Consider the following 72,089-nt stretch of genomic DNA (forward strand, 5'->3'; position numbering starts at 1 on the left):
TGTATCGCTGGTTAAAGGGATATTTTTGATTAAATTGGATGAGACTGGATGGTGCAAAACTGATTTTAAAACTTCCTTGAAAGCCGGCAGTAACAACTCTTTGCCGTTGGTATGAGCTTTCCCAGATTTAGCAATTAATTTTGATATAGTATAAGACGTTATCAAACCATCGTCGCATTTTCGTGATGAGGCTGCTAGTAAATCTAAGATCGAAGGTGCCTTCAGAAATTTGTCTTTGATGTTCGTGAAAAATGACAAATCTTTATTTTGTTTGTCAGGATTATTTTTTTTCCAATGCTCCCGCTAACGGATAGGTTCCATTCCCTCATTAAATAAAACTTTGTTATACGCATGGGTAGTTAAGAATTCGACAGCTGTTGAACAAATCTAACCTTCAATTACGTGGCACTGTATTATCGACACTTCTTTATGTTAACCAAAATTGTTGGTGGCAGCAATATACAAACGATGAAGGAAAATCAACTATTTCTTAATAAATGATTAATAAATTGATTATTAATAAATGATTTACTGTAAAGAACTACTTCGCCCGCGTACCTAGCCAAATAAATAATGAAATCTTATCGAAACTGGGGAAAAAACTGTAAGGAAGCAAGCAAAAACCATCATCAGAAACAAGGGTCGAACATTCATACTAAAAGCGCATGCACTTCAATTTCAACCAAATGGCTTAAATGAGTCAGAGGCAAAAGCTACTGACTCATGCGCTGCACTGTGCTGGTTCGAATCGGAGAATAGGTATCGCATAAGTTCATTTTATTGCTGGCACAAATGGTGTATCAGATAATCTTAATTTATTATATTAATTTAATCTTTTTTTCTTTAATATTACTGTTGGATTAATTTTGTCCCGCAGTGGACTGATCGTTAAGACACGGTTCCCATCAGATCACCGAAGTCAAGCATCACTGGCTGCGGTCAGTGTGCGGGTGGGTGACCACTTGGATCAGCCTGCGTAGGGACCGAGGGTGTGTGGTATTGGTCCTCGTTAAACTGTTCTACCGTAAAGTGCTCGACTTCGCGTGCAGGTCGTCGGGCTACCGAAGCGGGTAGTGCCATCCCCTCCGCAGAGGATCAAAATTGTGATGGCATGTCTTTGGATCATCCTCCGGGATGTTTCCCAGACCGCCGCCAATAGCCCATTGTGCAGCTCTAGTGCGACGTAAATGAACTACAACAACAAGTTGGATTAATTTTATTTATTAAATAAATCTTAATTTAATAATTTTATTCCTNAAAAATAAGAAAATACAATGAGGAATTTATTAAGTATGGTTTTACATTTTGTGTTGTTGATGATGAAGAACGCCCGATATGTGTCATTTGCAACGAAAAATTAGCAAATGAGAGCATGAAACCAGCTAAATTAAAAAGGCACCTGGAAACTAAACATAAAGAATTTCAAAATAAACATGCCGATTTTTTACAAAGACGAGCTGAAAATCTGAAAATTCAAAATGCGCATTTAAAGAAATTTACAACAATACCCCAGAAAGCATTACGAGCTTCTTTAAAAGTTTCTTATCTAATGGGAAAAACAATGAAACCCCATACAATTGGAGAATCCCTTATCCTTCCTGCAGCAACTAAGATGACATCAATTATGCATGGTGATAAATATGGAAATGAACTAAAAACAGTACCATTACCAAGAGATACCGTGTCTCAGCGGATTTCCGAAATGTCACGAAATATCGAGTAAGAAGTCATAAAACGCATACAAAATTAATCTGTATTTGCTTTACAACTGGACGAGACAACCGATATCACTAAAATATCACAACTAATCATTTACTTTAGGTTTATTTTTAATGAAGATATAACAGAAACGTTTTTATGTTGCAAAAGTTTGGAAGGAAAAACAACTGGAGAAAAAATATTCGAAGTAATAAATGAATATTTCGAAACAAAGTCCCTTACCTGGGCAAACTGTGTTGCTGTTTGCACTGATGGTGCTGCAGCATTAACAGGTTCGAATAAAGGGCTCAGAGGCTTAATTCAGAAGGTGGAGCCTCATATGGTATTTAATCGCTGTATGATTCATCGGCAAGCTCTTGTTGCAAAAGATATGGATGAAGAGTTGCACAACGTATTACAAGACGCTGTTAGTTCAATTAACTACATTAAATGCAACAGCCACAACAGTCGTCTCTTTTCAATACTTTGCAATGAGATGGGCTCAACGTATGAGAGATTACTGTTGCACACCGAAGTCAGATGGCTTTCACGTGGAAAAATACTACGACGGATATTTGATTTGAGAAATTAAGTGTACATGTTTTCAATCGAAAAGAAACATAGATTAACAAGTTATTATATCAATGAAGTTTGGCTAGGGAAGCTGAGCTATTTAGTTGATATTTTCGAAAAACTTAACGACTTAAATTTGAGCTTGCTGGGTGAGAATTCAACTATCATAACTGCAGCCAGTAAAATTCAAGCTTTTAAGAATAAGCTTAGTCTCTGGCAAACTGAACTGAATAAAAACAACACCGACATGTTCCCTTGCTTTAACGATTTTATCAAGGAAAATAATATAGATATATTTACATTTAAAAACATCATTTCCAATTACATTGAAAAGTTAAAGAAAATTTTTTCGTGAAGATTCGAGGATTTTAATGAGAACGATCTTGGTTTTATTCGTGATCCATTTTCCTTTGACAAATGCAGTTCAACTCTTCAAATTAGTGAGAAAGAGCAATTGATAGATCTAATTAGTGATTATACTCTTCGAAATCAGTTTAAGATTCAGCTTTGTCAAAAATTTAGGCTATCCGTGGAAAACAATATCCCGTTTTAAGCAAGAATGCCATCAGAGTGTCAATACAATTTGCATTAACGTATTTATGTGAAACTGGATTTAGCAAACTAGTTTCAATAAAAACTAAATACCGCTCGCTTTTAAACCCTGAAGATGATATGCTAATTGCAATTAGCAACATACATCCAAACATCGATAAGATAATTAGAAACTTGCATCCACATACATCTCATTAAAGGGCAATTTACTGATTTTTGTGCTATACAAAAAGTATTTTCTTAAAATTATAAATAAATTAATATGAGTCAAATATGATGATGTTTTTATTCGATGAAGCGAAAGAAATGCACGAAATATACATCGTATTTGTGAACATTTATCTCTAGGGGTCGCCAGAAATTTTTTCTCTACAAAAGGGGTCGCAGTCGAAAAAAGTTTGCGCACCTTTGGTGTAAACCATGAAGTATCAAATGTTGAAAATGTTTTTCAAAGTATCGAAATGCCAACAAATTATTGTAGGATTATTCTGAGGTGAGCAGAAGAGATACAATCCTGCCATAATTTGTTTGCATTTTGATATTTGATATTTTTCAGCATTTGAAATCTCATGGTTTACCTTAGGTTAACCTGAACTCACTTTTCTCTAAGCTTTAAATTTCAAAGTACTATTGGAGCTGAAACAGAATTCGACATAAATCGTTTCTCACGTGGTATAGCGTTCTTTTATGGCTTAAAAACCGGAAAGTAATTTGAGAAGTCTTACTTACTTTTCAACTGTACAAATACTGAACCTCCGAATATTCAGTATTTTTAAAGAAATTTTCCGTTCTTAATTTTCTGTGAATTTCCATGAGACTCCTGATAAATTATTTGGACTTGATTCTTGTATATTTTTAAGGGATATTTTGTTACATGAAACTTAACATCTACGTAGCTGACACCATAACTCACGAAACAGAGAACAATTTTGCATGAATTTTATCAAGTTATTGTTGACATGTGTGCTCATTGGCTATTTTACTAAGCCGTAAACCTAGACTAAAATTCTTTATCTACAAAATCTGCAAAATAGTACATTTTTTAAAGTTCTAAAAAAAAATTTTTTTTAGAAGTTTTTTTTAGAAGGTTTTTGTTTTTTAGCCCTTTCTGGACCAAGCATAGAAATTTTATAAAATGCGATATTTTCATAAAAATATGCTTAAATTGCATTCATTAAGACACAAAAAAAATTTTTTTGCAGTAAAAATATTTTTTGTAAGAAATTAAAAATCCTTTTGTTGAGCATAAGTTTTTTTTTACGACATTTGTTTTATTTTTATTTTATTTGCAGAACTTGAAACTTTAATCGTTCATTAAAACGCACGATTAGTCTTAAATGGTATAACTGAACATTTTCAAAAAGTCAAATTTGCAATGTTGTTGGTGTTTCCAATGCTATTTGCCAATATCAACAAGCCTGCTTGGTGAAACCTAGCGAATATAGGGCAGAGGGTGCGTTTCTTGTTTTTCAGTGGTGCCATTTACGACGAGCAATACGAATTCAGCACACACACGTCGCAGCTCGTTTATAGGGTGGACCCATAAATGTGCACCAGTCACCATTTACTACAAGTTCTCGGGCGACAGGGATCAAACTCAAGACCACTTAGTCATGAGCCTAAACGCCCTACCAATCAGGTTCGAATTCGCCAATAATCGTTTCAAGTTAAAAAAAAAAAAAAAAAAAAACTAGCTCAGGTTAAAACTTACTCAACAGAAAGTGTTTGCTCCTCTTAAATTGCTAACATTTTACATATGTGTTCAGAACCCTTGACAACAGCAGAAAAATAAAATTAGAGAAAAATATGCATCACAGTGTTCATAAAAAATATTTATTCAAATTGGTTAATTAAAAAAATATCACGCACTAAAAAAAAAATTCAATAAAAATTAAAAAAAAATATTACGCACTTTTGGACAAAAATTGTTTGAAAAAGTCTGTTTTTAAAAGGGGTCGCTAAATGTCACTTTTTTCTAGCTTAAGATTGGAAACTCTTTAAATACTTCTATGTCGTCAATATAAGTTTTTACGATGTTTTAACGATGTTTCCATAGCAAAATAATTGTTCTGGGGTAACTGAATTGGATGTTGATCGTTCTCTGGTTCAGGTCAAAATTACGATTTCTGGATGAATAAATGGATTTATGAATGGGTCCTCCCTGTAAAATGGGCTGTGACGTATGTGTACCTTAAGTCGTATTCTTCGCCATAGATGGCGCCACTGAAAAGACAAGAAACGCACCCTCTACCTTATATTCTCTTGGTTTCACTAAGCAGGCTTGATGGTATTAGCAAGTGACCTTTAAAACAACAGCAATAACACATTTTTCTTAATAACTTTTCTTAATTCTTTAATATTATAATACCTTTTCTTTTGTCAAACTTTTAATCCAAACTTAATAGAGCGAAACAAGATTTTTTTACCGCATGTGGTCATGAGTCCTTGATAAAATACTCTGGTACTTGTGATTAGTCAGATGCTCTTTTAACGTGAGACACTTTTAAGTTTTGGATCATTATTCGTTTACTATCTTTCTGGATGAGTTATAAAACTACAAAACTTTTGTGATTCTAAGTTACAATTGAAATCCTTACAATTTGTTTGTATTTTTTTCTCCAGCTCTTATTCTTTTGAAAATGACCAAGAAAGACGAAAAGAAGCATGGTGACAATCCCAATGGCAAAAAATATGGTGGTAAACCTGAAAACAAAAAAAAATTATGAGAACGAAAACAAGTCACCATAGAAGAAATAAATTCAGAAAGATAACTAATGACTAAGAAAATGATTAGTGATTAGGCAGACTTCAGAAATCGGTAGGTAAACTATACAAGCAATTTTCAAAAACCATTTAAGGTTATGTTTGATATTTTGCCTTTAATACATTTTTAGACTTTCAACTGAATAATAGTACCTCAAATAATTAAAAAATAAAAGTTAACTAACCAAATTCTTTTCAATATATTACTTTTGTGCGGATGTTAATTTTGCTGGTTTATTTTTAATAAGTTCCAAGTTAAATGCATCATTAATTATTCAAGATATATTATCATGATTAAAATTTGAGGTTTATCATGATTAATATATCATTGATAATATAGTTTTTTTAATAGCTTTTTAGTGATTGATCGGGTCTCGGAAAGCGGGGTCTCAAAATGTTTGCCATTTTTTTTCCCATTCTTTTATTTTTACTTTTTAAATATACAGCTGGTTGAAACGAAATGGATTAGCTCTCTGAACTTACAAAATCAATTACTTAATCATTAAAAAATAAAATACGCCAAATATTCATTTTTTTTCTCGTGTAAAAATGCTATTTCCTAGATTAAATTATGCAATATTTTGTTTAAATGTCAGTATTTGACGAGTACAGCAGTGCAATTTTTTTTTATTTGGAACAAAAATGGTTATAAAAGGCTAGGTTAAATTAAATAAAAGTTATAAAAACTATTTTTTAGTGAAATTGACTACAAAGGAGAAAATCATCCCTTTCGGAAAAAGTAAACGGGGAAGTTGCGGCGGTGGTAGTACTTTATTCAGGAAGTGATGCGCTTTTCGATTTTCATTTTTATTCCGACGAAAATCAATGTATTCTTATTTTTCTTTTTGCTCACTTTTGACAAATGCTGTTTCCTAAATTTAATTTATTTTTTTCTACTTTTTAGTTTTTTTTTCCATCTCAGAATATTTCGGAACGAAGATAGAAATTTCGATAGGCTATAAATTTAGTTTGCAATATTTAGAATATGATTTTCATCAGGCAATTTATTTTAGCCCTCTTCTTAGTCCAAAGCGCTAGTGTTCATTTATTTGATGATATAAATTCTGTTAGAGGAAGTCGAAACGATTGAAACTTGCATACTATAATTATTTTAATCAAGCACAAAGCTCATTTCATTTGTTAACACTTCAATTAATAGTTGCAAGGTCCAGTTGCACGACTAGTTGCAAAATTGATGGGTGATAAATTCTTTTCTGAAAGTAAATTCTTTCTTAAGGTGATGGGTGATAAATTCTTTTTGTCAATAATATGGCAGTAATAAATGCTAAGCAGCGGCGGCTAAGGAGATAGAGCATTCACTTGCCAATGAGGTTAACCTGGTTCGAATCTCAGTGATGGTTGGATACGAAATCTGCTCTCGATGCTCATATTGCTAACTAAAAATATCCTCATGAGTTAGAATCCCCTTTGTCGTCGGGTTAATCATGAGAGTTCTCCGTGCTTCTCCTCTCAATGTAATGCAAACGCTGGTTAATGCCATCAAAAAAGTCCGCAATACTTGATTTAAGAGTTCACTTGTCTTCTGTATTAGGATAAAAACATAGGGCTACGGAGTTGAACATTGATAATCATAAACTCAAAATTGGGTTCAAATTTGACATGTTCAACTACACTGCAGTAAAATAAAATAATATATGCTAGAGCGATTAGGAAATGATTGAAACATCTAATGTACCTCAGCAGAGAGCTCCAATTAAAATTCAAGTAGTCTAGCGAGCCGGATAGACGTCGGAATCTCAATTAACGATAGATAAATTTTGTGCATTGAAAATATAGAAATAGATTAGTTAGTAGTACAAGGAACACAGGAGTTGTTAGGAAACTATAAATATTCCATTGCCAGGCATAGTGTTCCAGATGAGATTCAAGATTTCTAGTTATTCGGAAAGTGATCGGAATTTTAATTGAGAATATCCCGCAGTAGACCTATCGTAAAGACACGGTTTCCGCCGAAGACACGGTTTCACGGTATAACGCCGAAGTCAAGCATTACTGGATACGGTCAGTAAGCGGATGGGAGTCCACTTTGATCACTCTACGAAAGGACCGAGGTATTGGTTCTCGTTAAACTGTTCTACCATAAAGTGCTCGACTTCGCGCATGTCATCGGGCTACCAAAGCAGGAGAGCCATCCCCTCTGCACAGGATCGAAATAGCGATGGTATGTCTGCGGATCATCCTCATGGATGTTTCCCAGATCGTCGCCAATAGCCCGTTGTGCAGCGTAAATAAAGTATCTACCTACCTTTGAATGAGGATAAGTTCTTTTCCGTTTATAGTATGAGGATAAATTCTGATTGTGGTAACTGTCGATAAAATTCTCTTTAGTGAAAATATCGTGATAAATTAAATTATGAAAGGTAAGGAATAATTGTAACTGGTATTTTCGTCAGGCGCAGAGCCATAGAACACTTCACTGCGCTCTAGCTAATGGAAAAGGGGTGCTCATCCAAGCTAATAAAAATTTAACCATTCACACACAATTTTAGATAAATATAAGTTAATAAAAAGATCGAGAATAAAACTTTTACTCGATTAAAAAATTTAAGAAAATTTTACTATGTGTGTGTGTCAATAAAAAAAAGTTACAAAGCCAATTTCTAACCATTTCAAAACTATAAATAATTTAGATAAAGTACACACATTTTATTTTTAATTTTAAAACTAACAGATACATGTTGTTTAAATGTTGGAAAACATGTTTTTTAATTATTCTAGAGCAAATGGTGCAGTTAAGAAAAAAAATTTATCTTGAATTTAAAAGCTTTTTTTTCTTCAGTTTATTGTCATTACTTTCTCTTTTAGTAATTACTGTTTCCATAAACAAAATTGCATTTTAAAACAAAAATTCTGGTTTTCAATTTTCAAATAAATGTTACTTAAAATTTTTTCCAATGATTACTTACTAATTATTTATTCATTGAAAAAAAAATGAAAAATCTTTGTGATTTTAAAGCGTTTACAGCGTAAGGAAACAGTAATTGCATTTTTCCATGCACTTTCAATTTGAAACTATCACTGAATTTTTATTCTTAAAATGCTTTCATGCTGCTCGTTGTTTTGTACACTTACATATGTAGACTTAATTTAAAAATCATCAACATTCGGTTATTAATGAGATGAAATTTTCCTACTTGATTTAAGCAAAAGTTGTTAAGCAAACATTTCGAGAAAATCATTCAAATGCATATTAACGAAAAGTTCTATGGTTATTTAGATAAAGTATACACATTTTATTTTTAAATTTAAAACTAACAGATACATGTCCTTTAAATGTTGGCAAACATTTTTTTAAATTATTCTGGAGCAAATGGTGCATTTAAGAAAAAAAATCTATCTTGAATGTAAAATTAATGTTGGGCGATAATGTCTATCAATTATTCTGATGAGTTGAAAATTCATTCTACTATGCGTATAGAATAAAGAAAATATGAGAAGGTATAATATAAGCCACAACATTTTGGAGCGTTAATTTTAAAATTCTTAAACTGCCATTTTAAAATTAACCAATCATTTTTTTCTAATAATAAATTTAACCAGTTACCTGCAGCTTTTTATTACCAAGTTTTCGAATATTTATGTTATTAAAAAAGAGGTTGTTTCTTTCAGTTTACACAAAGAATATATTTTGGCCATATTTTTATCTACTCCTCATGCACTTGAAATTGTCCGTTTGCAAGGGGCTTGGCATACAAAAATAGCCAAGGTACAGGTTAAATGATTTCGCATTACTCTTCAACTTCAGTTTCAATAAATACTTTTAGATGGCGCCACTAAAGCTTAATAATTTTTTAAATCCTAAAATTTGGAGTACAATGCGTAAATATAGAGTGAAAACACAGCTTATTTTTCTTAGGTTGTCGCAAAAATTATTTTCAAGGTTAGAAGTAAACCAGCTATCTGATCTGGTGATTTTTTGTATTTATTAATTAACTTGATAACAAGATTATTCATATTTATTATTATGCAGGATTATTTATATTTTATTATTATAACAACATATTTCTTACTTTAGTGCTGCCATCTAGCCTTGATATATTGAACGATTTTTTTTTTTTACAATGGAGTAGTATTCTGATTAAAAATTTTTTTCGGTTATCTTATTTTAATNTTTTTTTGCAATGGTGTAGTATTCTGATTTAAATTTTTTTTTTTCGGTTATCTTACTTTAATTTTTATAAATACTGTGTATACTATGTATAACATGCGTAAATAATAAATATATTAATTAGTTATATATGCATTTCTTAAGTATTTTTATAAGTAATTAAATAATAATTAGTAGTATATAATGCCTGGGCCCTGGAGGCAATATACCAAGAATTATTTACTCTATCTGGGGATATTTTTCTAACCATGTAAAAAAGCTCAATAAGTATTGGGAAAATGGTGAACGTTTTCTTCATACATTCTTCTTCGCTCTTTTATCAGTCCCATAATTGCGTCTATCACAATTTTGTTTAGAGGTAAAGAAAAATAAATAAGAAAAACTTAAATGTATATTGTTTCAACAAACTAGCACTAATGTGTTAATAAAACTTAAATATTTATGTTCCTACAAATTACGTAAGTAACCTCGAGGCAACAGATAGATGTTCCGTTTTATTATCATTTCTACGGATTCACATAAAAAACAGGCTATTTTTGTTTGCAACCAAATACTTCAAGTCGAGTCAAATGAAATAAACGTGAAAAAAGTTTTCGGATACTTTCCCCTCTGATTAGTCAGATATGAAGAAAAAAATATTTAATATTTTCAAAATAATCTGTGCGAAATGATAAAATAAAAATTACTGCTACTGCAAATTTACACGTAATTTCTTTTTTTTTTAATTTACTTTTTCTTCGCAAAAAACGTTTCTTCTTGCTTAGTCATCCGTAAAAAAATAAAAATTAGCATCAGTATTCAGGAAAATTCATGCTATAATTTTTTCAGTGAGGAATGAAGAGTGGTAATTAAGATAAAATAATTACCATCCTAAACTTAATAAAAGCATTAAATTCTACTAAAGGAGCTTTATTAGTGCATCGAACATATTAGAGATGATTTGTTTAGCATTATCCGAATGGTATTGTGCAAAGTTAAAAAAAAAAAATTCATTATAATTTATTCTATATGTAAGTTTAGAGAATTGTTGCTTTTGCTGTCTCACCCAAAACATTAAATAATAATATTGTTTTAGATTAAAAATAGATTTAAAAAAAACTTTACGAAAAATATACTAATGTAAAGAATTTGGAAAACTGATATTGCGACAATTAACGAAATTGGGCTCTATTTATTTATCTGATTTCTGACCGGAAATTTTTAAAGACCAGGAGGCTTCACCCCCTGCTCGCTGGCGCTCGCCAACCCCCGGAAGTACTTTCGCAGTTCATTTCGGATTGCTTCGCAATCGAATGCTCGCTTTGCTCGCTCATTGGATACGTTCTTAACGTCTAGTTTTTGTATACTTTTTTGAATACTGAAGTTCCGAAAACTTTTCACTGTAGAAAATTCTAAACCTGTACATTTCAATATTAATTTGAAATTGCAAACAGTTCACATATTTTTCTTAATCACACTATTCTAAATTTCAGTTGTTGAGAAAAGTAACTGTTGTAAGTTTTGTTTTAAAGTCTTTCCCACCAGAGGGCTAAAGCCATGTGTTGTAAAACAATATGAAATAGTAGTCTGCCACTGAACGCCGGATGTAAAGCATCGGCTTTGATGAAGATAATTTTGTATTTTTAATTCTCTGAAGGGCGCCACCTTAATAATATGGAATTTGTAAAATAAATGTATATATTTTTGATTGTTGATGAAGCCCATCATTTTGTGTTTTCATCAGTGTTCAGAAGCAGAACAACTATAAGTTTTTTATTTTATCACAAAAATATAAAATGTATAAAAAACAAAGAAAAGAGTAAGAAAATGAGTATAGTCATAGAAAAAGTTAAAATTATAATATAGTATTTGTCAGTTAAAATAAAACTTTTTGTTTAAGTCATTGCTAACAATTCAAATTTCTCCGAGGCAATTCTAAAGTATAAATTAAGGTAGTATTGTTAAGTTGAAACACAATATTTTTAGTTTTGATGTCAACAATACAATTCAATTTTTCACAAAAACGATTGTTTCCATTGTTAAGTTCAATGTCAACAATTCAAATTTTTCTGAGGCAACTCTTAACCTCTAAATATTATTTTTTTTATGTACACATTTCTAAATGTCAGTATTCAACCACAAAACAACTTAAAGTCCTCAAATTTAGCATGAAGTTGTAAAATGTAATGAAAGAAGGTCATAGCAATAATGTAAGTAGAAGTAAAGTTAGTACTGTAAAATTAAAACAATATTTTTAATCAATGAGCCAAGTTCTTCAAGAAGCAGTTGTAGAAGTAGCTGGATAGAAGTTTTTTTAATTTAAAACTTTTTTATGGAATTTCTTTAAGAACACAATTGTTAATCTGGGCATTTGGCGATACAACACTTATAGAATTGAAGGATTTGTTACGTCAAGGGCTCAGGTATCATAATTTTGATCTAGTTACGCTTCTATGGCATTTTGATTTTATGTTGCTAAGTTAACTTTCAAAAAATTCTATGGCTGGCAACAGCATTTATATTTTTTAAGATGTTTATTTTTATTTATTTTAGAATTCGTTCTTTTTTTAGCGAAATGTTTTTTAACCTAACAGAATTCTTTGCCGACTGTTCTCCCTATATATGAAGAAAATAAAGTAAATATTTAAGTGTTGTGAAAAGAATCTTATTTAGTTGTACAAAGTACTTCTTTAAAAATGAAAACTGTTGCCACCAGCGGAAGAGAAATACAGCTAAAATTTGGGAGCCATGTAAGAGAATTATATATATTAGATTAAAAGTCTTACACAAGTCACATTTTTTCTGATAATTATAGACAATTTTTATTATTTAGTAATTTTAGTTTGAAATTATAATAATACATATAATTACACATAAATAAATAATTTCTAGGTTGCTATAACGGTCTAATATATGATTTACGGATGTTACCCAGAAGATCTAAAGTTGTACTACATTAAACACCCGTATTTCTTATTAGCAGTCCATTTCTTCCACTGCTAGTTCCCTTTATCTTACAGGCCTGTATATTCCTATGCAGTCTGGTATCCACAAATATTCCGAGGAAAGTGGCTTCTTGATTTCTCTACAGTTTTCTTCATCATATATCGACACAATGTTTTTATGCTTAGTACTTAAAGTAAAGAAATGGAAAGTTGTCTTTCATTTCATTATCTTTTGCCCAATCCCGGAGGGTACTAAGGACAGTATTAAGTGGAATCTCGTGTGGCTTGACTGTCATTGTCCATACTCCCTAAAACAAGGTCAAGAACAGTACTCCGGGATGTGAATTCATGATGCAGTTTACAATATCGTTTATCGCAATATTCAGCATTGAACAGCTGACCCAATTCTAAGTTTACGACTATTAATTTCTACTTCATAGATTTGTAATTTTGATACCGACCCAGAAGATGAGAGAACTCCTGGATTAAGCATCAGGGCGAACTAGTCTTCGTGCAAGGCTTTTTAAAGGAATTAACCCGCATTTGCGTTACACGAAGAGGGAAACAACGAAAGCCCCCCACGGTTAGTCTGTTGGCAAGGGGACTCTCACCTATTATCCGCCTACCAATGAGGATATTTTACATCAGCACAGTGGTCGGTACAAGCCGGGTGCGGAGTTCGTATCCATCAGCCATCGCATCCAACCCGGTTCACATCATAGAGCGCTCTATTCATAAATAGAATAGGCATTTCAAAGTTAAGTGATTTTCAAATTTTTCTTCTTTTCATAAATCTTGTTTTTCCTCCTCTCGCACATTATTATTATAGTAATATAATAAATACATTTATGAATTATAGATGCCCTCTAATTGCCGTGTGAATAAAAAAAGATTAGATTTACTTCCTGTTATATCATTACAAAGGGGACGAATTTCTAAAATGTGATATGATAGTAAGTACGATATGCATAATTATATTGAAATATACATAATACAATACGTATATGCTTAGTACACATAATTATGCATTCATGATACATGTACGCATGTATGTTTGTTTGTATGCGAATGCAATATTTTGTATGTTTGTATACATAGACAACATATGTATGAACGTATGTGAGAAAAAATGTCCATACGTATGCATGCATTTATGTACGTAAGTACATACATTGTATAAATTTGCGATAATAGCACGTATAAACAATGTACGTATGTCAATACACTGTACGTATTTACGTACAATATGCAAGAATGTTGTTTATAGGTACACAATATGTACATAGTTGCGTAAATAAAATGCATTCACGTACATTTACGTGTACTTACATATATATGGTTTGCACACGCAACATATATGGTTTGTACACGCAACATATGTACTTATATAGCTATATACGTTGTTAATACATATGAGCATGTAATGTATGGATGCTCAAAAAATGCTTGGATGTACAATGTGCGTATGTACATACAACGTATATATAAACGTAATTACATTTAATGTATAAATACATGCGTACATTTAAATATATGCATTTACAATGTACACACAGATTGTGCATGCATTAAAAAAATTATAACAGTAAAGTTATTAAAGTTTGTTTTAAAATTTATTCTTATTTGAACTAAAGATTTATGTCCAATATTTGTATCCACATATGTAAAATATATGTACACGCATATGTACAATATAAGAACATTATATGCAAATTACATCATATGTTCATTACATCATACGTACATTATATGAATGTTTAACCTGTACACTATATGTATATTCATCTGTACAATATATGCATGTCGAATGCATGTATGTGTATATGTACATGTATACATATATATTTGTACGTATATACATATATATATACACTGAGGAGCCAAAAAAACTGGTACACCTGCCTAATATCGTTTAGGGCCCCCGCGAGCACGCAGAATTGCCGCAACACAACGTGGCATGGAATCGATCAATGTGTGAAGTAGTGCTGGAGATAATTGACACCATGAATCCTGCAGGGCTGTTCATAAATCAGTGGGAGTAAGAGGGGGTGGGGATATCTTCTGAACTTCACGTTGCAGGGCATCCCAAATATGTTCAATAATGTTCAGGTCTGGGGATTTTGGTGGCCAGCGGCACTCTTCTGAATTTAGACACTTCCGCTGGCTACCAAAATCCCCAGACATGAACATTACTTTCTTCCTTGGTGAGTGCTAAATTTCAACACATTCAAAATTTTTAAAAATCTTTTGATTGTTGAGATTGAAAGTACAGATTAAAGTAAACATTTATAGCATAGCTGTAGCAAGTAATTAATAAACAGGAATTTTTTTCACAAAAAAATACAAATGATGTTACTTAAAATTCTACCTTTTGATTGAAAAAGCATGGAATTAAAATCTATATTGTATTTTGTTGGTGGAAAATGCATATTTCTAAAGTTTGAGGTTATATTAAAAAGAAATTATTCTTATACTAGGAGGCTTCGCCCCCTGCTCGCTGGCGCTCGCCAACCCCCGGAACTGCTTTCGCAGTTCATTTCGGATTGCTTCGAAATCCGTTGCTCGCTTTGCTCGCTCATTGGATTCGTTCTTAACGTCTAGCTTTTGTATACTTTTTTAAACACTGAAGTTCCCAAAATTTTTCACTGTAGAAAATTCTAAACGTGTGCATTTCAATATTAATTTGAAATAATCACACTATTCTAAATTTCAGTTGTTGAGAAAAGTAACTGTTGTAAGTATTGTTTTAAAGTCTTTCCCACCAGAGGGCTAAAACCATGTGTTGTAAAACAATATGAAATAGTACTGAAAGCCGGATGTAAAGCATCGGCTTCAATGAAGATAATTTTGATAATTCGGTGAGAATTCACCCGATTAGCCATATCATGCTCACTACGTGCTCTTGCGTGCCGAAGCCTATCAATTAAAACGTATTAGCGTTTTATATAATATAGATTAGCCATATGATGCTCACTACGTGCTCTTGCGCGCCGAAGCATATCAATTAAAAATGAAAACTGTTGCCAACGCGAGAAAAGAAATATCATCGGTTTTATTGATGCATACGTACGTATTAGCATTTTATATAATATAGAAGATGCCTAAAATAGAAGAAGAAAAAATGCTGATGAATTCAGATATTTTTTTCCTGATGAAGTGTCATTCTATTAAATTAAATAACCCGGAATCAGAATTGAGCAGTCTCCTTTATCAATAAGTATTTTTTTCTCATAATAGGTTTACAGTATCTTTGACATTATCAAATCCATATGATATATCTTCTATAAAGAAATTTTGTGAAAATAATTCCAATGAGTACATAGATTTTCTTAAATTTCTTTTTAGTTTAACTTATCTATTTTGATATAGAATTAAAAATGAACATTTTAATATGAAAATATATAGATTAGGTATTTATTTATTTTTCGATAAATGACTAAACTAAATCTGTTACATTTATTTTGTCATTTTAAAAATCAAGAGAAAAAAAAAAGAAATCACAATTTTAAGTTAAAATTATGGATTGCTAATTGAAACTTTGTTTTAATAGTTAAAGTATTCTTTCAATTCTATACTTCATCTAGTCTTTAAATTTCAATTATGCATTTGTTTCAAAATGGTTGCTATGTATTCAAAGCTATGTATTATAATAAAAAATTGTTTTAGGTAGTGAGAGTTTCTAAAATATTGTTATAATATAGTTTTAATATTCATTTAATTTTGATTAAACGTTTATAGAGTTTTTTTAATCATAAATCAAAGTTCTTACAGTGTATTTGAATAAAAATCAAAAAAATTCGATTTAAATAAAATAAAAATCAGGTTTAAATAAAAAAAATCTGATTTTTTTAATTTTTTTAAAAAAAATCAAAAAAATCACGAACCTTGACATAAACAAGTAACATTTGCATAAAATGCATACATTATGTATAAATGTGCATGTCTACATTGTTTGCACATGCATACATAATTATTAACTATATACATGCGTACATATATTTTATATATATGTCACCGGCAAAATATAAAATCCGGTATTGAATAGAATGCCTAGGCATTGTGTAAGATGCCTAAAATTAGACGGTAAAATATTAAATGATTTATATTTCACACATTGCCTAGGCATTCTATAGAATGCCAAATGCTATCTAGGCAAAGTATGAAATAAGCGTCCTAATGAGGTTATTATGTAAATGATGCGCATGTTACTGTGAATGACCGAAATCGGTGGTTGTTGACTTTCACCGGTGAATGTTGAGAATCACATAGTCGCTTTGGTGAATGTCCGAAATACTTATTACATCCGATTTGATATTAATTTATTCGTGGATATAATTACATTTATTCGATATTTTAATACTTACTGACGATAGATTAGAAGAAANGTGAGAATTATACCGGGCAATGGTACTTGACCTTAAAAAAACATCAGTGTAGGGTATACCGGGCAATGGCACTGAACCTTAAAAAAACATCAGTGTAGGGTATGCCGGGCAAATGTATACCGGTCAATGCCACTTAACTAGACCTAGTATGACTAGACCTTTGGTACCGAAATATATACTAGGTCTAATTAAGTGCCTCTGCTCGGTATACCTTTGCTCGGCATACCCTGCACTGATGTTTTTTTAAGGTTCAGTGCCATTGCCCGGTATACATTTGTCCAGTATACCCTACACTGATGTTTTTTTAGGGTCAAGTGCAATTGCCCGGTATACCCTACACTGATGCTTCTTTAAGTTTCAGTGCCACTGCCCGGTGTACCCTACACCTGATGTTTTTTTAAGATCAAGTGCCACTGCCCGGTATACATTTGCCAGATACTCCAAACACTCATGTTTCTTCTAATCTATCGTCAGTAAGTATTAAAATATCGAATAAATGTAATTATATCGACGAATAAATTAATATCAAATCGGATGTAATAAATATTTCGGACATTCACCAAGGTGACTATTTGATTGTCAACATTCACCGGTGAAAGTCAACCACCGAATTCGGTCATTCACAGTAGCATGCACATCATTTACATAATAATCTCATCAGGACGCTTATTTCATACTTTGCCTAAATAGCATTTGGCATTCTATAGAATGCCTAGGCATTGTATACAATACCTAGGCAAAGTATATAATAATTCTCACATTTCATACTTTGTCTAAAAACGCCAGGCATTCTATACATTTCCTAGGCATTCTATACAATGCCGGCATTTCATACTTTGCCGGTAACATATACAATGTAAGTGTATGCATATGAGTGTGTCACTAAAATGTCTGTACATATATATCTACATATGCATTAGATAAATACATATGTACATGCATTTTAGTATTATTTATTCGTACGTACGCTGTATGTAAATATGTACAAAATGTATCAGTATACGGTACATTATACTATGTAAAATATAATCATATGTAAGTATACAATAGTCTTGTAATCATACAAGTATATTTGGATAACATGTAATCATATATTTTGACTAATTGTAATCATGATTACAAGTAATTTATTACAGTGATTGGTTATGTAATCACGATTACAGTTCTAATCAAAATTATGAATGTTTGTAATCATGATTATAAGTAATTGATTACTGTAAGTGAAAAATGTAATCGATCACATTTTTTCTCTACTCTGACGTAATAAAAAATTATGATTACTTGTAATCGTGATTACAAGTAATTGATTACATAGCAATAATTATTTGTAATCAATTGCAGTTGTAATCGATCACTGTAATCGACGTCAAACTCTGGTACTCAAGCAGCGGCCTAATATAATTATGAGCAAGCTGTACTGTTTAATTGTACTTAAAGATTTTAGAGTTTTGTATTTTTTACTTAAGCTTTACTAAATAATTTATGAGTCATCGTGATTTGCAGAAGTATTATTGCATGAGCGAACCTACGCAAATGCGAAGTCTATTTATATTTTATCAGAAATAATAATAACGCAAAATAATAACTTGTTCAGTAGAATTGTCTTTTTTGACAAGGAATGAGTATTCTCGATCAAAACTTCTTATCTTTAAGATGTCCAACGTTACTATTCGCTTGTTAATAATTATAATTGGATCAAAGGAAATTGGATCTAATTTTAGATCTTTTAAAGGAAGGTTCATTCGACGATAGTGATACGATTTATAAAATAATCCAATTTCGCTGACTAACAGATGAACTTTTTTAAAGTTTAGAAAGCTTTCCATTTTCTCTTTTCACTTTCCGTCACCAATGATTCGACTAAAATACTCGGTACGAAATATTCGGACTAAAATATTCGTCACAGGTCCACGCACGTGACCTATGACATCAGCGTCGGCTAATCTTTACAGCAAAATGGAAGTTTCTCTATATAAGTTAGAATGTTAATTAATGATAAGTTAATTACTGAGCTAACATCGAATTAGTTGAAATATAATTATTTCTCGCCTACTTCTTTTTCTTAACTTAGATTTATTATTTGTTTATGTATTTTATTGTAACCTTGATATATTTTTGTTTTGCGTACCTGGCAACTTCGATGCATAATTAGTTTAGTTACGTTCCACGTGTTTTCGTGCCTGTCTTTGTGATAAGTCTCTGCGTAAATATATAATGGTACCGCAGTGGACTGATCGTTAAGACACGGTTCCCAGCAGATCACCGAAGTCAAGCATCACTGGCTACGGTCAGTGTGCGGGTGGGTGACCACTTGGATCAGTCTNCACGTGTTTTCGTGCCTGCCTTTGTGGTAAGTCTCTGTGTAAATATATAATGGTCCCGCAGTGGACTGATCGTTAAGAAACGGTTCCCAGCAGATCACCGAAGTCAAGCATCACTGGCTACGGTCAGTGTGCGGGTGGGTGACCACTTGGATCAGAATGCGTAGGGACCGTAGGGTATGCTGTATTGGTCCTCGTTAAACTGTTCTACCGTAAAGTGCTCGACTTCGCGTGCAGGTCGTCAGCCTACCGAAGCGGGAGTGCTATCCGCTCTGCAGAGGATCAAAATTGTGATGGCATGTCTTCGGATCATCCTCAGGGATATTTCCCAGACCGTGGCCAATTGCCCATTGTGCAGCTCTGGTGTGACGTAAATGAACAATAGCAACAACAACAAATATATAATGAAAGAATTGAAATCTTTGAGAAAGAATCTTCGTGAAAGAATTTAGTATCTGTTACTTAAGAAAATTATTCGGCTTATTCGAAATCGAATGGAAAGAACAGTTTCTAACTTAAACAAATGCCACGTTTCAACAACCAATCAGGATCGAGATACTCATACTACGTAACTTGTAGGTATAACATTAAGTTTATAGAAACACGTTTTAAAAGCGTAAGTATTAATATGGGAAACACATGGACTCCTATACCTTTTTAAATACCAATTCAATCATGTCATTCTCATACGTTATGAAATAATGAACGTTGATTTTACTTATGATAACTTAACACAGGACCGACCTGTCTGTGTAGGGGTCAGGGAACTGTCCTTGCATCAGAAAGGTTCTAGGTTTGAATCTCGGGCAAGGCATGGATGTTCTTTCCTTCTCTGTACTATCTGTCCTTACTGTGGGAGCGACGTTGGCCCACCTAATATAGTGCCTCTGAAAGAGAGGCCAACGAAAACACCCTGCAAATGGTTGAATTGACGGATGATAACACAGGTGGGCATTGGAAAAAAAAGAATTTAACACAGGGAACGGTAAATGAATAACTCATACGAACGTGTAATGAAACCAATTTCTGATTGATTGGTAGTTGCAAGCTAGCGAATCAGTATTATAAAATATTTATCAAATCCTATGGAAAATTCTTTTTTCATGATGTAGCGATCGAAGCTAAGTCCGCCGTGTCTTTAAACGTATTTGAACCAAATTCAGTACAGTTCGGTACAGAATTGCGGATCTGTATGGGGTACATAATATAAACATACTATACAACCTACTTTATATGTAGAACTACTACAAAATCATTCAATTTACTGAGTTATGTCTATATGAGATAAGTTAAAATGCTAGTTAAACGAAAATATTTGAACGGAGTTTTTGGTAGAACAATGAGTATAACAATCATAATTTGCTAAACATTGAGGTTTTTGCTTCTTTCCTTTTTATATCGATTCTCGTTTAATAATGTTGAAATAATTTCTTTAAAAAATACATCATAAATAAGTTTTTAGTAGTAAATTAATTTATATAGTGAAAAATTCTACGTAGTTAGCAGAAAGAGAAAAAAAGTATGGCCAAAACTACGACAATATGGTAAAATTTACCATTTTTCTGGTTCTGTTTGGAACACCAAGAAGTGTGGTAAAATTAACAATAAAATATAGTTTTTACTACCTTGCTGTTTGATAGTAAATGTGGTAAAAGTTAGTAATTTTAACGAATAGTTGGTAATTTTAATAGTACTAGTATAGCTTAAGTTGGCGCAAAAAGGTCCAGTTTGATGACCTTTATAACCTCTATAGTTAGTAAACATTTGTTAATTTTGTTTCTCGTCGGTCAATTGTTTTTTTCCTACTTAAGTTATTAATTGACATCTACTGACATTTAAAATTATAAAAAATGCGCATTTGTAAATGCTGTTGCTGGTTTACATCGCACTACAGTTGCACAATGGGCTATTTGCAATTATCAGGGTAACATTCCTGAGGATGATCCGAAGACATGCCATCACAATTTTGATCCTCGGCAGAGGGGATGACTCCCCCGCGTTGCTAGTGCGACGACTTGTGTGGGAAGTCGAGCACTTCTCTGAAGAACGGTTTAACAAGGACCGATGCCTCACACCCTCTGTCCCTTTGCAGGCAGATCAAAGTGGTCACCCACTTGCACACTGACTGCAGCCAGTGATGCTTGACTTCAGTGTTCTACTGGGAACCACGTCTTAACGGTCAGTTCACTGCGGGAAGCATTTGTAAATGCATAAATAACTGGACAAGGGTAAACAAAATCAGTAGCTCTACTGTTAAGTAGCAGAGCTGTCCTATCATCATAAAATGGAAGCGTAGAGGTTATGGTTTCAAATCAAGCCGTAACCCTGGATGCATCTATATATTTATATTTATTTTACTTATTAATCGTCACGCACAGATATGCAGGCTTCTCTGTTCATTACAAAGCTCTTCTTATATGCTATTGTCAAATCGAAATACAGATAGCTTTAGATAGATAAAGATAGCACAAACGTACATCCTGGGACACGGCGGGATTCAAACCAGCTACCTTCACCTTAAAATAACTGCTTCTTTGTAATGTCCTTCTCTAATTTGAGCAATTTGTTCTTCTATTTGACAGGTCCCTTCTGCAGATGATCAAAATTGTGATGGCATGTCTTCGGATCATCCTCAGGGATGTTTCCCCGACCGTCGCCAATAGCTCATTGTGCAGCTCTAGTGCGACGTAAGTGAACTACAACAACCACAACATCTATTTGACAGGGACTTATAATAAATCGTACTTTGTAATGAGCACACAAGCCTGCATGTGTTTGTGTAGCAATAAATAAATATAATTCTTGGTATATTAATGTTTTTATTTGCAATATTTTTTTACAGCACTTTCGTCCTTCCACCAAATTCAATTTAAAATGGAGGTTGAGTAATCACAGATGTGTGAAAGTAAAGAAATACATTTATTTTAGATACATATACAGGCTCGTTTGCACAAGGCACAAAATGACTTGTCTCTTATCAAATTAAAATCAGGCATAAAAATGAGAAAAACAGCACAGAGGTATTGAACCCACTACTACGCTTCACAACGTCTTACAGAAGGACAATAAATGTGCTAAATGTTACATATATGTGGTTTGAATTCTGTATATTTTGGTTTAATCAGAAAAAAATTGAGGATTCGTTTGCCGGAAATGTCATAACCGTGCAAGTATGATAGTTTTTCCTGAATTTGTTTTGCCGTGTAGTTTCAACACGTGTTACTCCGTATTGTCGCTTAAATTTAATGCAACCTTATTACAAGGCTATGTTGAAGAAGGGCTCGAAAAAACTCAAAAATTTTACCCGTCCCCGAGGACGGCTTGTCCAACAATGTACCCGTACTCCTTTGAAACTCACCCGTCGCTTCTAAATAAATAAAAATATTATTCTTTCTTATTTATTACAAACATTTATATAAATTACACAATGAATTAGTAGCTACTAGGATTACTTTATACAGTAATGAAAGAATGAAAGAAGAAATGAAAGAAGAAAAGAAAGCTACTAATAGTAAAACCAAGTATTTCTTTTATGAAATAATTTAAATGACAAAGGTCAAGTTATCTGGGATGTCAATTTATCCGAGGGTACTGCGTTTTTTAAATGAATCAAATATGACGTTTGCCAGTTCCACAATCAAGCCTATGATTTACAGAGGTTTCTGCACAGAAATCTGAAAGGGGTTTTCCATTTAGGTGGATGTTCATAATTGCGTTTAACGCTTGAGTAATGTGTTTTTTTGTAAGTTCATTGCTGAAAAGTCCCATTCAACTGCTGCAGTACTCCCAGACGGAAAAAACATCAATCCACCATGCGCAGTATGTTGCTGCACGGGATTTCTAGATTAGAGGGTCATTTTAGAAATGAGGAGCTAGACTCTTGTAAGATAACAAAAATTGAAAGTGTATCACGACCATTAACGGGAAAATGGCCGTCCGCGCGAACGTCTGATTCGAGAAATTCGTTGTCCGCGGGGAATTTTTGACCGCCTAGGACTGGCGGACAGGCGGTTTTTCGAACCCTGTGTTGAACCCTATTATCAGGCTAATTAATTCATTTCGAAACTAAATGTAGTTAAAGTTGAACGAAAATAGGGAAAGTTAAATTAATTTAACTCTCTTATTAAGATAACAGCACCTTTGCTCAATATTAAGGTTCAAGGTGCTAATAATTTGGTTGAACAATGAACCGATTTGTTTGAGAGTGCTGTTGATTTTAGTAATTTCAATTGGCTTTGATGATGATGTAATCCAGTAGTTTGAAACATTTTTCGCTATTTAAACACTTTTCGATAGTTAAATTGGATCATGTAATACAACATCAATTATAAATATTTTTTCCTAATGTCCACCTTGGTTGACATTCATCAATTCAGGCGTTTTTAGGGCAGATTTATTGGGCACTCTTTCAGGGGCACCATATTAGGTGGGCCAATGTTGCTGCCACAGTACGGACAGATAGTACAAAGAATGAAAGAACATCCTTGCCTTGTTCGGGAGTCGACCCCAGAACCTTTTTGATGCAAGGTCAGTTCCCTGTCACCTACACAGTCCGGTCTGCTCATTTAAAATATGTATTCTTGATTATATGTAGTCATTAAAAATATGCATTCTTGATGAATTCTTTAAAAAAAAAATAGGTGTGCCAGTAAGGATATTCGTCGCAGGCTGATTAAATAATCCAGATCTTTTTAAACATTCGCCCTTACTTTACAAGTACTTCAGGCAGATTGAAAAAAATTCTTTGAATTTCTAATCAGCCTGACACTTTTAGGTTTTTTCCCCATGAGTCTACGTAGACTAATTCAAAATATATAATTAATTGTTCAATTAGTCAGGTTTATTTAAGAAGCTTTGCAATTCGCTGAAAGAAAAGGATACTCATTGTTAATAACCTTATCGAATGTTCATTGAAATAATTAATAACGTTCATTGAATGAAGCAAAATCTGTAAGATTGAGTCATATTTCTCCAGTATCCTATTAGCTAGGAGGACAAAATGATCGTAATAAGCCTAAAGTTAGCAGTCAGATAAGAAAATATTGGTGACTGTTTCAATCAGCCTAGCACATTGTAGAATGCCTGCGACATTTGCAAAGAGCCGGTGTTTTCCCTTAACCTATAACACATATTACAACAACACAAAAATCAGAGTCGTAATTAAACCTCTCTAGAGGTCTTTCATTTTTTGGTTCTTTTGATAAAAATAAAATAGCCTTCTTTTAGTCTTGTTGAAAAATGTAGTTTTTCAATTATTTACTTTAGTTGTTGTTGTTGTAGTTCATTTACGTTGCACTAGAGTTGCATAATGGACTATTGGCGACGGTCTGGGAAACATCCTTGAGGATCATCCGAAGATATGCCATCACAATTTTGATCCTCTGCAGAGGGGATGGCACCTCCGCTTTGGTAGCCCGACGTCCTGCACGCGAAGTCGAGCACTTTACAGTTGAACAGTTTAATGAGGACCAATACTGCACACCCTCAGTCCCTACGCAGACTAATCCAAGTGGTCACCCACCCTCCCACCGCACTTACTGCAGCCAGTGATGCTTGACTACGGTGATCTGCTGGGAATCGTGTCTTAGCGATCAGTCCACTGCGGGACCAATTATTTATTTTAAATAAACATTGAAACAAATCTAAAAGTTCTCTAGAATATATGCTGAATACTGAATAATCAAACAACAACTTCTATGCATTTCGAAACAAAGCTGGAATGTTTCCAGTGTTTGTGAATGCATTTTACGATTTCGCTATTTTTATTATGTTTACTGTTAATATTTTGATACATCCTAAATAGAAATAAAATAATGCGCTAAGTAAATAAATTTCAATTAGCTGTTGTATAGGTCGTTATCCCCCCCAAAAATATCTTAGTGAGTATTGTAGAAAAATTCTTTTTGAAGGAGTAGACAAAGCGTGACTATTTCGCACGCGCCAGATTACATTGATGTCAGTTTAAAAATTTGGTTGAGCACGTGTTGTTTTATGGCGTTTAAATGGATCCATTTAATTGAAGAGCACTTTTTGACGCACTAAAAATTAATAAAATATCGTAAACTAGATTCGAAGTTGATTGTCAAAGCATTGGAATCGAAAGTATATAAACAATTGACTGATGAAATTTAAGCAACTCTTTTGTATTTGTCTCCAAACTGTTGGTATGTGTGCCCTTAACCTCCTTTTCATTTATAATAATATAAATGATTATGTTTCTATGCTTTGAACAGATTTTTATTATGATTAATATTTTGCGCTTGCTTATAAAATTTCTATGTTTATTTTATAGTGTCAAGAATTTATTATGCTATATAAACATAATCAACTTATGTCGCCACATTTAATGCATAACATTAAATCGAATTCCTGTTTAAAATCTCAAAATTATTATTTAACGTAATAAGCTCCTACAAAACTGTGATGACAATCCCAGAGTTATTGCTCTGTCTTCTAGAGTTATTGCTATATCTGTTTCATAACTTGTAAAGATCAATTTTTTTTCCTACGTTTGGTTAACGAGACGTAAGTAAATTAACTCATTATTTTTTCTTTGATGAATAATCTTATTTTATATTTTAGATTACATTATAATTTTGTATAAAAGGCAGACTCAATTCTGAGTTTAAGGCTACCAATGCTTAACTCCGTGGCCTTGTTATTGACAACTTGACCCAGAAGACAAGGAAGCGCCTGGATCTAGCATTGGGAAAAACTAGCCATCGTGGAGGACGTTTTGATGGAACTAAGCCGCATTTGCTTTTTATGGAAATGGAAACCATGAAAGCCTCCAACGGTTAGCCCGACAGCAAGGGGATTCTAACCCATGACCCGTCTATTGAGGATATTTCATGGTAGCATTGTCGTTGGTGCGAGCCGGAAGTAGAATATGTATGAGCCAATCACCTCTGGGATTCAAACTTGGGTCGTCTCATTGGGAGGCGAAAGCTCTATTCTCTGAGCCTTCTGGTGTAGAAAAATGTAATATTGAAACTATCGATTAAAGCTAACACGTTATTTTTTTAAATTAAAAAAAAAGATGTTTTTTTTATTATTCGCCCTAGTACAATAATTTTTTAAGATCTAGTTTGATTTTATTCGGATTTGAAGTAATTATATTAATATTATATTAATGTTGCTGATACAGTTTTATATAAATATTGTTGATACATTTTTATATTAATATTGCTGATACAGTTTTATATTAATATTGTTGATACCATTTTATATTAATATTGTTGATACAGTTTTATATTAACAATGTTGATGCATTTAAAAAAGAATTATCCTTAAATTTAATATTAAAATCGGGTGGAAATGAAACTACAAGCTCTTGGGCTAACTTTTGTACTTTGTCAATTATTGAATTTAATAAAATTCCAAAATTTAATATATTTTTTAGTTTTTAAAAATATTATCTTTCTCTACCGATTTACGATGATGATTATGTCACATCATTAAAAGATTTGATATGACATGAAATTTGCCGTTGCTTATGAGGTAGCCTTAATTTTCAACTTGTGAAATATATTTATCAATATTACAAAAATTTTGATATGAATATATATTTTTCAAATCAAGAAACATTGTCTGTCTTAAAAGCGAGTTTCTATTTCCTTTGAAAGTAATATACGGAGTACTAAGTGGTCAATTTTTTTATTATTTTATATATTTTGATAAATGGTATATTTAAACTAGTTATATAGAGTATTAGAGTATAAAGAGTAAACTAGAGTATATAGAGTATTCCACTTAGATACTTTTAGGACACTTGCAAAAAAATAAATACAAAAAGTATATGCAATAGGGTTCTTAAAGTAATATTTATGTGAGAAAGAAACAAAATTTTATCAAAATCTCTAAACCTGTTTGATTGCCTGATGAAACTTCAATGAAAACAAAGTACAGTAACTACTACTAGAATAGGGTAAAACTTACCATGTTTCTAGCTCAATGGGAACACCAAAGAGCTCTGTAAATTTCACCAAAGTGCTTCAAATGTTTTTGTAAACTTAGCAATAAAATGTTGTTTTGTAATACATGATAAAGTTTGGTAAACTTGGTAATTTTATCATGATATATTTGGTTAAATTTACTTTTGAATTTTATATTTTTTCCTTCACGCGTGGTTATAAAAATTAATTCGGAAACTAAATTTCAGGTAAACCGTTACATAAAGTGGACAATTTACCTAATCACTAGTAGTGAAGGTGAGATGAAAAACGTTACCGAATAGAATTCGGAGGTGTTCCTAGCAATCACTTTTCAACTCCTCTTGCTTCTCTCTGAAAACAGTAGAAATTTTGATATTTTTAATCCCATCCCTATTGACTTGTCAGACTTCAACATTTGTTTTGTTTTTCCTAGCTTTATTAAATAGTAACCTTAAATGTGCATAGGTTTTGATTTGATTTTGGTAAAAAAAAAATATAATAGCCTATATTAGGGAGGTATATATTTCGTTTTCGTTGATTCTTTTTTCCTAACTAAAAATTTCTTCTCGTAAATACCAAATATCATCTAAGGGGAGAAAGATAATTAAAATAAACAAATGTTTAAAAATATTTGAGTTCATTTACATTTTTAAGGTAAAGAAGAGTAACCGCAAATTAATAAATTAATTAAATGATATCATTTCAAATTATTTTTTCTCGATAAATTACATTATACTCGGTAAATTTTTTTCTATCGATTTTGTAGCACCAAATCATATTAAGTTATAAGAAAACGGCAATTAACAAAAATAATAATGTTTGAAACTTATTAAAAAGATCAAATTTTTTTAAAGCAAGGACAGATAAAAGTCATTATTTTTATGAATGGATTGTGACAAATATCTTGACTTAAAAGGTGCACGTCATTGTAGTTAATAATGCGCATGTACAGAATGACGTAAGTTCCCCCCTTTTTAAAATTAAGCTGCATTTTATAAAAGAGCGCGCATTTTCCCTACAGATCCTACTTGACAAAAATGATTGCTACAAGTGCCAGCTTTCAGGAGAGAATCTCCATCAATGAGGTAAGTAAATTCACAATTATTCTTTTGTTCGATTACGAGTAAAAAAAAACTATTTTTTTTCCTAAAATGCTTTTTTTTGTAACTGGGTTGTAAAAAAAAATAATTCGATTTGAATTACATTTGAAACTTTTGAATTTTACTTTTAAAACAGGGTGTATAGTGCTTTTAAAAAGTGACTAAAGGTGCTTATTTTCTATGTTCGTTTTTTAAAGGACCTTAGAGGTGCTTCTTTTATTGGGTGTTTTTAAAAAGTGCTTAATTTTCCCTTGTCCAAATTGAGGTTTTTCCTTTTCCATGTTGATTTTCGCTACGAATTATGTTCACATTGTTCTTTTCAACGTTTTCATAATTAATTCAACCCCAATCTATTTCGGAATCGTCAGTTCGTGGCATATGAAAACGCCATTCAATTTACATGATTCAGAAATTTTGACAATTGTCAAAAACAATGCCAAATATTTTCTTTGACATGACGGTTAAAACCAGATAAAACCGTCAATTGTCAAAAACTTTCTAAACCTGCTTAATTATGATATTTTTTAAGTGCTTGAAAATATTATTTGAGTGCTTGAAAAGTGCTTAAAAGGTGCTTATTTTCTGTTGAATAGTTTGGCTACGCACCCTGTAAAGAAAGGAATTTTGACGTTATCTTAGGATTTTTATGTATTGACAAATGCAAACTTATTGATTCGAAGAGTAACATTAAATATGTTATGGCGATATTTAAACATCCCCTTTTTTCTACGGATTCCAAATTCTAGCAATTTGGAGAATATGGTCTCAATAGTTAACGCAGGAGAGCTAATGAAAGTTTGCACCCCTTAGTTTTCAATAGTATTTCACCATATTTCTGGAACTATTTTAGATAATTAAATAATTTTTTTCATGCGATTATAAAACTTGTTTATCAAAATATAATTTTCGAGAAAAAAATTAATTTTTTACCGTTTTCTGTTACATATATCTCTGCAGCTACTAAAAGTGTTTGAATTAAGAGTTATAAAAATATTCACAACATTTTTATTTACATAATTTTAAATGAAAAAATCAATAAGAAATTAATATTTTGAAAATATTACTTTAATTTTTTTTCCAGCATAAAAAGATTGGTGTTAGCATTACAGGGCAAAATATCGACTGCTCTTTTGTTTTATCTCTATTTTATCTCTACATCTTTGTAAAATATTAAGTTCTTAGCCGTATATCAAGCTGCATGGTAATCACGTCATTATCACCTCAACCCAACTTATTTTATTTTAGCAGCTAATCCATGTATGACTTTGTCGTTTTGAACTCAACTTAAAACATAAGATATCCTCTGGATCAAGCATTGATCGATAACAGCAAGCACCGTCACCCACGTTTGGTATTACGGTATGCAATACTTCGTAAACTTGTCTTCATGGAGCATTTTTTATTAAAATTAACCTGCTTTTACGTTACTTAGACAAGAAAACCATGAAAATCTCTTACGGATAGTAAGTTAGGAAAGGAATTTTAACCCTATATGTTATTTTATTGATGTTATTTTATGTCATAGCTGTGTCGCTACGATTCGGAAGCATAATTCGTTTCCACCAGCCATCGCTGGGATTCGAATTTGGGTTACAACATTGCCAGGCGAATGGTCTATTCCCTGCTGTGATGAACTATTCAGCTGTTATGGCTTACATCACATCTGAACATCTATTCAGTTGTGATGTCTTACATCACATCGGAACATCTATTCAGCTGTGATGGCTTACATCACATCTGAACATCTATTCAGCTGTGATGGCTTACATCACATCTGAACATGTATCCAACTGTGAGGGATTACATCACATCTGAACATGTATTCAGCTGTGAGGGCTTACATCGCATCTGAACATGTATTCAGCTGTGAGAGCTTACATCACATCTGAACATCTATTCAGCTGTGATGGCTTACATCACATCTGAAGATGTAGTCAACTGTGAGGGCTTACATCACATCTGAACATGTATTCAGCTGTGGGGGCTTACATCACATCTGAAAATGTATTCAGCTGTGAGGGCTTACATCACATCTCAACATGTATTCAGCTGTGGTGGCTTACATCACATCTGAACATGTATTCAGCTGTGAGAGCTTACATCACATCTCAACATGTATTCAGCTGTGAAGGCTTACATCACAGCTGAATCTAACTAATACCAAAAGCTTTGCATACCTTTGATATGTGAATTTTAATTTATAAAAAAGTAAAGCATTTCCACAATAGACCGTTGAGGTCCAGGAAAATCATGGAATTAAGGATCTATAATTTTGTGACCAATGGTCCAGTGTGCTTGGCATTGCCCAAAATGTTCCTTTAATTCCCGGACAAGTAGATACCCGTTGATTTGAAGCAGGTTGGGCTTCAAACTGCCACAGCCGAGCCACTGTCTTTTACATTGACAATTCAGGACTTTAACGGCTGAATCATTGAGGTCGGGAAAAAATCATAATTTTCAGCTCTATAGTTTTAACATTCGCTTTTAGAAAAATTCTCACATGTTAAATTATCTCTCCATTTAATACAAAAAAATTACTGTCGTCTTATCTTTTTTGAATTCTCATTAAAAAAATTACGGGATGAGATCGTTAGTAAACAAAATGATCCACATGTCTTTGACATCCATCAGCGTGGCATTAATAAAAGTTGTTATCGTATTTACCTATATTTTATTTAATAATTCTTTACTCTATGGAATATGACTTGTTTATTCATAATCTAATTCTTAATATACTTTTCTGTGCGATAACAGAATTTAAAGAACTCTTTCTAAATTAGTCTTCGATCAAAAGATTATTGTTGTGCAAATTCTGCTTAATCATAAATGTAGCAAAACATGAGAATACATGTAGCAAATATTGCAAATATAAAATCCTTAAAAATTATACATAAAAACTTTATGTCGTTCGCGTTTAAATTGTATTTTTTACAATGGCTCTTAAGAAGGATTGAATATATTCTTATACAATTTAAAAATCAAGAAACAGTGGAAAAAAAGTCTTTACTTTCTGTTTTTTGCGGTGTTCTCTCAATTCAGTTTTTTTAAAATTTTTATTAAAAACAAGTTTAGAGAAGATGCTTTTAAAAGGAGTCTCATTAATTTCCCTTACCTCCCTAACTTAGCTTTTGAAAAATAAAAATAATTAAACTTTAATAAAATATAATCTGCAAATGATGTAATCATCTGCCGTGTCCGCTACCATGCTGCAGAATTTCTGGTTTAGGGTGTCTCTTATTATTACGTTTCTGATTTTATGCATTATTTAATATTAAAGACTTAAAATTAAGTTTTCTTTTATTGTATTGTAAAGTAATGGTATGTTATTAACCTATTATGCAACCTTTTATATTGAAAATGTATAATTTCACAGTTGCTAAATACTGAAGAAAATAGTTTAAATTTTTGATAAGGTAAAATTAACAATGAAATTTGATTTTATAAAATTTGGTAAGTGTGGCGAAAGTTTATAATTTTATAAAGATATCTTAGAGCATGGCATAAAAACCAAGCATTCAATTATATTTTCTTTTCAGTTTTACATTCTCCACGGTATGTGAGGTAGTTTGAACTATAATTTTGAAAAACAGAATTTTCGGTAAACCGTTACCATATGAATGTGAAATGAAAAATTCACAAATAAATGGTTTACAACACGTATATTTTAAATTTTATTACCGAAATTATGGTTCTTTTTTTTTTTTTAACCAAAAATATTGTTACAATACAGTATCGTAATTTTAACACAACTTTTTCTTCCCGTAAAAAATCGTAGATGTACTAATTTTTTTAATAAATGTTTTTTTTCTCTAAAAAACGGCGAAATAACAAGGCCTTTCCCCCTCTAATGGAAAGAAACCGGGTGCATATGTTAACTATTGGAAATTTAGAAATAGATTTTCAGTGAAAAAGTAGTAGACTTTAGTTATAGTTTTTTTGTTAAGTAGTAGATTATAATTTATTGTTTATTATACTTAAAACTTCTTATTTATACTTACAATAGTTCTGTAAAGTGTTTTTTTTTTTTAAATTGGCGGGCACTTGGGGATTGTCCCATTGGCCACAGGAATGCCAGAACTGCTACTCTCTTCTCGTTTCCCAGTGGGGACTTGTGGCGAAGCCACTGCGGTGGAGCCCGCGTGGCTTTGCCACAGGTGTCCACTCGCCATTCGAACACGCGACCATCGGCTTCGCAGTCAGACACGCTAACCACTCGGTCACCTGGCCGGCTGTGTGAAGTGTAAATATAGATATTTTGTTATTAACTTCATCTTTTGACTGACGAAATAATAATACGACCCGTAAAAAAAAAAATTCGCATTTATATTTTCTTATTTTTTTTAATATGCAATCGAAAAAGGTGTTAGAGCATTTAAAAGTTTCATTCAGGCATGCATATTTTTCTTACTAAAGTGCACAACAGAGCACGTAAAATTTTGAGATTTATTTTTTGAGTCCTGCTACCATGCATACCTATAAGAGCACATCATATAATGAGGAAAACTACTAATGTGTACACAGAAAAAAATCCGTCGTTTTTTGGAATTTCTCTGTATATTTAACGGTTTAAAACTATTTTGTTGACAAAACGGTTTTTCTTTGCTTTCCACCCTAATCACAAACTGATTAAATTCGTAAGTTTAGATTCTAGTTTTTGTCATGCAATTTTGCTTTTTGTAATATAACTATATTTTCTCCAATCATTTAACGATTACTTCTAGATTTGCTTTTACTTTTTAGCAATTACCTCATAACTTTGAATGTAAGGTCAAGGTTGTATCAAGGCAATATCTAGGTCGTATTAATAAAACTACGAAAAATTTTATTGGGAAACTGATACAATATTGAAGCAAAATTCTCATCATTTCGCCTCTGTTCCTTGAGCCACATTGGCTCAAGGGACAGAGGTTCGGAAAGACCCAGATTCGGAAAGACCCAGACATTAAAGAGACCCAGATTCGAATCCCAACGATGACTGGTCGATACTAATTCTGCCGACGCGAAATATTTACATCTGATGGGAAGGTGGGAATACAGATTTACTTAGTAATTTTCACTGAGAAAGAATGTTCCAATCCAGTAAAAATCTATTGAGACAGCAGATTTATTTATTTATTTATTTTTTTGTGTAGAAACTTGTTTTGCTAGGGTTAAAAACCAGTTCCATAACGAATTCTTTTCGTAATTTTTATGGAAAACGTTTTCCTTTATGGTAAAAACGAAAATTTAGTTCGCAAATTTTACGGAAAACTTGTTCTTGTATGGTAAAAAACAGCTGAACCTAAGGATTTACTTCGTAAATTAAATGGTATCGCACAAGCAACTCAACTGCCATTTTAAAACCGTAAATATTACCGGATTTTTTTACACTAATTACCGTAACTTCATTTTTCGTTTAATTTCTTTTCACACGTTTGAGTATTTTAAGGCCTGTTTAGATAAAGTTAATTAAATAAGTCAGAAAATTTTTAAAATAAAACTTAATGAAAATTGAAACATTTCGATTGAATTTTTTTTTCTTCAAAAAATAAATAAATCATAATTTAAAATTAGGAAAATAATAGTTTCAAGTTCAAAAGAGAAAAAAAAAATGATTTGAGAAGATAAAATCATTATTTGACCTTTAAATAGTTAATCTTTTCTTTCCATGCCTTTTATATCTGATCGTTCCGAAAACAGGAAAAAAAAGAAAGAGGTGATCCCCAATCTCATTATTTCCCTTGAATGGTACAATAACGATAATGACTAGTCGTTATTCAAATCATTCATCGTTATCAGCCTTCTTTTCTCTTTTGTTTTGCTACTTAAATACACTTTATGAATATCTTTTTTAGCACAAGACAGGAAGCATTTTTATTGGGGGTTTTTTTTATTTGCAAATCTTTAGCATGAAGCATCATGATAGTTGTGTTTATCAAATGCATTTGCATAAAATACCAATCAAATCAACAAAAATAAACAAAGACACTGTTAACTTGCTTAAAGGAACATGTAAGCTAATGTCTGTAGTTTATATGTTTAGATCTATTTTAAGGATTTGCAGGAATTTCTTTTCTTTTTTTTTTGTTATTAATATTCATGTGATAAATAATTTTTCTTAACTATTAATTTCCAATCTCTGATAACTCATAATCTTGAACTAATTTTAACTTTTGTTCACATGCAGAAAGTAATTATTTAAGAAACTTAGAAATTTTGTGGTATATGCCTAACACGTTTGCCCATTTAATCAATTTTTTGTGAATGTTGTCATGTACTTCAGAAAAAATATCAAGTTAGGAAATTATCCAAGGTAGAGTGTTATGAGGTGTCCAAGGTACTACATGGTGTTGTTTCTTTGACCTCCAATTGTTGTACTATAGGCCGTTGGATGTTATTCACTGAGTAGTATTCAGTTGGAATTATTTCCTTCTAAACTTGTTACTTAATTGAAATTGTTTATTCATGCAATAAAAAGTAACTTTTGTTAGGTACATAAGCTAAAATAAATCAAATTAGTGCTAAATAATACTTTAATGAAATTTCTCAGAAATTTATGCCGTATTATGATCATGAGTGATTTTACATGTTGTGAGTGATCAAGTCCACGGGGAAATATATTTATGCTAATTGAACCGGTTAGATAAATATTTGACCAGTTTAAGGTACAATACTTAGACTGATACAACAAGCTTATAATTATTCATATGTTTTGTGTACTCGTTTTAGGTTAAAAAATAATATAATTACCTTAAGCAATTATATCGTGCCTCTTTGCCTAAAAAGGGTTTAAAATCAATCAAATTCAAGATGAATCATAATTGGTTGCTTAAGCTGTAATATCGTGCCCCTTTTAATTATGAAGTGTAAAGGTGAATCCAATACAAGCTGAAGCATGTTATCAAGAAATTTTATTTTATTTTATTTTATTTTATTTTATTTTATTTTATTTTATTTTATTTTATTTTATTTTANTCTGCTTTCAACATTTTACCAATTGAAGCTGTCTGAGCTAACTATTTCCATCAATTTATGTTTTGTAGAACAAAAATAGAGAAAGCAAAAACTTCATCAGTACTTTGTTGAAAAAGGAAAAACAGAAATAATTTTAAACATAGTCGACAAGAAAATGGATGTATATTTTTTATATTTGCCACTGATCGGCAAATAAAAATTCAATCCGCGGGCCGGATAAAATCTTCCGGCGGGCCACAATTGGCCCGCGGGCCGTAGTTTGCCCATCCCTGGTCTAACCCATGATTCGTCTATCACTTTGGATCTATATATTACGTCAGCACATTGGTGAAGGCATGACCGGTGCAGAATTCACAGATGCCGTTACCTCTGGGATTTGAACCTAGGGCATTTCATTGGGAGGTAAGCTCTCTATCCCCCGAGCTGCCTCGGCTCTTTATCAAAAAGGATTAACCCACTGAAGGCTTTCCACGTAAAAGGTCGTAATTTAACATGCAGTCTTTTTTGCATAATAAAATCGCGTTTTTCATGTTATTGGATAGAGAAAGAGGGTATTGAGGGGAAATAGTCTCCCAATTTTAACAATTTTCTAAGCCGCCAGTGGGTTAAAGTTCATAAAGGATTAACTTAGACGACTAAATCATTCAATTTAGCACCGTTGGAAGCAAATTAGCATGTTAAATATTTATAACAGCGTTTATTTAAAAATAATTATATTCAAAATAAATGTATTCATTGGAATATTATCACACAAAATGCTTGCAATAAAAATTTGATGCGTGCATATATAGCATTTTATGTTTATTCCAGCAAATACCAGTATCAAATAGACCCAGACGAAACTCCCTCGTGATTGATGCGAAATTAGAAACGGTTAAAAACAAGCTTGCACAGGAACAATGGATAAAAGAACTGAAGAAAGATGAAATACAGTTTCAAGATTTAACTGAAGAAGAGGTAAGCTGTATGTTTATTTTCCATAGAGTATCGATGAAAGTTACGATTTGTTGTAGTTGGTGTAGTTTATTTACGTCGCACTAGAGCTGCACAATGGGCTGTTGGCGACGGTCTGGGAAACATCCCCAAAAATGATCCGAAGTCGTGCCATCACAATTTTGATCCTCTGCAGAGGGCGGCTGGCACCACTGCTTCGGTAGTCCGACGACCTGCTCTCGCAATCGAGCTCTTTACGGTTGAACAGTTTTACGAGGACCAATACCACGGACCCTCGGTCCCTTGGTTGACTGGTCCAAGTGGTCACCCACCCTCGCACTGATCTCAGCCAGTGATGCTTGACTACAATGATCAACTGGTAACCGTGTCTTAACGAAACTTCGGAGCGAAAAATTACGATAAATGATGATGCTTGTTCAAAACTTTGCAAACGGAAATCGGAAGTAAGAGAATAAAAATCTTTTAAGATTACCATGAAAAAAACCGGAATATTTTAAGTTTAAAATATTGAAAGTTTGATCTATGTGTTTATAATAAATGGAAATTTCCAGCAGGTTTTTTTATGAATTAAAGATTTTTTCAGAAACATGTCTCATTTATGCATCCCAGATGGCAGTGCAATGTTGACTTTAATGTTAGCTGCAACCATCATCACAAAGTCAAACAAGGTTCATAAATGCTCAATAAATAAACAATGAAAGCTTGAAATAATGTTATGTTCACGCATTATGAAGTTTGCTTTAACAAGGTTAAATAAGCTTGCTAAACAACCCTTTCATATCGAGATTTTTTCTTCCTTTACAAAACAGGGCTAGAATAACCTTCTGAACTCGTGGATGAATTATCACTTGCTAATCAAGAGTAAAAAGAGAGCTCAAACCTAGGATAATTTCACCTTCTCAAGGTTTATTTTAGATTCTAACAAGGTTTATTTACACTGGCTTGTATACTTTCCTGAACAATTTAAAAGTGAAAGGTCGCCTTGTCAATACGTTTTCAACACAAACAAAATGTTACAGTTGAGATCCTGGACAAACCTAGAATGAAAAAATTGCAATAACAAAGTTTACAGTAAAAGCTAAAAAATTACTTTTTTTGTAAAGATTTTTGCATGCCTTTATTCAATCTTTAATGTAACTAGCTTGGCATACTCGTACTAATATTTTTACTAAGTTTAAAAAAGGATTAATAAGTCAACCTTTCTTTGAAAACCAAATGAAAATAAAATTACAACGTTTGCCGAAAGATTATCTGCTATCTAGGATATATTTATGATATGTATTTGAATTTCCTAAATTTTATGCTACATTTTTTTCTTGTAATTTATGGATACCGAGGTAGTTTTGTTTGCAAATTGTTTTTTATTTTTATTTTAATTCTGTGATGAAGCCTTATAAATCCGCTTAGCTCATTGAATTCTCGCATTACTGTTTTTTAATTATTCATATACCGGAGGATTTCTTCGTTGATACACACCTCAATTGGTGAACCTGGACTACAAGAACAAGTAATTTTTCAGGTAGACTTAGATGCCAGGATAACAGGACTTCTCATTACTATCTGGCTCACTTCATCATGAACTCTGGTACTATCCATCTCTCCCGATAGATGATAGCATCATAGATCAGCAACATTCTAACTAAGTCACTTTCAACAGTTAGATATGACTGATTTATTTCAGAAACGTTACTGGCTTTTGACGAAGGGGTTTCTCAATTCTTTAGAAAGATTCTAAGTTAATTCTAAAAAGTTACTGGTTATACAAGAGAACCTTTTTTTTCTTCTGTTGCATGAAATAGTTTCTAAAAATAAATATTAGATACATTAGTTTTGTTAATTTCAAATCTACAATCGGTTTCTCTCTCCAAGCTGCAGATTTTTTTTTAAATGACGAATTTAGTCAATTTTTCTGAAAATATACATGCTTGAAAACGTTATATATATAACAGAATGCGCGTAATTGTTGTGACAAACTTCTATTTGGAGTTAGGTTACACCATTAGAAGAAAAATTGCATAGGAAATCATGGCCGAAAATGTTATGATACGCCGCTAGGAGCGCTTTCATATTATGAACTGTTTCTTCATGTGCTTCTGAACAATTCATAATAAGGAAGAGTCCCTAGCTGTGCACAACGATATTTCCAAGCATGGGTTCTTATGCAATTTCAATCCTGATGATGTGCCCTATTTCCACTAGAAGTTTGTTGCAACGCATGACGTACTACGTGACCCTCTGTTACATATAACGATTTTAAACTTATACATTTCGACAAAAAGATAGATTAAAATTGTCATTTAAAAGAAATCTGCAGCTTTAGGAGCAAAACTAATTTAAAATTTAAAATCCTCACACACTAATTGGACAAGATCAAATATTTGTACAAATGCAACAAAAAATTTGTTCCCCAGTGCTAGAAAATATCTAAATTCTTAACGATAATTTCGTTTTTTTTTGCCCAAAATGATGTTACTAATATGTATAAGACCGATTTTATGTCGAGCATTTTCCAATATCATTACTAAATTCTTTTCACAAATTAACAATGAATGAAAAATAAAAACTAATTCGAATTAAAATACTTTTTTTAAAAAAAATACACATATAATGCTAAACTGGTTTTGACATTGATTACTATTTTTGAATAATCATTGACTTAAGTTCTTTACAAAATAACAATAATAAATAAATAAATAATAATACAATCGGAAACGGAGATATTTCTTGTCTCTTATACAAAATTTATGAAAATGAATCGAACTTATTTACAAACAAAGCGATCACAAATGAAGTATTATTTTTTTATCTACAGATAGTGCTGCTGAGCCACATTGCTGATGATAATGGTTCCAACAAAATAATTACCAATGTTGTGTTTACCATAGAGGATGACTATTCGTTATTACCATACATACTTAAGTGTATTGATGTAAGTATATGATATATTTATTTGCTACGAAGTTAACTTCTTTTTAAATGATAAAACTGTATTAATGATATCAAAATGACAGTTGAAATCTGTCAAGAAAGTATTTATCATTCAGAGTACAATTTTAATTTATATCTGTCATGTAAAACAACAATCACTAACATTAATGTTTATCATTATTAGATTACATTAACGATGAGTTCAGTGACTTCTCGTTTCAGTCAATAAAAAATAATTTGCTCTACTTTTAGATAACGTCTAAAGTTTTAAGTATTGTTGAGGAAGAACAGATTTCAAGGGCATTTTTAATAAGTTAGATAGTTATTTGTTTGAAAACTAATTTCAGTTCATAAATATACGGATTGGATATAATAATCGACATGTTTGAAGTGCTCAAAAACAGGTGCCCGTTTTTAAGACTTGCCAGGCGTAAGAATGAGAAGATATAAAAGTGATTTAAAATATAAAGAGCAAAGTTTTCCATGAAAAAGGAAAAAATAAGGGTAAGAAACAAAACTAGAAAAACACAAAAGCTGAGAGAGGAAAAGATGAAAAACAAAGTGGGAAAAATCACAGTGGTCGAGAGGGGCAAATAAGTGTAAAATACATTTCTACGCGCAATGGAGAGCTGATGAGAAATTATTATAGTTCAAGAATTAACTGTCATTGAGGAACTTATGTTGTAACTTGGGAAGCAGCATTCATGTGAATAAAACGAGTTTCCAGGCCATCAAGATGAGCTTATGTGACTGGGGTAAGAAGAGTTTTGCAATTGTGGAAATTGCATTTATGACCAAGATTCCAACAATGTGCAGCAACTGATGATTTATCGTATATTTGATAGTTTGATAATCAAACCTATTTCTCTTTTTACCACACATTTAGTAAAAAAATACAAAACGGAAAATTAAATTTAATCAAATAAATGATTTTTATACTATGCCCTTAGGTATTCCGATAAAATTACCAACTTTTGCCTTGATTTACCAAAATTTATCGCATATTATAAAACCATATCTTTTTGTTAACTTTACCAAAGTTATTATAAAGCGTTTCTGTCAAAACTATCGAGCTTTTTAGTGTTTCCAAGGAGCCAGAGACACAGTAAATGTTATCATATTCTATTGAAGTAAAAAATATTTATTGCAAGTAAAAAAGGAAAAAGACCAAATTTTTTATCATTAATTATTAAAATGAATTCCTGCATTCGTTGTTTAAATTCATTACAAGATATACGTGTTAGAAATGTTCAAAATTATATGAAAATGAACAAGCTATGCAGTATTTAATGGAATATAGTTACCAGCTCTTATAACATACTTTAAGACTTTTCAGAAAAAGGCATATATTTATGATTCTAAACTGATGTTAAAATACACGTTTCAAATTTATCATTTATCCTTTATCATTTAAAATTATCACTTCAAATCAATCATTTATAAATAAATATATTAATTTCAAAACTGCTCTTACAAAAATTATCCTTTTTATTATCATTTTTAGGCTTCCAGTGCTTATATTCAACATTTAGAAACAAGAGTCTCAAAGAAGGAGCATGCATCCGTAGATGTTTTGGTTAAAATGGCAGTGCGCAAAAATGAACTAATGAAACTAATCAAGACAGTTAGACGAAATGAAGAAATAACTATAACTGTCATTTCGAACGAGAAAGTTTATTTCCTCGGTAAAGTATTTATTTACGTTTGTAATTCAAATATTTTTTAGGTATTACGAGTTTTAATAAAAAAAATTTCCCTGGTGATATTCCACAATTTACTGGAATAAGAATTTTTATACCTAAGAGAACAGTAAAATGTTTGGTGCAAGGAAACAATAAACGTACTGATTTTTTTTTGCATAACTTTAGCTGATTATGTACTCCAAAATATAATTTTTTAAAGTAATTTAACTAATAACGCTAATAAAGTAACTAATAAAAGGAAAATAATTTGAAATTATTCTAATTTTATTAACATAAACAGAAAAGTATTCTCAATGCAGGTTCAAAAGATAGTGCAGAGCTACTAGTAGGTAGACAAACATTTTGACAGGTAGATCAGATAGATTTTAGAGATTAGATCAGATAGATAACCGTTACATTTTATTAATATGAGCAGAAAAATATTCTCAATATATGTTAAAAAGATAGCGCAAAGCTGCTAGCTTCAACTTTTATCTTTTACAGATAGATAGTTGATGCTATCTGATAGGTAATGCAATATAATTGAAATTTTTTATAACATTGCACGAAACTATTTTAAGCAAATTGAAGAAAAATCCAATTTCTTATATTAATGCTGTCTTATAAACCAATGGAATTTAGTTTATCGNATATTTTTTCATAACTTTAAATAGTTGAGTTGATTATGTTCTCCAAAATATAATTTTTTAATGTAATTTAACGCTAATAAAATACCTAATAAAAAGGAAAATAATTTGAAATTATTCTAATTTTATTAACATTAACATAAAAGTATTCTCAATGCAGGTTCAAAAGATAGTGCAGAGCTGCTTTCTTCAACTTCTTTCTTTTACAGAAATGTAGACAAACATTTTGACAGGTAGATCAGATAGATTATAGAGATTAGATCAGATAGATAACCGTTACATTTTATTAATATGAGCAGAAAAATATTCTCAATTCAGGTTAAAAAGATAGTGCAAAGCTGCTAGCTTCAACTTTTATCTTTTACAGATAGATAGCTGATGCTATCTGATAGGTAATGCAATATAATTGAAATTTTTTATAACATTGCACAAAACTATTTTAAGCAGATTGAAAAAAAAATCCAATTTTTTATATTAATGCAGTTTTATAACCAATAGAACTTAGTTTATGGAATGTTTTTGATGTAGTCAGTTTATACTACAAGTTTTTTTTTAATGTAATATCAACCATATGCATCAGAATATTAAAACGATGCTTACTTTTTAATTTTTTTTCAACGTAAGACAAATAAAATCTGTTAGACAAACATCTTTTTATAATGTATTCCTTCATCAGTTGTTTATTATCAAAGCCGATCAAAATTAGCATTTATTATAAAAACTGAATTCCCTAAGCACTTACCTTATTCATGTTACTGTGAATGACAGATATTGGATCGGTGAATGTTGACAATCACCACATAGTCGCTGGTAAATGTCCGAAATATATACTATGTATAGTTAAATGCCACTGCTCGGTATACATTTGCCCGGTATGCCCTACATCTATTTTTTTTAAGGTTCGGTGCCATTGCCTGGTATACATTTAACCGGTACTCCGGACACTGATGTTTCTCCTAATATATCCTCAGCAGATATTAAAATATCGAATAAATACAATGATATTAACAAAAAATTAATGTCACATCGGATATAACAAATATTTCGGACATTCACCAAAGCGACTATGTGATTATTGACATTAACCGCTGAAAGTTAACATTCTCTTGATTTCGGACATTCACAATAACATTAATATTTAAACACTAATTTTTTTTATCCACTTCCCTTTTAAATATTTTAAATTCTGCTTCTCAACTACTTTAGACATTGCAAACTTTTTTCAAATTATCATAATTCCTAACCAATGACATTATAATGAAACAAAATTATTTTTATTTATTTCAGATAAATGGTTTCCTAAACATATAAGCGATTTAGACAAATGCGCTCATATTCTGTCGAAGTTTGAACCAAATCTGGACAGCAGTCATCCGGTAAGCTATGCATGTACATTATAGCTCATAATACAAGGATAACTAATAGCAAAATTTTAAGATTTTTCGATAAAGTTTTTACAATTTGATAAGAGAACTGAACTTTAAGGGTGTTTAGGAAAAAGAATCCAGCTGTTAAAGAATGCATTAAATTTATGAATTAAAAAAAGTAATTTCAAAAAAATTAAAAAAAAAAAAACATTTTTTTTGAGAAAATTTTATTAATTTTTTTAAAATTAAGTAACAATTTTTTCACCATTTTCTTTACAAATACTTATATCTTTTCCTAAAAAAGTAACGAAGTGAAAGTACTAAATTTAAAAAGTAGCGAAGTACAAGTAAGGATACTTACTTTTAAAGGTTTTTTCGTAGCAAGTAGCGAAAGTAAAGGTCTTACCATGCATGTTCTCGTGTTTATCTGATTTTGTCGTCAACTTACTGTTTTTTGCGACACGTTCTTCATTTTATGCTCAATGTGCTGTTCTGGAAAGCAAAATTAAGAATTTTTTGTCATAACTTAGATTTATATTTTAATCTTGGAGTCAAGTCTCTTTAAACAATAACAAGCAGCTTTAAATTCTAATGAGACTTTTACTTTCCACAACTAATCAAATAACTTTCACATCTCTCTCAAATGTGGATGACTTTCACGATGTTTCATGTTTTTGCCTATCCCATTAAATTATGATATTTATGTCTATCATGTTTGATTACGTTTAGAATAAATTTCTTGCGTTAAAATGAATGTTCTTTTCACCTATTTTCTCACATTTTTCTCAAATTTCAATTTAAAAAAAAATCTAAATTGAATATTCTGTAACTTACAGGGATATACTGACATTGCCTACAGAACTCGAAGGAAGGATATAGCATTGAAAGCTTTTAGTTACCAACAGTGAGTTTCATTATTGTTATTTATTATTTTTTTAAAGGACAGCACTCATAAAAAATGAATTTNTATAATGCATGGCAACTGTTGGTACTTTTGAAATTTATATATTTTCTTGGCAAACTTCAGTTTTTGACATTTTTGACGGGTTAAACCAGTATTATACCCTTGTCATGTCAAAAACCACTTTTTGACGTCAAAAACCCAACCCTGCATAAAATATACCTGATCGATCCTCAATCGGATTCTAATGCTATATTAGTTTAAAATTTATGAAAGTGCTCTTTTTCTTAAAGTACAATACACAACATTAAATACAAGATCTATAAACCAACAAAGTGTGGAATCTAGTTTTAACGAATAGCTAACCAAATATCTGACAACCTCGCAGCAAATGTTGCATTTTTATTTTATTTTCATTTAGTTGGTATTGAACGAATGACTAATCAATCCTTTTTCAAACTTAGTAGAAATATTAATATGCTACACTTGTTTCCTTTAAAATTGAATGAAACTGCAAAAAACTTCATTTCATTCTTTATTTTTCCTTATAAAATTTCATTCTTCATCTTTTACAATAAGCCTCGTTTTTGAATTTTTTTTCCAATTCTAGCTTTGTCCAAGTTCTCAAATGCAACATTTTGTTTGTGTTGAAAACTTAATAATAAGACCAACCTTCACTTTAAAAGTGTTAAACAAAGTATATATATGCCTGCGTGAATACATAGTTTCAGTGATGGTCATTAAATCTAAAATAAACCTTGAGAAAGTGAATTTATCTTCGGTTTGAAAACTTTTTCTATTCTTGATTTGCAAATGACCCTTCTCATTTTTAGAAGGTTTTTCTGACCTTGTTTTGTAAAGACAGATTCAATCTCTATATAAATGGGTCGTTCATGCAAGCTTAATGCGTACCTCAAGCGCGTAAATAAGCATAGTTAAATTTTACATTGTTTCAAGCTTGCATAGTTTATTTGCTAATCATTTATAAACCTTGTTGGGCTTTGTAATAAAGATTGTTGCTGACATTAAAAGCAATCTTACAAATGATTGACATTATAAACAACCTTACAGTTGATTGACATTATAAGCAAATTTACATCAGTGAACATTCATTACATAGCAAACTTTCTTTACATTCTTTATACAGTATATTATTTTATTTGCAGTTTGAATATTTAATTCTTTGCGTACATTGTTAATTATATACTTTCAGTGGACAACCTATTCCTCATGTTGAATACACTGATGATGAAATAAAAACCTGGTAAATAATTCATTTTTACAAATTATATTTTTCTATGTAAAGCATATTTATCCCGAAAAAGTGATTATTTTAGAATACTTCTTATGTGCACATTAAATATTTAAATTTTTGTAAATATTTCAATATTTTCCGTATAAATTTCTGCACATTCTGCTTTGTGGGATTTTTAACAAGTAAATGGTATTTAATATTCAAACTTAACATCATAAATTGTATTGGTAGCAAATTTACATAATATAAATATACGAGAAAACGTTCTTAGATTTTAAGCTTCAATTATGCCTTATTGAAGATCCATCGCATAGAACATGTTTTTTTAATAAACATTATTTATTTTCTTGGTCTTTAAGTCTGTTTATAGTGATATAACTCAATCACCTTACAATTTGAAATTTTATCAATTTTACCACGATAAAATTTTACCACTTTAAAGTCATCCTGTGTGCTAATAAACTACAAATTTAATGGAATTTGATATCAAAACTACAGCTTTTCACGAACTGAAATAAATTTTAAAATTATATTGCGACGAAATATACATGGAATAAACCTTCGTTTCTAAGTGGTTTACGTTTAAAAGTTTTTTTTTTAATTCTAACTTGAAATTGATTTAAAATTGTTGTAACAAAATATTTAAGTAACCTTCAAAATAATTTTTTTTTTAAAAAGTAAGAAAGTGTGCAATATTATATTCCTGTTAATATATTTATCAAATAAATCTCCAATTTATGTAGGATGTTTCGTACTGCTCGATCTTAATAGGTATTTTTATAAAGTCCTTCTCAAAAATAAGTAAAACAAAAACATTCATATAAGGGGTCATAAATTATATTTGAGCCAGGAATAAACAGGAATATGTCATTTGAATCTAAGAAACGCTGTTGACCAAAAAGTTACCAAATTTTAATCAAAAAGTAAGAAAGTGTGTATTATTATATTCCTGTTTAATATATTTATCAAATAAATCTACAATTTATGTAGGATGTTTCTTATTGATCGATCTTAATGTGTATTTTAATAAAGTCCTTATCAAAAATAAAGTAAAACTAAAATATTTATATAAAGGGTCACAAATTATATTTAAGCCAGGAATGAGCAAAAATGTCATTTGAATCTAAGAAACACTGTTGAGTATGACGTATTTGAAGTATTCAATACCTGCTTATAGGCCATAGTAAACAGAGGTCGGTTCCTCACTAGTGATCCGGAAACTTTCGATAATTGCCCTGCTTATATGTCACCTGCTTATGTAACAGGGAAAACAGAGGGTAGTTAAAGGAAATAAAAGTAATAAGACCCTCAAGTTTCATCAGGCAACTACACCTGTTATAATATTTTTAACTCGGTCTTCCTTACTAGCGATTCGAAAAATTTCGATAGTAATCTAAAAATTACTGCAGAGTAACTGAAAACATCAAAACCAACTGGATTACCAAAAAGAACATAAAGTAGTTATGTTCTGAGAGATTCTAAAAATGTCATTATTTTATTTGTTTCTTCCTTTAATGTAAATAGTTTTTTAAACTTCATTTTTGACAAGGATATTAAAATTATATATGAAAAGACATAATTGCACAAACCAAGCACATCGAGCTTTCTTGGTGTTTCCTCCTCACTGGTGTTGTGAATTAGTGATATAATCACGCTTAAAAACAGTGACATAGATTTATGTGGGATAAAACAGACTGACGCAGATCTGCACCAGAAAAATTTTTGCATTGTGTTACGGTTTTCCACTATTCAAAATGCCGTTTGAGCTTCGCAATAGATGTCTGAAAATTGCCCCACAAATCTCGGGCTAGTTAAGAAGAGAGAAATAAAGTTAGCGTTATGGTTATGGCAAAACAAACGCAATCCAAAAATTCTCTATTAAATAAAAGCGCAAACGTAAGGTAATTTTATCTTACTTTATAAGCGGTGCTGTACAGCCGACTCAATTATTAGTTTACGATTATCAATGTTCAAGTGATGCATAGTCTTGTAATTTTGAACCCAACCCAGAAGACTAGAGAGATCCTGGATGAAGTATCTAGACCAACTATCCTTCGTGGAGGACGTTTTGATGGAACTAACCCACCTTTGCGCTACATCATGGATAGGAAAACTACGTAAACCCACTAGGATAGCCAGACGGCAAGAAGTTTCTAAGTCATGATTCGTCTACCACTGAGGATATTGTATGTCAGCTCTGGTGTCGATGTGAGCGGAAAGCAGAATTCGCATCAACCGGCCATCGCTGGGATTCAAGCTTGCTTCATCTCATTGTGAGGTGAACGCTCTCACTTAGCCACCTCTGCAACGTAATGTAGTTTGAGACATTTGTCCTAATGCAATCGTATTTTTTTACATACCCTCATAGTTTCCATCTCGTTAGCGTATAGTTTCCATCTAGTTAGCGTATAGTCTCCATCTCGTTAGCGTGTAGTCTCCATCACATTAACGTATGACCTTAAACAAACAGTTCTGCGCAGGAAACCTGACAAATTAATGGATGTTTTTTTTTCTTATTGAGTTAACTAATTTAATTAAATCTAACAAGTTTTTGGAATTAATTATATTCTAACATAGTTACTGGCAATTTATCTAACTGTTTATGCATTTTTGTTTTCGTAGGAGTGCAGTATACAAGAGAATGAAGGCACTCCATCATAGACACGCTTGCATGAGTTATCAAAAGTCCTTCCAATTGCTTGAGGAAGCAAATATCTATAGAGCTGATGCTATACCTCAACTTCAAGATGTTTCCACTTTCCTCAAAAGTAATAATTATTCATTTATAACTATAGTTATTCAGTTATTTATTTAATACTCTCTATTACATTGAGATAGCATCTAAGTGTAGTGACAAAAAGAAAACGATTCATTGCATTTTATACTTTCGAATAAATTGTTATTTGCGACGTTTTTCACTATCTGTGAATTCCCAATTTTGTGTTCAACTCTGTAGCGTTGTTATTTTGAATCCAATCCAGAAGACAAGGGTACTACTGGATGAAGCTCTGGGAGAAGTTTTCCTTCGTGGAGGATTTTTTGATGGAACTAAGCCGCCTTTGCGTTGCATGGAGAGGAAAATCGCGAAAACCTCCCACGGTTTGATTAAAAGAAAATTGGATTTTAACCCATGATCCGTCTACCATTGAAGGTATTTTACGTCAGCACTTTATTCTGTGCTCGAACTGGGTGCAGAATTCGTATCAACCAGGAATCGCTGGAATTCGAATCTGTGTCCCCTCATTTGGGTGCTATCACTTGAACCACTGCGAATCTTATAGTATGATTTAAGAGGTTAAGCGATAAACTAAGCGATAACGTAAGAAAAAAAAAACGTCAAGATAATTCTGAGGTTATTTAAAAAGGTTCAGCATATGTCTTCATAAACGCTGCTTCAATCAACACATTTCTGCAAATGCTGCGACATATTTTATGTACACAAGTCATGAGAGCTTCGCCTGGTTCGAGTAATGTTCTTCATCTTCCATTTCATTTTAAGAGTTAAATCGTCTGCCCTCAACCAAACGTATGTTTTCTCAACTAAAGGAAAAAGTGTAGCCGCGTAGTCAGTGGATGTCAAACCAAGTCTAAAACTTAAGATGTCGGATTTGCCTCAGGAGAAACCTTTCATAGCAAATTTTATTTCGCCTCCCTCAATAATTTAAAATTTAAATTGAAGAAAAAAGTTGATTTACACGAACCACGAGAAATCCAGCAAGCTTCAAATGTTGAATATGCTTTTTTTTGTTGTTTAAAACAATATTGACAAATATTTATTAGGTAATTTCTCCACAGCATGATCTTTTCAAGTTTCATTGTCTTTTATTCAATATATACTCTTTTATACTTTAGAATTCAAATAAATAATGTAAGCAGTATTTACCATGAAGTGTTTCTCCCAAGATATACCATTCTTTTAAGGATATGATGGTGTTCCATCAATCACAGGCTGGGATAGCTTGGTCGGTAGGGCACTGAGCACATGTCCGAGAGCTCGTGGGTTCGAACCTCGTCGGCCTCGTCGTTTAGTAAAGTGACTGAGCACGTTAAATCAGTCGAGTCGCGAAAGTCCTCCATGTTCCCATAACAAATCAATAATCGTTCTCTGATTTAGGTCAAAATTACGATCAGTGGATGAATGAATGGATGTATGAATGGGTCCGCCCGATAAATGGGTGAGACGTATGGTGCGGCAGAAGTCGAATTCTTGGCCATAGATGGCGCCACTGGAAAAACAAGAACAATCGCACCCGCTCTGTCTAAAAACAGGCATACGTCAACAACAACAACATGGTGTTCCATCGAAACTTTTGCAAAATAGCGATGATTTAAGTGATGAAATGGAGGATAAGGTTCACTGCTTATCTAATGGTATATCTGGGAGCAGGTATAACAATCTCATATAAAAACCAAAAAAATAACACGGAGTCTTAAAATATGCGTCGATTGAAGTTTTATTTCGTATTTTAAAGAAAAAGGGAAATGACATTTGGGATCACTTTAGTGAAATTGTCTATTTGCGTTTTTTTGAAAAACGACACGAATCTTTGGATCAAGTTTTAATTATTTTTTTATTTTTCGTAGGAGAATCTGGCTTTACGCTAAGACCTGCAGCTGGTCTTGTAAGCGCTAGAGATTTTCTGGCAAGTTTGGCTTTTCGAGTATTCCAATGTACGCAGTATGTACGCCATAAATCCTCTCCGCATCATACCGTTGAACCGTAAGTATATACCTGTCATTTTTGTAGTTATCAAATTCTTTTAAAGCGCATACGATATTTCTACAATGTAAAATAAAGGGTTTTCAAAATTCAGCAAAAATGTGTCAAAATAGCCTCGAAACAAATAATAGTCGAAGTTGAAAGCCACTTGCATTCAAAATTTAAATAGCATAGAATCCTTTCTGAATAAAATGTATATAATCATAAGTGACGTTGGAGGCAAAATGCGTGAGAAAGATGTTCTTCGGCTTCGGGCAGTATTCGAACCAAGGAGTTTCGGAATTGTAGTTGAATTCTTTACCATAGTTGTTCATCTAAGTCCATATAAAGTTAGGAAACTTTATATAGTGGCCGCCACAATGATACATCATGACATTCATTTCGTACAAAAGATAAGATATAGTGAAATAAGCAAAAGCGGAAATTAAAGTTATTGATTTCCTGGCTAAGCAATATTGAAACCATATTTTCCAAATCGCAATTTTTTGTACGGTTGACATAGGAAACTAGTATTTCGTGATTTTTCATTTCATTGCGGCTGCTACTATATAAAGCTTACTAACTTTTCAGTGCAATGAGCATTATACATATATATTTCTGAAACGAAACTTTAATGCTAATAAATTTCTTTCAGAGATTGTATCCACGAGCTCTTAGGCCACATTCCGATGTTTTCAGATCCTGCTTTTGCTAGATTTTCACAAGAAATAGGACTAGCTTCTTTGGGTGCATCTGATGAAGAAATTGAAAAATTAGCCACAGTAAGTTTTCTACATTGTAGTTCATTTATTAATTATTCTCTTTCTATATTTTTTTCGTTACCGTCTCGAAATTATTCAGTTATGACTTTTAGCATATAGCATTTTATAAACAAAACTCAGTGGCGCGACAGTTCATAGAGGGCCAAGGCCTATTGTGCCCATCTCAGTTTTCTTGACCCTAAGCTCTGGGGTGCAGGAGCAGATGTTCCGGTGAGGTGGTTCCCAGTGTTTAGTTCCCAAGAATGCTTGGTACTCATTTATCGACCCGCTGAAGGGATGAAAGGCTGAGTCAATCTTTCCCAGCCATAGGATCGAACCCAGGACCAGCGGCACGGGAGCGCGAAGCGCTACCACTCAGCCACCGGGAGTCATTTTTCGCATTTTATAATGTTTTTTAGCATAGCATTTTATAAGGAAGGAAAAAAATGTTTTCAGTTTGAGGAAAGCTTTAACGGTACAGCTGTTTATTTGGTTATTTAAAATCATAGCAGCTTAATCAGTTAGAAATTAAACTTTTTTTATTTTTGTTTATATAATGTTAGAAAATACTTTTAACTTTATCTTAAGATTTTGTATCAATGTATTTCCTTAATTTTTTATTCATTTCAGAAAGAATTTTCGTAGATAATTAAGTTTGATCATTAAAGTACCTTATAACCTAAATACCAAGAGTACATAAAATCAATCATTTTATATTTTTACGTAATTTCGTCTTTTATTAAAAATATCTCTTACTTTAAATACTTTCTTGATATAATATTTAACGATAATGTATTCATTGAACTAAACATTCTAATAAACTAGCACCTCAAAATAAAAATTAGAACACATTAAGAATTATATATAAAAAAAATTTAACTTAAAAAAAGTATATTTTTTAAGAGTTCTCAACATAGTTTTTTGGAAATTTTTGTGCCCAATTTAGTGCTTGCACCATTTAAGGTTTGAAAACTAGTTTTAAGAATTTGTGGTGCTTCTTTTCAAAATTTTATTAAAAACCAAAGAATTGCAATTATTTCACTAATTTGCATCCTGTCAATCTTTTTTGGTTTTGTAAATCGAATTTTGTTAAAAATCCTTGTAATGGTTATTTTTTATTTTAATCGCATTTTAACTAAAAGTGTATTTTGTTTGTTAATAGGTATACTGGTTTACTGTTGAATTCGGATTATGCAAAGAAAAAGGAGACATCAAAGCTTATGGGGCAGCATTGCTTTCTTCATATGGGGAACTTCTGGTAATTTCAATAAATATTAACAAAACATTGATCAAAAATAGAGAAATCCCAAATTTATTTAAGATTAGATTTTCAGTTTTTTCGAAAAAAATTTTAATCCTAAAAATTGAGAGCACATTTGATTTGAACTAATGTCTAAGAGGTGTTTTTAATGACACTTGGACATGTCAAAATGGCTAGACATTGACATTTTGCAAATTAAGTCATGATGGTGCGTCTTTTGCTTGACCAGAGAGAAAAACAAAAGTGAAAGTACGTTCTGGCTCAGAACTCTACGGATAGATGGCAGCACTACTCACTATTGAGGGCACTTCCTCAGTTTAGACATAGATCTGAAGGGGAAGGAAATTCTCTTTAGATCCCTGTACCCTTTGCACTGCTCAACCACCTGCATCAAGATCACGTATCTCGCTTCTACTCGATGGTTCTTACAGAAGTCTTATACGATCCTCTAACCAACGGAATCCAATTTGAAGTAGGAAAAAGAAGTTTCGTACTATAAGGAAAAAAATAATTCCGCAGAAAAATACTTACTTCGACTTATTTAAGCAAATAAGAAACTGATATATTACAAGGAAAATGTCCTGAAAGCGGTGTTCGCAATTCTAATTGATTTTTGCATACAAGTAGACAGAGACCGAAAATCAATTATGTAACAGAATTTTGCTAATTTATTGTCATCTAATAAACTTTTAAATGAATATTCGGCCAACTTTTGAAATTTTAACAATACTATATGCTATAACTTGATTAAAAAATTTCATTACCTTCAAATATATATAGATTGTAGATAACAGTCAACATGTTTCAATCTCTCAAAACTAATCGCCCATTTTGAAAATGGGAGCCCAATTTTCCAAATATTACTTTTAATGCTATTAATGAATCATATTTTACAGATTAACAAATGGTGAAATTTATCATAACTACCAGAATATGTTAAAACTTACCGTGTTTCTATGAGATCACAAATATGCTCGGTAATTTTTACCAAAACACTTTGGTTATAATTTTGGTAAAATTAACAATAAAATATTGTTTAATAATGTGTTTTAAAATTTGGTAATTTTATCATAATGTTTTTGAGCATGGCTCATTAAACATTTGTACGATTTAATTTACTTTTCGGTTCGATACGTTTTGCTTAATGTGTGGTAATAAGAACTATAATTTCGAGAACCAGAATTTCCGGTAAACCGTTACTATATGAACAGAAAAAATACTATATGAATGGTTTAATTACTGTATATTTTTGTTTTATTTATCAGAAATGTCATGACCATAAAATACGGTAATTTTACCTGAAATGTTTCCTTGTCAGGTTATTTGACCTTGCATGCAATGCGCAGGCAATTTGTTCAATTTTAATTTATTTAACGCTTTTCGTGTAGATTTTCAGCATTGTATACAATATTAGATTTACAACTTTTGCACGGTTACAAATATATTTGTCTCTGAAAGGAAAAAAATTAGATTATACAATGAGGCATACTATTGGTTTTAGCTATATTCGGTTTCCTTTTCTATAATTATGTTGTACTTTTTAATCTTAATTTGTTTTTAATTTCAAATGAATGACAGTAATGATTTAGACACGCAGAGGAAATTATTTATTTAATTTGGCGTATTTTGTTTGCAGAATGCTATGTCATCGAAGCCTCAGGTATTGCCATTTGATCCTATCGTCACAGCAGTCCAAGCTTATCAAGATCAAGAATTTCAGCCAATCTACTTTGTTGCTGAAAGTTTTGAAGATGCAAAAGAGAAAGTTAGGTAAGTTAGAACCTCTTGAAATCCAGCCTCCGATGTATAAAACAAGGTTTGCTGCAATGCTTTTACTAAAAAAGAATTTTTTTGTTTTGTTTATATGATTTTGCAATACGATTATCTTTGTAAAAATACAAGGTGTTCCGTAAAGATCTCCCTTAACACATAATTTTTATAAACCCCATCAAAAATTAAATAAAAATAAGTTCTGAATATGCTGAAAGTTTTGAAGATGCAAAAAGAAAATTAGGTACGTTAGAACATCCTGAAATCCAGCCTCCAACGTTTGATGCAATGCTATTACTGAAAAATAATATATTTTTGTTTATATGCCTTTACAATATGATTATCTCTGTAAAAATACAAGGTGCTCCATAAAGATCTCCCTTAATATATAATTTTTATAAACCTCATCAAAAATTAAATAAAAATAAGCACGGAATATGTTGAAAGTTTTGAAGATGCGGAGGAGGAAATTAGGTACGTCAGAACATCCTGAAATCCAGCCTCCAATGTAAATAACAACGTTTGGTGCAATGCTAAAAATTAATATTTTTCTCTATTTACATGCCTTTACAATGCGATTGTCTTAGTAGAAATATAGGGTGTTCCGTAATGACCACCCTAAAATTGTATTTTTAGAAACCTTATCAAAAAGGAAAACAAAGAAATCTTTGAAAGTTTTGAAGAGTTGAAAGAGAAGTGCATTTTAAAAACTCCTAAGTTCCAATGCAAAATATATTGGATAATATTTAGTATAATTTTATAACTTAATACTATTTTGAATTTTTCTGTTTGTCTGCCTTAACACAGCGTGTGTCTATGTAAAACACAGAGTGTGTAACACACACACCTTGCTTAATATTCATTTCTAGAAACGCATATCATGTGATTTGCATCAGATCATTAATTTATATCAAGTGTGAGAGTGTGGGTTTGAAATTGTAAAACACATAATAGCCAGTTAAATTTTTTGTTTCATATTCTAATAATAATTGCATAACTCATTGTAAAGCTGTTTAATGCTGTAATATTTAAACTAATTATTAGATTAGTTTATTTTTAGTGAGCAAAAAAAAAAACTCCCCCTGGATAACATTTGTTCTAATGATTGAATTTTCCCGTTACAATTTTAATGGATCAAATACTTGATCTGAAGTATGCTAAATCAGTCCCAAAATTAGCAAAATATACTGAGTTGCTGTAATATTGTACAAATTGTCCCAAATATGTGCATTCTCCGAATCAACATATCTTTTTTTGACGAGCAAAATATGGTTTCAGTTGTTTAATCAGGAGATTTCTCACGCAGTTATAAAATTGGATTATCTGAAATTTTTTTAAATTTAAATGGTCTGAAAAAATGTTTTTTATAATTCATTATTTTTTATTACAATGGTGTTTAAGTTTTTGAATTCTAAGGAAAATAAATTTATGCATAGCTTTGAACTGCGTAATTTTAAATTGCAACATCAAAAATTTGAAAGTAATGAATAAAATAGTTTTCAAGCTATATAAATTTTCATAAAAACCATATTTTTAAGTTTTCATTTCGCGAAATTTGTATACATAGCACAGAAGAAGTCTAAAAGTAATGATGCTGAAGAAAAGCAATGATCTCGGAACAGAAAACATATTTAGGTCAAAAAAATATTGGTAAAAGCATAAATTAAAATTTTGTGGCAAAACTTCAGGCAATCGTTTGCATCTCAAAACATGGAAACTTCAACGAGTAGATTTTCGGTTTTGTACTCACAGTTTTGAATACGTCTTAACTTCAAATATCGGTGTCTGAAACGAAACAATTTCAGTGATTTTTTTTATAAAGATGTAACTTGCAATATTACCACAATTCGGCCTTCTGAGCCCAAGTCTGCGGGTTCGATCCCCGGCCCAGACACCGGATTTTCGGGATGCAGAAAATCCTCAGAGGCCATGTCGTATGATTATGCGGCATGTAAAAGATCCCTGGAGTCCCTTATTGGCTCTTGGCATTTCCGGCAAAATTAAATTCCTAGTGCACTTTAGCATCCAAATAGAGTCTCGGTGCTGCCATCTAGTGTGGCAGAAACTAGACGTCCAAATTAACATGACCAACGGTATCTCACCCATTGTGGTGGTCCTGAAAGAGTGGATACCACCTCTGGAGAACGCACTAGGTCTGCTCATCGGCAAGACCGATTGTGCAGCTTATTGGAAATAAAAAATATTACCACAATTTACGACTTGACGCGAAAATTAGAAGTCATAAAAATAAAATACTGACAAAATAATAAAAACAAGGAGCTCCATTTAAAAAGTATTGATGTGTTTAGTTTTAATATCGGCTAACATTTTTCCGTTTCTTTTTCAGGGAATATGTAAACTACCACATGGATCACCAACACCATGTTATTTATGATCCATACACTGAGACGATAGTGGAGATTGATTCCTTGACGAAACTAGAGAAGCTGGCAGAATCCATAAAATCGGATTATTCAACTTTGATGGCTGCGTTTCGTCATTTGAAGTAGTTAAATACTTATAACTCTCTATAAGACGCTCAATATATACTTAATTAACCGTGAACTAAATAAAGCCAGACTGTAGCATGAATGATGTTGTTGATTTTTTGTTAAAAGAATAATTACACTGCGTACAGATATTTTGTTGCATTTATACAAATACTTAATTATTCCGCCTTGATTATTACACATTATTAGCTGTGTTACATCGTTTGAGGTAGTTAGGGCAATATAACTATCAATAGGACGCTCAATATATTCTTAATTATCTCAACTTATTATCAATAATATACTAAATATTATATATACTTAATCGTTAAATAAATAAAGCCAAGTTGTAGTATAGATGAAGTTGATCTATTGCAGGGGCGGATCGAGAAATTTTTCCTGGGGGGGGGGGCTCATGGAATCAAACCCCCCCCCTCCACACAATTAATTTTTTGATGAAAAAAAATTTTTTTTAATCAATAAGACGTTCAATATATACTTAATTATCTCAACTTATTATCAATATATACTAAATATTATCTATACTTAATCGTTAAATAAATAAAGCCAAGTTGTAGTATAGATGAAGTTGATCTGTTGCAGGGGCGGATCAAGAAATTTTTCCTGGGGGGGTCATGGGCTCAGATCCCCCCCCCTCCACACAATTAATTTTTTGATGAAAAAAAAATAATTTTTTTTTGAAGAAAAAACTGGGGTTTTTAATGCTAGTCTTCTCATTTATTTTTTTCATAATGAACAATAGAACAATCCATAAATAATTCAAGTATTCAAAATCTTTAAATAATAAATGTAATGCGTTTTTTAGAAACTTTGGCAAATCTGTCAATGATTTTTTCAACATCCAAATCAATTTCTCTTTGAATGTTTAATAATACCATCGACTTTTAAGAAAAAATCATGAATAAATAAGTGAGAAGCAACTATGGGGTTGGGGAGTGGAGTCTTTTAATTTTTTTAAAAATTTCAAATGAATATAACTTAAAGTATTTGGATATTTTCAAACTAATAACTGCTTAATGTTTATTATGAAGCAAGATTCAAAAGATTTCCGCTTTGCGTAGAAAGAAAAAAATAGCCAAGTGTCCACACTTACGTTAGCAAAACTCTTTAAATTTTTCATGACACACATAAGTATATTCAATTAAATTGTCGCTCAATTCTTGAAAAGAAACACGAGTAAAATTAATTCCGCAATTCAAAGTACTTTATTATGTATAACACTAATGAGGACATTTTGAAAAACTAACCAGTTTTTTGTTCTGAATTGTCAACAAAGAACTGAAATATCGAGTTAGCAGTCAGTCATAGAGATAAACACCTAGATGTAGATGTTTACAAATTTTTAAATGAAAATTAGCGTTTCTCGCAAGAACAAAGAAAGCCCGAACTAACTTATATAAATTTGCCAGAAATGAAAATTTAAAAGAGGACAATTTCAAACTGTGCAATACTTTTGTTGATATGTGTAGGTTTAATATTGTGTAGGTTTAATAATTCTTATTTGGTGTCTTATTTTAGTGTCAATGATGCTTCATAGTTAACCCAGAAAAAAATTTATTTATTAAAAAGTCATAAAATTTTCTTTACATTGAAAGAGTTTTTGTCTGAATACGAATTTAAAATTGTTTTGTCTTTAAACATTGAGATTTATTAAATAACGAAATTCTTTGAATTATGCATTTCAAATATAATTTCAGAGTAGAATTGCTTAAAAAAATAGAAATATATATAAATCTAAGGTTCTTACAGAATGTAAATGTTGCCGATATTTAGGAATTTATATTAAAAAAAAGTTCAAAATAAAAAATAATATTTTTAAAAACCACGTTTTTGTAGTGGAGAATAATAATTAAAAAAATTGAAAAGCGAAAAACGTGGGGCGCATGAAATACATAACAGTAATGTTATATTAGTGTGTGTATGTGTGCTCTTGAGAATATGTGTATGTATATCTGTAATTGTATCTGAATGTGGATGTGTATATGCATGTGTATGAGAATGTGGCTGTGCATGTGTATGAGTAAGAAAATGTGTATATGTATGAGTATATGTACTGTTATGTATTTCATGCGCACCACGCTTTTCATTTTTCAAATTTTTGTTTTTTAATTATTATTCTCCACTACAAAAAGTGGTTTTTATAAGTATTATTTTTTATTTTATTTTTTTTGTACTCACTTCCAAAATCTCAATTTTTTCACTCACTGTACACAAAACTTTTCAACTGACATGTGACACTAATTTGAAATAATCGAATCGACAACAAAAGACAATCGAAAATATTAATTTTTCTTTAATTTTAATTTTATTTTAATTTTGTATGTCTTTTTTCTCTTCATTTTCATGCATTGTCATATCCAATTCTAAACTATGTGCCAAATTTGAAGTTTGTAGCTAGTCGGGAAGTTAATTTAAAATCTCTTGCAAAATTCCACCCGGACAGACATACACGAAGGCAAGTTTATATAAACGTGGTAAAATAGTTATAGCATACGTATGAAGTTGGAGAAAATAAGTCAGTAGTGAACGGGTAAACGAAGCGAGCTCTAACTGCGAAGCAAACGTAAAGGTACTGCGAAAGCGATTGCGGGAGTTTGCAAACTATGTACTTCAAAGTGAAATACTTGTATTATGCAGCAGCGGAATCACATTCGACTTCAGAATTTTAGATCTCGATTCTGAAGTTGATCAGACAAATGTAAGTTGAGTTATTTTATGATATTTTCAACATTTTAATATTTTCACGTTTAAATCCAATTCTTTCACAGCATAATTCTTAAAACTATATAAATTTAGAAAAGAAACTTGAAGGTTGCGTAATAATTTTTATCTTAATATCAATTTACGCGCAATTTCTAATAAAACACGAAATTTTAAAGTTGAAGATAGTATTAAGCTGCCTCAATATATATATATATATTCCAAAAAGTGATTTGTTGAGTATCAATTCAAAAGCGAACATCATAAACTGGAACTTTAAAAATATATTTTTATTTTTTGGGTATAGTAAAATATGACCAATATACACATAAATTATCCACATTTTTCACTATATTGCTGAAGAGGAGGAAAGATATAGTCAAAATGAACAGCAATTCTTCAATTAATGTAGTTGTCACGAACTTCAATTAAACGTTGGTGAAACAATATCCATTTGAACTATTCTTAAATTTGCAATGGATCCACATTTTAACAATTTATGAACTTCATTAACTGGCAATTAATAAATTTGTTTATATTTAGTGTCTTTCAAGATATGGTCCAGACCACTTCCAATACCAAAATAAAAGTATTTTTCTTTTATATTAACAATAAAAAAAAATTTCGATTTTTTAACTCCAATTGTTGTGGTTGCCACCATCTTTCATTAATCTTCAGCGATTTAATACCAATTGAACGTCTGGATAATATTTATACTTTATTTATGCCATTGTGAATTAGTTTAGAAAGCCGTGGTCAAACAGTGCTAATTATCACAAAACATAATATATTTTATGATTTTTGCTAAAAATATATATTTGTAGTGGTTTTCTGTGAATTACTAAAGCATGTTCTCAACGGTTCAAATTTTTATACTTTTAACAATGCTATTCTAAATTGTAATTTTGATTAATATAAGTTAGACATCAGAATTCAAGAGTTTCTTGTTTAATTTAGTAAATCCTTTGATTTTAATTATTTTAACATCTCTGTATTTAAAACCTTTTAACTCACAGCGCATTCTTTAAATAATTTGAACTCAAAAGGAAATCTCTAGTGTATATTTATTTTTTGATCTTTATCATTCTAGAATTTACATACTATTCCTGTTTAAAGCGAAATTTTAACACTGGATATTGTATTAAGCTGACCTCAAATATATTATCTGATTAAAAAAGAGCTAATTCACATTGACGTTCACAATAATAATTCAAACATTTAATTTTCCGTTTATTCCGTCTCACAACGTTCACATTTTTAGAATACCTTTAAAACTTCTTTTACGTTACCATAAAACAACGAACGTTGCCATCACCATAACAACAAAAACTAATAGAAGTTTAGCACTATAATATAAAAATTAAAACGATAATTAAAGGGAAAACTATATTATTTGTTATTTAAAAGGCAAGCCACAACAAGCTCCGATTTTCAAAACTTCATAACAACTGTAATTTATTATTGGAAATTAAGAAATTTACTCCTGTTTACATAAATATCGTTAAATTTGATGTTTGATATTTCCCGAATCGAATACCTTTTTAGGTACATAGCAAAAATTACTTAAAAGATTGCGAAAAGGAAATAATAGTAGTCACAATAATCTTTCAGTAACTGTTGGTTGGAAAATTCTGCTCAAAAAAGCTTCCATTTAATTAAGGATTTTAGTTTCAATATACTACAAATTTTTAATTTTTTATACAAATTGAAAATTTTTTTTCTTAATGATAAAAAAGTTCCAGAACTGCTAATTCAAAACACATACATGAAAACCTCAGGAATTGGCACTAATTAGATTTATTGATTTTTAATGCATGGTGAAATATGACTTCGATTAAAGCTTCGATCTATTTTTTCGTCTCATTTTTTTTCTCTTTAATAATCACCTTCGTAAATATTGAGAATTGGTTACAAAAATTTGCATGTGAGTACCGAATTTATAACAGAGCATATGGAAGAAAAACTGAAACTAACTATTTTAGTTCAGATGGTTGTTTTTAAAAATTATTCTTAAATAAATTCAATCATTTATTGGCCGCTACGGAGAGAAATTACCGTGTTATTTTAGCCAATCCATTAAAATTTCCCACACTTTCTGGCTAGCTAGAGGACTCAAATATCAACTGATACTAATCAAAATTTCCTCAACTTTCCAACATTAAAAAGAAATAACAGACACAAAATTAAAAGGAAGGAAATAATAAAATTAAATTAAAATTGTATAAACAAATTTTTTCTAAGTGGACATAAAAGGAGAAAATAATTCTGCTTTTCCTACACCAAAAGAAAAAACGTTGGAAGCATCATTTTCATATTTAACTTTTATCACCACCGGAAATCCCTCCCACGCCTTTCGCACGTGATGCGTTCAACGTATTTTTCTCGTTTGGGGTGTGGCAAAAGTTTTATTTCTTTATACTTTTTAATATTTTAATTCACTTGAAAATTGTAGGTTATTTTCATTTTCAATTTATAATTTTTCTATTTTTTATTTATAATAATTTTTTTAAAAAAAATAAACACTATTAAACACATTATAAGCTGGATATTTATTTTTCATTTAATGTCAAGTTTGTGTTTAAGTCATAAGCATTGGAAAAATTGCAATCATTTCCGGGGTCACAAGCAGTTGAATTTCTAAAGATCTTCAGAGCAGTTTTCTTTCCAGGCACCGATGCAACGAGATTACTGTAATATACAGAAAATGACTCCAAAATTGTTGCCCTAAATTTAAAAAAAAGGAAAAAAGAAACACAAAATATCAGATTTAGCAACAAAAGCTCAACATTAAAATAATAGATGCATTTGTATTTCTGTGATATTGAATAAATTTTTATGTCCACGGTGCTCTGTAGTTATTGCTTTTATAACTATTTAAAAATTCTTGTTAATACAAATTAGAAGTCATAAATAATTATTAAAAACAAATTGGAAAAAACCTCGCCAAAATCTAACAATTGCTAATTGAAATAAATAACTTAGCAATTAGAATAAAAAAGTCAATGCTAGATATGTTTCCGAATAAAACTAAAAGGTGAACCTAATACTTCAGTTCTGTTTTATCAAAATATAAAGCTTATTTCGATGTTTTTGCTTTTTAAATATTTTTGCCTAAACATATTTTTGGCGAGGCTCATAAAAAAATCTGTATCTAAAATGGTGATTCTGGAGCACTCTGTTTGTATTGTTTTTATGTAACAAAAAATATCTAAGCCACAAAGTATTTCTACTTATTTTTCTATCGGCGCTTCTACTTATTCTCTATCTTGTATCCACTTTTACACAGATGAAAATACTGGCCACATGGTTGTAGGTATTTTTACCGGCATTTCTACTTATTCTCTCTTCTATATCGGCACTTCTACACCGAAGAAATTACTAGCAGTATAGGTATATTGATCGGTACATCTACACAGAAGGAAATACTGGCCGTATGGGTGTTGATATCTTGCATCAGCGGTTCTTATTCTCTCTCATGTATCGGCACTTCTACACGGAAGAAATTAATGGCCATATGGGTATCTTGATCGGCACTTCTACACGGAAGAAATTAATGGCCATATGGGTATCTTGATCGGCACTTCTACACGGAAGAAATTAATGGCCATATGGGTATCTTGATCGGCACTTCTACACGGAAGAAATTAATGGCCATATGGGTATCTTGATCGGCACTTCTACACGGAAGAAATTAATGGCCATATGGGTATCTTGATCGGCACTTCTACACGGAAGAAATTAATGGCCATATGGGTATCTTGATCGGCACTTCTACACGGAAGAAATTAATGGCCATATGGGTATCTTGATCGGCACTTCTACACGGAAGAAATTAATGGCCATATGGGTATCTTGATCGGCACTTCTACACGGAAGAAATTAATGGCCATATGGGTATCTTGATCGGCACTTCTACACGGAAGAAATTAATGGCCATATGGGTATCTTGATCGGCACTTCTACACGGAAGAAATTAATGGCCATATGGGTATCTTGATCGGCACTTCTACACGGAAGAAATTAATGGCCATATGGGTATCTTGATCGGCACTTCTACACGGAAGAAATTAATGGCCATATGGGTATCTTGATCGGCACTTCTACACGGAAGAAATTAATGGCCATATGGGTATCTTGATCGGCACTTCTACACGGAAGAAATTAATGGCCATATGGGTATCTTGATCGGCACTTCTACACGGAAGAAATTAATGGCCATATGGGTATCTTGATCGGCACTTCTACACGGAAGAAATTAATGGCCATATGGGTATCTTGATCGGCACTTCTACACGGAAGAAATTAATGGCCATATGGGTATCTTGATCGGCACTTCTACACGGAAGAAATTAATGGCCATATGGGTATCTTGATCGGCACTTCTACACGGAAGAAATTAATGGCCATATGGGTATCTTGATCGGCACTTCTACACGGAAGAAATTAATGGCCATATGGGTATCTTGATCGGCACTTCTACACGGAAGAAATTAATGGCCATATGGGTATCTTGATCAGCACTTCTACACANCAACAAAAAAGCCTTTGAAAGCAGCACCTTTGATTCTCACTAAAAGAAAAAGACAGGAATAAAAAAAGGATATAAAGAAATTATAGCCTCTGTTCAGTTTTGTATGCGAGCAGCGCCCTCTGTGTAAGCAACGAGAACTAGTGAGTGTATTAACAACCTCGAAAGAGGCAAGTGTGTGAATTCAATGTGTGAAGCAAATAAAATAACAGTCCACTGCGTCAATATGTATTTTGAGTCCGGTGTTTTTAAGAGAAATGACAGCCTTCAATACATATTTTTGGAATTCTTGTAAAATAATTTGTAAAAATCATTGCACACTATAGCTCTCGAATTAATTCTGTGGAGTTTCCTAACAACGAAATTTTCTACCACGGATTTCTCTCTTTAATCTATTGTAACTAAATTTCAACTAAACAACATTTGGTATAGTCTGATCACTTAATTATTTTGAGTTTTTTTTTCCCCTACTCGTATAGGCGATTGATTGTCCATTTTTGATAACAATTGGATTGCATTCGTTAATACGAGTTTTTAGTTAAAATGTAAGAAGGTTAGAAATTAGATTTAAATAACCATTTCGGGTAATTTTATTATAGCATATAAATACGTTGTTGTTTGAGTCTAATGAGTTTTGCTTCATGATCAAATGTAAAAATTCAAGCTCTACCATGGGTGAAAGCCCTTATATAGCAAGACGGAAAGGAGAAAAACCTGGTACGTAAAACATTTCATTCAAGCATTTTTTTCGAAAAAAAATGAAATATCTGTAACTATCAAGATTTCTTTTATAATTCTGACATATAAATTAAACTGCTTCTTTTCCAAGATGAAGTAGATATTGTTGAAAAATTTAAGAAAAGAATAAGTAAACTCCTCCCCAAAACTAGCTATAACTGAAATGGTTTTACTACCAGCCGTTCCTCTTTTCCGTCTCGCTTTCACCCCTGAGCTCTACCAAAAATAATAAAAAATCAAAATTTATAATTTTTGTTTATTTAATAATTAAGAATAACTTTGTATGTATCGGTAAAATTAACCTCATATGTACCCCTTCAAGTATTTATCTGATTATTTCACCATAACAAAATTTAGATTTTATTTATGAGTAAACAAGCCACACTAATCTAAAATTTCGTTATCTCGATTTTTGAAATATGCCGACCGGCCTGTGTAGGGGTTAGGGAACTGCCCTTGCATCAGAAAGGTGCTGGGTTCAAATCCCGGGCAAGGCATGTTTTTTCTTTCTTTCTTTGTACTATCTTTCCTTCCTGTGGGAGCAACGTTGGCCCACCTTATATACCCTGAAAGAGTGGCCAACAAATCTGCCTTTCAGGTGCCTGTATGACCTAGGCCATTATCCAGGTGGGCATTGGAAGGAAAAAAATTGAAATATATAATAAACTGATAAATGACAAATAAATATCGAAAATGTGCACAAACGACTTTACTTACTTCCTATAAACAATTATCAAGATACATCATCCCTTAATTCTTAGGGGATGTTGATTTTTAATGACTATATATAGGAAGAAATTGGAACGCCTATCATATCAAGTTTTACAAAAATACATTGTAATGTTTTCTTAAAAAGTAAATAAGTATATTTATTGCTGTTTACTTTCGACTCTTCTAAAAATTCTAAAAAGTGCGTTAATCAAAATTGATCAAAAATCTTGTTAAATAATTTATATGCTAAACACATACAATTATAAAAATCAGCTTTTTTTTTGTTTCGACATACATAGAGCTAATTAAAAGAAGGTGTAGTTTTTCTTTAGAAAGTAATCATATCATTTTTGCAATCTACTTTTATCTCCTCTAAAAATTTTAATTAGAACTACTGTGTTAATCAAAATTCATCAAATACTTTTACAAATAATTTACATGTAAAACACTTTAAGTAATACAAAAAACACTTTCTTGTTTTGTTTCAAAATACCAATTAAAAACAAAAAGGAAAGTGTAGTTTTTTCTCAGTGAGTAAATATGTATGCTTTTTGCAGTTTTCGTTTGACTAATACGTTAATTAAAACGTATAAACAATCTCCATGCAAAACATATAAAAATAACATTTTATTTTGTTTCAACATGCCTGGAACCAACTGAAACTTTCATTTTTCTCACATATATGGTAGTATATTGCACACTTTTCTCTAATTATCTGCACTTCTAACTTAAACAGCAACATTAATAACTCAAAATTAGATTAAAGAATTTACCAATTCCCTTTTTACAATTCAACTCACGGTTCAGAATCATACCTCCAGAAACAAACATATGAATAAACTAACAACGATGGACAGAAATGGAAGAAGAAAAAATAAATTAATCTTTAAGATAGATAAATAGACCTCCTGAAAATAAGATAAATGTGTGAACTAGGCATCCATTAGCCGTTAACATCCACTTAAGGTTATGATAGAACTCTAACATTTAATAAGTATTCTTCTTTCAACTTACCTGCAATGAGGAAATTGACCAATCATAGGTCAGAGGTCTTTTCTAATGAGTTATTGTTTAGCTGGGTGATCCATCACGTGGGAGATGTGGAGGGTGGGGCAGAGAGAGGAATGAGTAATTATGTTAATAAGTTTTTCTATTTGACTATCGTAACTTAAAGGCCAGGTTTCGGTCGAGATGCTTGAAATTATACCGCAATTAGTTTTTTATTTGAGGAATCGAGAAAGCTTTCACAATAATTTTCTGGGTTATTGGGTGCACATTGGCATTTGAAAAATTTATATTTTAAATTAAAAACAAAAGTAAAGGAGTTATAAAGTTTTTACTAGTGAGGCCATGTGCTCTGGTGAACACATAGCCTTTTTCAGTCCATATGCTCTAGTGTGATACTTGTGTACATAAAAGTAAAACAGCATATTTCATCATATTTTAATATTTGTTTTTGGTCCAACAACAATAAACCATAATACGCTGGTTGACCATAATTAAAATAAAATAACAGCTTCCAACACATTTCATTGGCTGTTGTTTGACCAATAGTAGTAATTTACAGTGTTCTACCTAAGCGTTTTTTGAAAGGGCGATCCGTCCTGCCGGCCCTTTGATTTCTATAAATGCGTTCTTTTGCCCTTTTTGTAAAAATAAACCGTTATCCTTTAATTACACACAACAATTATCTGTGTTCATATGTTTAATCTTGACTACTATTGCAAATATTTATTTTTTTAGGATTAATCTCAAATGGTAAAATTTTTATTTATTAGGTTGTTAATATATCTGGTTAAGTTTCTCTTTTTTCAAGTAGGTATATTAATAATTTTTTTAAGTGATTTTAGGTTTTAAAATTATTTTTTAAATAAATACACTTTAAAAAAAATGCATCTTTAAATGTTTCTCTTCTTATAATTTTCTCTATAAATTGTAGACAAAATCTCTTAAGCTGTTTATTTAAAAGTATTTTTTCAGTTTACTTATTTTGGAAAGAAATGTATGCACAGAGAATGTTTCTTAGCATGCCTTTGATTATTATTTATTAACTGCAAATGTTTCTCTTATTTAGATAATGAGTGAAAATTACCATTTGAAATATACAAATAAAATAGCCTAAGACGGTAGCCTAAAAATTGTTGAGAATCAAATTCAGTTATTACATGATCTTACACTCTTTGATAAATTTTTACAGTGTTCAGTGTGTGCCTTTTCAATACTCAAAGTCTCTTTTCTGTCAGGAAGCAACCTGCTCTTTTTTTATTTTTAGGGAGAACTTTGGTAATAAACATAACATGATGGTTAAATCATCATAATAACGTAAAGAAAAATCTTTCACTATCTTTGGATGATTGTTGATGGCCACAGCTTGCTGGTAGACCATCAGAATCACCATACAACATCGTCTGTCATATTTTGAAGGTTGTTATTGGTTTAACAACGAGAAAACAAGATTATTAAAAATTAAGAATTAAGTATAAACGCTTTATTTTCATAGTTGAAAATTAAAAATTAAATTGTTACTAAATTTAATGTTATTTGTAGGGTATGTAAATCTTTTATTAAAATTTCCCAGACTATTAGGCATACATTGAATTTGAAGAATTTGTATTACAAGTTGAATACCAAAGTAAAATAGTCGTAATGTTCTTTAGTTATGTACTAAGTGCTTTGGTCTACATATAGCATTACTCAACTTTATGAAGAGTGTCCAAAAGCTCACGCAACTTTGAAGGCTTAAGATTACTAAGAAAAAGAGTTACAAGAAAGAAGAACTAGTTTTCTTAGTTGAAAATTAAAAATTTATATCAAATTTGTTTGCTATTATAAACAGCCATTTTAACTTCGTTGCCTGTGATTCCGATTGAGATGATTGAAATTAAACCAAATTTGGGATGGATTTTATTTGAGGTGCTTGTGAAATTAATTTTTTTTTCAGATTCAGACTATTGGATACTCATTCAGTTCAAATAATTTGTATTATAAATGGAGAACAAAAGGGAAATTGCCATTGTGTTTCCCACAATATCCAATGTGTTTTGATCAACGAATAGCACTTTTCAATCTTAGGAATGAAGAGCGTTCGAAAACTCATGTGAGATTTGGCGGTTCAGCACTATTAAAAATAGAACATTACTGGAAATGTCAACGAGTCCTCATGATTGACATTTTTGAAATAAATTGTACCAAATTTAGGTCCCGATTTTTTTTTATCGTAACAGCCAGATTAACTTCAAAGTCTGTGGTTCCGGTTGAGGTGCTTGAAATTAAGCAAAATTTAGGAAAAATTTTCATTAAAATTTACCTGACTTTTGAGAATACGTTCAATTTGCATAATTTGTATTCTAAATTATTTATTTGATGCTGCAGTTTTAAATAACACAAATGCAGATAGATTATTAGTTTTTATAAAAATTTAATGCATTATAGACTATGATTTTAAATAAATAGTTTGAGAGAAAAATTGTTTTAAATAATTCATTTACTTTTCGCAAGATGGTTGCTATGGATTATAAGCAACTGCGTCATAAAATACTAAACTGAAATTAAAATTGAATTTGATTTAAAAAGCTTTTTTATAACTTAATTAAGTTAAGGTTATTTTTAAAAGCATTTTCCTTTTTGTGTGTCTAAAAACCCAATTCAATTACTCATAAAATTAAGTTATTCGTTAATTACACTTCAAAACTTCTAAAGATTAAAATCAACTTTCCTTCAATGCAATATTTTAATACTTAAAAATCTAGTTTAACAGAATAAACTACTTTCATTTTAATCTAATTTTGAATATATTTTCGAAGAGGATTAATAATTTCCCAGTAACCTGCAACATTATTTTTTTAAAGTTTCTTGTAAACAGAAAAAATAATATATAACGTTTGCTACGTTTAAAAAAATTCCCAACAAATTGTGCAGATCTTTTTATAGTTTTCGTACAATATCAATTAAAAAAAAACTTGTTTAGTATTGCTATCTTTTCTAGTCCCATAGTTTTCCTATATAAAAAAATAATAATATTTTCCTATAAACATTTTAAAATTGTATAAATGAAATGAATTTTTAACTTTCATTTAAAAAATATTTTATAAAAAATGATGTTAACTTGCTATTCTATATTCCAGGAGATGAATATTTAGATTAAAAAAATTTTAGATCTACATACATTTTTCTTGCCTTATTTGGTAATTTGGAAAGAAACCTTGGGGTCCGCGAAAGGGGCTAGGATAACGAGAGCTAGGACATTTTTTAGATCATAGTGTGATTTTTGAAACCAGTATTTATATTTAGATCTAATTAACTAGATTTAGATATGATTAGATTAATAATGAGATTGTTGTTAAGCAATTATTTATTTAATATATCGGTCTTTGTGAAAATATTTTAAATAACATGCTAAAGAAAATGAAATAGAACTTTTTTGAAAAATATTATTTCTCTAACAGCAATATATTGAAAAAAAATATGAAAAGGACTTATATTTATGAAAAACCGCATTAGCATTTCCTATCGTGCTTTCAAATCAAACTCCAATAACTAAATTCGTTCATAAAGAAACGTTTTAAATGCAAACCATTTTAAATGCTTATAGCAGTTCTTTCAGATTTCATTTCTACGAAAAATATAATTGGGTACTTGCATATACGAAGTGAAGTACCAAACCATGAGGCTTAAACCAAATTTAATTGGACATCTGTAAGCGACGTCACGCCTGTGTGTCGAACCTGATTGGCTTCTGAATCGACAAATGCCACGATATACTAACTACAATGTCACTTGCTGGCAACCAATTCAACTTATGTTTCATTTTCAGCTTATGAATTTACAAAACCAACTAATTAAATGAAGTTTAATTAAGTACAGCTCCATGAGTATGAATTCAAAACCTAATTATTAATTAAGAAAAACTAAATATTTTTTTTAATTTTTTCTCCTCCATCAAATATTTTCGAAAAAAAGTAGCTTTTTTTTATTGATTCATTGGTTTTTAAGCTCACAATTTTTTTTATATACTTTATACTATAAATGTTCAACTAAAAGAAGTTTATTGGGTCAAGGTCGAAATTGAGAACCGCTTTTCTATTTTAAACGTTTTTCTAGAATTGAATAATCGAGTACCGTCTTTTGTGTTAAAGTACAAAATAATAAGGTGGACTTTGTGTTCAAAAGTAATAATGATATATGTATATAATAGCAAGTGTGTCTCTAATAAGTTGGTTTAAATAATAATAAATAAATTTTAATAAAGTTGTTTTCAGAAGTAACTTGCACAAAATAGAGAACGAAATATCTTACTAACTGAAGATGAGCCGTGGTGGCTCAGAAGATAGAACACGCCCAATGAGATGAACCGGGTTCGAATCCCAGCTATGGCTGGTCGATACGAACCGGCCACAGTACTGACATAAAATATCTTCAGTGGTAAACGGATCATGGGTTAGACTCCCCTTACCAACGGGCTAACCGTGGGAGGTTTTCGTGATTTTCTTCTCCATGTAACGCAAATGAGGGCCAGTTTCATCAAAAAGTTCTCCACGAAGGCAAATTTCACATAATACATGATACCAGAGTTCCCTTGTTTTCTGGATTGGGTTCAAAATTACAAGGTTAAGGAGTCTCAACTCAAAATTTGTGTTGTCTCTTCAAGAACGGTAATTATATAAAATAAAATAACTTTTAATCTAATAGTTGGAATTTATCTAAAGATTGGATTTTTACGACTAAGATGCAATCCTAATGGTCCGAGAGAATGACTTTATATACGGCAATCAATTAGTGCTGATGATATCATAAGTCACGTAATTTAACACAAAAACATACTCTGAATAGAACAACAATTATTCTCTTATTTTTATTTATTTATTTATTTTTGTCACCGGATTGCAATTTTTAACCTTAAAGTAGGGTTGTAATCTGGGAAATAATAAGGTTCCATCAGTTTAGATAGAAGGGCGATTAAAGGCTAGGGCTCCTTTAGCTATTTATGCTAATTGCCTTTTTGGCGCTAATTTTTCCATGATTTTTAAAAAATTAATTGAAAAAATTTTTTGGTCTTTTTAAATTTGAGGGAAATTTTAATATGAAAATCTTTTTTAAATTAAAAAAAAAAAGATTTTTTTAAAGAAAATGGATTTAATAAATTTTTATTAATAAATTTTACATTACAAAAATACTTTTAACTCTTTACTTCCGTTTTAACAAATTGAAAATACAATATTGTCTATGCATATCGAGCTTTTCTTCCTTTTATTTTGTTAGATATATTAAGTCTTGTTTTATTTCAATTTGTCACAAGTGAAGCGATAAATGGAGAACCTAAACAATAGGATAATTGGAGACTAAATAAGCGTTTAACTTATTTTGAACCTACTTAAATAACAATCAAGCAATCAAGTTATTCATTTCATTTCTGCTGAAGATTTCTTGTGAAATTAAATATTTTCATAGATAAGGAAGTTAAACTCTATTTTCACAGATTTTTAATTGACATCTCCATAAATAATGATATAGAAATCGAAAAAAAAAACTTTCATGGTTTGTCGAACAGTGATGTAAAAGTAATTGACTATGCAGTGAAATATGCAGCTATGCAGTGAATTGCGGTTTAATTAATTTATAATGAAAAAAATTATTTCTTTGCTGAGGACGAGGATACCATAATAGTTCAATTTAGAATTGGTTAAATTTCATGATAAATATAATTGTTTGAAAGTTTTTATTTGCGGATTTTAATTTTTTTAAAATTTTTTCAAATATTTTCAATTTTATTTTCGTTCTGCTTGTAAGAAAAATAGTCTTAAAATATTAGATTTTCTCATTTACGTTATACACTATACATATCTAGCTGTACCCTTATAAATTTAAAGACCCTTAGCATTTAAAATATAAGATAGACCTAATTTTTTTTTTTTTTTGCCAAAAAAACATCAAAAAATAGTTTATTTTCATTTTTTTAAGCAAAAATTTTTGTTGTATTGAAGAAAAGTTTTGAACAAATATTCGTAGTTTCTACATAATTAGGACATTTTTGGAAGTTCTTTCTCTTTTTCGTAAAAAAAAAAAAAAAAAAAAAAAAAAAAAAAAAAAAAAAAAAAAAAAAAAAAAAAAAANAAAAGCAAAACCATTGGAAAAAACTATTGGTGATCATACGATAAAAAAAATTACAGTAATAAATTATTTCAGAATGATATCGAACAACGAAAAATTTCAACCTAATGATACATTTCCTTTTATTTCGCAAGTTTTCTTATTCCTTTTGTTATTTGAAAACAATTATAACATAGTTCGTTGTATTGAGTATTTGTAGACATTTGCATTTGATGTAGTATGGCCACTTCCGACATT

At 31.1% G+C, this 72,089-nt stretch overlaps 1 protein-coding gene across 1 annotated transcript; it reads left to right on the forward strand.

Annotated features, from left to right (window-relative positions):
- The first annotated feature begins 25,452 nt into the window (after nt 1–25,452).
- LOC107453388 (tyrosine 3-monooxygenase) lies at nt 25,453–56,150 on the forward strand. The gene is made up of 14 exons (XM_043044778.2): nt 25,453–25,509; nt 28,301–28,364; nt 36,144–36,290; nt 39,100–39,216; nt 40,720–40,900; nt 42,832–42,920; nt 43,748–43,815; nt 45,026–45,076; nt 47,690–47,835; nt 49,652–49,787; nt 50,422–50,548; nt 51,690–51,785; nt 53,425–53,558; nt 55,906–56,150. Exons 2-14 carry the CDS (start codon nt 28,317–28,319, stop codon nt 56,066–56,068), a joined length of 1,503 nt encoding a protein of 500 aa, XP_042900712.1. The 5' UTR covers nt 25,453–25,509; nt 28,301–28,316; the 3' UTR covers nt 56,069–56,150.
- The last annotated feature ends 15,939 nt before the right edge of the window (nt 56,151–72,089 follow it).

This window comes from Parasteatoda tepidariorum, chromosome 2 (assembly GCF_043381705.1).
Source record: "Parasteatoda tepidariorum isolate YZ-2023 chromosome 2, CAS_Ptep_4.0, whole genome shotgun sequence".
In the NCBI taxonomy this organism is placed as follows: Eukaryota; Metazoa; Arthropoda; class Arachnida; order Araneae; family Theridiidae; genus Parasteatoda; species Parasteatoda tepidariorum.

Coding starts and splice junctions, on each gene's coding strand:
- LOC107453388 (XM_043044778.2), top strand. CDS start 28,317: ATGATTGCTACAAGTGCCAGCTTTCAGGAGAGAATCTCCATCAATGAG. Junction 42,921..43,747: donor ATCTGGACAGCAGTCATCCG/GTAAGCTATGCA, acceptor TGTAACTTACAG/GGATATACTGACATTGCCTA. Junction 53,559..55,905: donor GATGCAAAAGAGAAAGTTAG/GTAAGTTAGAAC, acceptor TTTCTTTTTCAG/GGAATATGTAAACTACCACA.